General features: G+C 37.2%; 1 protein-coding gene across 7 annotated transcripts; it reads left to right on the forward strand.

Annotated features, from left to right (window-relative positions):
* Positions 1 to 2,485: 2,485 nt before the first annotated feature.
* On the forward strand, positions 2,486 to 27,868 carry LOC149545530 (internal alternative NAD(P)H-ubiquinone oxidoreductase A2, mitochondrial-like). Of its 7 annotated transcripts, none has more exons than XM_089790695.1 (10): positions 2,486 to 2,922; positions 6,623 to 6,712; positions 6,891 to 7,581; positions 10,007 to 10,226; positions 23,993 to 24,153; positions 24,282 to 24,347; positions 24,518 to 24,681; positions 25,019 to 25,133; positions 26,687 to 26,866; positions 27,194 to 27,868. In XM_089790695.1, the coding sequence occupies exons 3-10, from the start codon at positions 7,012 to 7,014 to the stop codon at positions 27,344 to 27,346; spliced, it is 1,629 nt and encodes a 542-aa protein (XP_089646821.1). In that variant the 5' UTR covers positions 2,486 to 2,922; positions 6,623 to 6,712; positions 6,891 to 7,011; the 3' UTR covers positions 27,347 to 27,868. The 7 variants fall into 7 exon arrangements, with proteins under 7 accessions (XP_089646821.1, XP_089646818.1, XP_089646816.1 ...); XM_089790692.1 differs by having other exon boundaries at positions 2,658 to 2,922; positions 6,623 to 6,793; positions 6,889 to 7,581; XM_089790690.1 differs by lacking the exon at positions 2,486 to 2,922 and adding an exon at positions 5,242 to 5,431 and having other exon boundaries at positions 6,623 to 6,793; positions 6,889 to 7,581.
* Positions 27,869 to 72,089: the final 44,221 nt, after the last annotated feature.

Genomic DNA, 72,089 nt, shown 5'->3' on the forward strand with positions numbered 1-72,089 from the left:
CTACCTCTTTGTCTTTGTTCATGCTTCTTTGTCAAGATCTCCTCAGCTTTCAAGGCATATTGATATGCTTTTGCTACAGTTTCCAACTTCACAAAACTTATTTCATTCTGAATTCCAGATCTCAATCCATTAATGTACCTTGCAATTTTCTCAACATAATCATCCACATGTCTAGATTTGATGTCTAATCTATAAAATTCCTCGACATATTCTTTCACAGTCATGTCCTTTTGTTTCAAATTTTGCATCTTTCTCAACAAGTTAACTTGGTAATCAGCAGGAAGGAATTTTTTCTTTACCTTGTTTACCATCTTTGGCCAAGTTCTGATCTTCTCCTTTCCTCTCCTTTGTCTATCAGTTTGCAAGTGCTCCCACCATAGTGATGCATGACCTTTCAACCTAGTGACTACAATCTTCACCTTTCTATTATCAAGATTGTTTTCATACTCAAAGAACTTCTCCATATCAAAGAACCAATCTAACACAACATTAGTATCCAATTTTTTTATCATAAGGAACAACTTCTACAGTAGGCTTTGAATTTTCCCTAGACAATATTTGCAACAATCTTTCCTCACCTTGATCTTCTTCAGGTTCTGGATTATGGTTTGTTGTTGCTGCTTTATCATTACTTATATCCTCAAGATGCGCTCCTCTCCTCTGGGCTATCTCCACAGCATCTAATCTTGCTGCAATTTGTCTCAACTGATCCAATATAACATTATCAACATTATTTCCTCTACCATCAACCATCTTTACAAATCAAGTTCCTGCAAGATTGTAACCCTTTGCAAGTTATAGGTCAAATCCGCAAATCTGTCACCCTACAACCAAATCCAAATTAGGGTTCTACACGATCCAATCTCCACAAGGACAAACCTCAAGCTCTGATACCAACTGATGCAGGCAAAGGGTGAATAACTAGGGCCAAAGGCCCACCCAGCTATCCAAACCACCCTGCAAGAGTTAACACAACGGAAACAAACACAAAGAACAACAACCAAAGGAGGAAGAAGAGTGAAATACTTTTATTGATTCATCAAAATATCTTCATACATGCCCAGCTGTAAGGCCTTATGGGTTACGACCAATTACAAAATACATTCACATTCAAAGATCCAACTACAAATTTGCACTTTCAGTTCTTCTCTCTAATTTTCTTCCCAAAAAATTACCTAACTCTAAGCCTAAACACTCTATATATATTTGCCAAAATGGCTTACAGATTATTCTAGAACATTACATAAGAGGAAGGCCGACCCAACAACAGTCTAGACGCATCCCAAGAAAAGATCTCAACATAAATGTTGCGATCAAAATAAATCTTTCAAGTCGGCTCACAAAAATCTCGTCCAAATGTTGACAATCGACATACATGGGTAACTCAACACATGAAGAGTCACTTGGCATACACTGGGTAACTCGATGAATGAAGAGTCACTTGGCATTCACTAGGTAACTTGGTGAATAAAGAGTCACTTGGCATATACTGGGTAACTCGATGAATGAAGAGTCACTTGGCATATACTGGAGCTACAATAACTCGGCATCAGCATGCAGAATGAACAAAATGAGTAGGATAAGAAGGCAACCCAGAATGCTCTTGCATCAAAAGCTTTGCTTTCCAAGATAATTTGAGTAGGCAAAATATTTGTTTGAAAAAGATTGGTGCCACAAATTGTGCTACTTAAATGCGACAAGGGTTATAGTGTTCTTAGGGTGTAATTCATGGTGTTTTTGGTCAATTTTTTTGTGGTTCCAAAGGTTGCACATACTATTTCTGCACATTTTCTTTCAAGTCCATAGAAGCATGGAATGATTGCATGAAAGGAAGGAATGTTTTTGGGCAAACAAGCTTTAGGCAACATTGAAAAGTTGTAGAAGGTTGTAAAAGTTGAATTTATTTTTCTCTAATTTTGATGTCAATTTTAAAAAAAAAAAACCCTAATAAAATTACTTTTAACCAATCAAAACTAGAAATTATTGACTAATTTTTACCTCTCCAAACTCACTAATTTTGATTGTAATAAAATTAATAGTGACCACTAGCAACATTAGTCCCTATCTAGATAGAGGGGGACATAAAAATGGTGTTTAAAATCACGGAAACTCCAACTTCAAATAGAATACGCAAGAATAAACAACTGAAAAGTTCCATAATTTAATGCACCACTCATGAGTTATAAATTCAAATATAATCAAAGTCAAGGAGATACTAAACCACAAATTTCAAATCGAACGATAGCTGGAAATATTTTCAAAGCAAGTTGAAAGCACGCCAAGCAACAACTGGCGATTTTCTTCCCCGCGTTGTTTAAAATAGAAATATAATAAAAAATTAGAACGCGGAATAAACGATCTATAGCCTCCTCGAAAACATGAAATGCATTACAGCCGCCAGGAAATTAGTCTCTTTCTTTTATTTTTCTCGACTGTTCCGATACGACCGAAATATTCCAATTTTCCTGGGAAGGCACGTCACTTTAGAATTAAGTTACATCTTCCGAAAATTAAGGGAGCAGGTTCCTTGTAGCACAAGGAAGCTCTTTCCGGTGACAACGTGGCTGCTGACATGTCGCCGGTCCAGACACGCGTCTGATGAGGTGTAACGTGCCGTGAACTTTCTAGGTTATAAACGTGGCTACCAAAGAGGGGTAAGGGAGAGCGGAGAAACTGAGGGAAGAAAGAAGGGAAAATATCGTTACAGACTCCGGAAAAAATCATGAATGTGTAAGAATTCAAGCAAAGCTTTCTCGGAGCCTACGCCGTTGCAAGCGTTGGATTGTTTGAGCATTTTTATGGAGCTTTATATCTGTGTTTGATTGGAGGAAGATGGGCATAGTTTTAGTTTTTGCTTCAGCCAAATGACGGAGACATTTTGAAGAGAACGACTGACTTCATCTGGCGATTGGTGGAAAACAAGTAAGTTTGAGTATTTTTGGGGTGGTTGTTAGGGAAATTTGATGAACTAACGATTTTTTTTGTTTACTTTGATTAGTGTTGTGATTGCCTTTTTTTCTGTAACAGTGCATTGGTGTTTAAGTAGTGTTTGGGAATCAACTGTCCTTTTCGAGCTGTTTATTTAGAATTGTTTGAGCATTGTTTTTTTATTGAAGGGTGGGGATGGGGGAATCTGAAAATTTTGGTAAGTCGGGAAAAGCTTGAGGCGCCAAAGCCCCTGCATCTATTTTCTGTATGTTCTTTAGAATTGCATGTTCTTGTTTATGTGAGTGTTCGGGAAATATCCGAAAAATTTGGCACGTTAGAAAAGAAGAAAAAACTTGAGCCGCCATTGCCCCGGCTTTGGAGTAAATTAGTGCATTTGTTGATAAAATGAAATTGCCGTTTAAGTATTCGAATGAGCCATTTTTCCATTCGTTTGTGATTTTTTGACTTCATTTTTTTGTTGAGGGATGGAGATTATTCACGCATTTTCAGGGTATTTGAGAAAAATAAATGTTATTTTGGAGTGTTGAAGTGAATTTTTCGCATTGTTATAAAAGGTGAAAAGTTTGATACCTTCAGGAGATATTATGGTAAAAAAGTATTGGAGTGATTTGTTTGAAGACGGTTTGAATACTTCATTTCCTGATTCTGGCCTTTCTATTATTTGTTTTCTAGTTAGAGACAGACAGAGATCTAAAATTCATTATCTATAGAGACAATAGATGAAATTTGAGATCGCGAGGAAGAAAATTGGAAAATGAGTAAAGAGAAACCAATCAGAGCAGACCGAGAATTTCTGATGATTTTTCGCACATTTTGAAGGGATTGGAAAAAAACAATCTTATTTTGGAGCGTTGAAGTGAAATATTTGGAATGTTAAGAAGTGAAAAGCTTGAAATCTTCGAAGTACATATTATGCTAAATAAACAAGTATTAGAATAATTTGTAAGGCGGTCTGAATGCTTAATTTCATGGTTCTAGTTAAAGGCAGCGATATAAAATTCATCATACATGAAGAAAATAGATGAAATTCAAGGCTGTGAGCGAGAAATATGGCAACGGAGGACAGAGATTCCAATCGGAGGAGAGGGACAATTTCTTATGGTTTGAGGTTCGGGATTCCTAAAATTTTCTGTCGATCTGGAGAAGTTTCAAGAAGGGCATCAAATTCGTACCACGTGGGAAAAGTTAGTTTTCGGTAGAAATTTAGGTAGAATAATACCTTCAAAGATTCTCCTCTTTTTCAAAAAGGTGCTCTTTTGACTTCGGAATATTCAATTGATGTCGACCGCAGTTCCGACCTGAATAAGTCTCCTTTCGTTAAGCGAAATGGCTATCCAGCCGACGGAATTGCTGCCTATTGCAATTAAATAATTGATTATAGTGGGGATTAATGATTGAATATGAAAAATAAATAAAGAATCAAGGTTTTAAAATTTGGGTTAAAGGAGCAAATAATTAATTTAAACACTTTAGAGTTAATTATGGTTAGAATATTTAATTTATTTTGTGTGAAGTTTAGTTTGAAAATTGTGATTGATTTTGTGCCTGTCAAAATGTAGGTTTTTATGGATTTGATGTAGGCTACTAATTTTCTTACTATTTTAAAAATATTTTGCCCTTCCATAAAACGTATTTTTATTACTACTAATTATATATAATTATTTAATTAATAAAAGATGTAAACATAATATTTAAGCTTAAATAATTATTTTATATTATTAATACAAATTATACATAATTATTTTTAATTAGTAAAAGATGTAAACATAATATTTAAGCTAAAATAATTCTAAGTTTGGACAAGTAAACATGACAAGCGACTAGGCCAATAAACACCGTGTAAACGCATATTATATCTTGCTATACATACAAGGGTATATATACATGTACTGACGTAGTGCGATTTAATTCACCTAGTACGGTATTTGACATAAAATATAACACATAGAACGTCACTCTCCGGCATGAATTCCCCACATGAAATTAAAGGAGCGCCTTCGTTAAATAAAAAATTTCTAAAACATGGACAGCTTGAAAATTACACAAACGGCTTTGGACCAGCGGCGCGTCACTTCGTGTCGTTTTTCATTTCCCAAAGTTAAGGAAGCTCAGTTTTCGTGCAGCACAGGTAAAGCGTTAAACGCGGTCCACTTACCTACTGACATGTCGCCGTTCTGTATATAGTTGCTCCCTACCGTGGTACGTGCATCTGTGCCATAGGTTTTATGTCGACAGATACCTACAAGAAAGAATCGGTGCAAATATTGCGCAAAAGACAGTTGGGTATGAAATTTAATGAAAATGGGATGAGTACATTTTGGTTTTTCTAACATTGAATTTGAACTGGTGTCTTCAAAACTTATTTGTGAGCCGAGCTTCCCAATGCGGGGCAAATTCAAAGGGTTTATGGTTTTACCAAGAATTTTTAGTGGAATGCGGGTCCTATGTCTGAGGAAGTATCGATTTAATCCGATTTCCGAGGGTAAAATTAAAGAAAGATTCACCGAGTTTATGTATTTTAAAATTTGATGTTTCGGAAGTTTACTATTTTTATTGATAGAATCAACGTTCTGTTTAGCATTTGATTGGTTTTCTTCAGCCATTTTATACGAGTAATTTTGAATGCTTTTTTCGATTAGTTGTGCCTAGGGACAAAATCAGAAAATCTTTGCATAATCAGCAACTTAATACAAAATGGAACTTCGTATATGTTTCCCGTATGGAAAATGGTTAGAGAAAACAGAGTAGTTCGGAAAATAGTCTGTTTTGAAGGGTTTTGTAGTTTGAAAAATGGAGATTCCTACAACATTAAAAGCCTGGACAAGAAATAAAACATAGGCTTTGTAGAAAATATTGAACTCGAAGCTAGCAAACTATTGATAGATCATGGTTTCAGGAATGAGAAGCTTGAGCTATTCTGTGAGGTCTTCCCGATAAGAAATGAGAAAGTTGCTTCAAATAATTTCAGCTTCATAGTATATTTTAAATTCTTGAACCAACGAATTCAAAGGTATACGCATCCCTGCCCTAAAGCTAATTATAACATCCCCAGCAAAATCATCCAGTCCTTCAATATGTCTTAAAAAAGTTTTACTTCTTTAAGCCGTCACGATTAGGAGTTGCATAGTCACTTAGGCCTTCACTGTACGAGATTCGTCGCTTGCTGGATGGTCATGCTTAACTTAGGTTTCTATTTGAAGCGTATGATAGTTTGATTTGATAGTTTTCGCTTTCAGTTTTTACTCTCTTTTGGATTTGTGAAGAAAACAAAAATTCTAAGTAATGAAGTAAGTCCTAATGAATTAAATTCATTGAAGGACGGATTAAGCCGAGATGCTCTTTCGGTCGATTGGCCTTATTTGTTGAATATTATTCGTTTTATTTCCGAAAGATAATATTTTTTCACGTTCCAATCATAAAGAAATCTTAGGAGATATATTAATGAATCAACTAATTTCTTAGGGAATCTTTTCTATTTAAGAGGGATCGTGGTGGATACCTTAATTAATCTGTCTGACAGAATTTTACAGAGCAGTAGAATGATCATCTTCTTTGATGAAACTCAATTTGCATTCTGAACCTAATAATGTTAAGCTTTTTAGATTTTTGTTCGCAGTTCGTCACTGAATAATATTTTTTTTATGACTTGTTCCCCGTGTCTTTTCTTAATCAGAAAGAAGACTTGCAATTACGCTCGATGAGTGATCGCTTCATGTTTCAAGTCACGAGAGAATGTTACAAGCATAATAATGGAACACTTCAAGTTAAGATCTAGCCTGTTTGTTATGATCCTGTGGAATTAATCTCAAGCAGAGCACCATCTGTATCCGCCCTGGTCTTTTCCAGGGATTAGTGTTCAGTTTTTTTCAAAGCTAATGCAGTAAAATTTCGACCAGTATCCTGCCGATCTTCTTTTTGAACATCACATTTTTTGTTTGTAGTTGAATCCTATTTGAAAATTGATTCAATAGGAAGTGAAAAGAAGACAATTCAATTAAAGGCAGAAGTTTACTGCATCGAGGGACTTTGGATATCTAAGGAGGTGCCGAAGATTTAAACGTCATGGGATTACTGCCATTATCCAGAAGACTACTTCAGGCGGCCGGTAGTCGTGTATTGGCAAGGAGGGCTGCAAATGAAGCCTCTCGGTTAATACCGTCAGTATATGCATCTGATTTTGTTAAGCCCAGTTTATGGTACTTCTCAGCAACAGAAAACCTGTTGAATTATCGCATAACCAGGTCAATTGCTACAACATCGCAGATCCTGCATCCTATGGCCGAGCAGGTTCCTGTGGAGCACAATGAAAACGAATCACTTGACAGGGTGGAGTGTTTGCCTGGTTTGGAACCAACTAAGCAGGGGGAGAAGGCGCGAGTTGTAGTGCTCGGTACTGGCTGGGCTGGCTGCCGTTTGATGAAAGGACTGAATACTAAACTGTATGATGTTGTTTGCATTTCACCAAGAAATCACATGGTTTTTACTCCTCTGTTAGCTTCTACCTGTGTTGGGACCTTGGAATTTCGATCAGTGGCAGAGCCCGTTAGCAGAATTCAGCCTGCTCTGTCCGAGTCCCCAAACTCATACTTTCTGCTTGCTAAGTGCCTCAATGTGGACGCTAACCGTCATGAGGTAAGTCAGCTTTTAATTTTCCATGGGAAAGCTCTTTCCCTACAGACTCGCTGTTCTTATCTGAAGGATTTTAAACTAAAAAATCGTCTCTTTGTATGCTTAGAAATTTGCTCTGAAGTATAAATTATCTATCATAAAGTCTAAATTGGATTGTCGTCTTCTAAAGCATACATAATTTTGCTTTACACTGTTTCTTATGAATTCTGAATTTGAAAGCATTTTCTTTTAAATCTGAAATTAGCTTGTCATAATTTCACATTGTGGATTGGTTTGGGAAGTCCTTTACTTAAATACAGGTGACAAGAATGTAGTAAATGTGACCAGATCGATATCATTGGTTCAAGATTTCAGGGGAAAAAATACTGAAATTGCTTTTAATAATTTCCCCATTTTTTGTAGATTGGAAAGCCCATCCTTTAAATGCTTCCAAATTTGCTTTAAGAATTTTGCGTAGAGTTTAAACTAGAAAGTTATTTCTTTCTCACGAGATATTGGGTTCACATGAACTTAATGAAATATGGGTTAATAAAAACTCTGCAGTTCAATCCTGATATTAAAATTTCAATCCTGATATTAAAATTTAATACTACAGAAAGTACCTCATATTTGTTGATTTGCTTAAAGTTTGACATATTTGTTGAAAGTACTTATCAATTGATGAGCTTAAGGGGCTTTCTAATGAATGGTTCATAAGGCACAACACTTGGTGAAGGTTTTGCAAATGGGGTTGCAAGCTTTGGGTTTAACCATGGAGGAAACTCCGTAGTTAAGCGCGCTCACGCTGGAGTAGTACTGGGATGGGTGACCTTTCGGGAAGTCTCGGTGCTTCACCCCTTTGAGCATCACCTAGATCCAACGAGTGCTAAGTGTTCCATTTATTCTCATGAGAGATGGATTCATGTTGAATCACTACTCATGAAACATGGGTCAATGAGTTTGACTCAAAAATCACACAGTTAAATCCTGATAGCAATATCACAATTTGACTCGCTGTGGAAATCATCTCCTACTTGTCAATTTTCCATTTTAAGTCACTTGACATTAAAGGCAACAGGGCAGAAAATTAGATTTGGAATGATCCAGAACAGTTTCTAAGTACTGTGGGATCGACAATTCTTCATGATGTTTAATTGGAAATCATTTTTTTCTAAATATGTGACAAATTTTCTTTCATTATGTCCCAATGTAGCTAATGTCACGTGACCATAAGCGGGAAAGATGAAATGGACGTGGGAGGGAGTCTATAAAGGTCTAGTTTGGAAATCATTTAGCTAAGTTAGCTGACATGTAGGAACAGTTCATCGAACTTGCACAATTAGAGAGCAGGGAACTAGTCAAACGGGCTGATTGTAATTTACATATATAATAATATATTCAGTTTGCTCTTCCTCTCACATGGAGATGGCTGAGACTAAACTTAATCTGCCTCTATATGTTAATGGATTAAAATTTGATTTTTTGAGTTTAAAAGAGGTCAATGAGGATCAATGGTAGATTCTTGAAGAATATCTGATATTTTGAGCTGCATAGTGATTGGTCACTCTTATGAAAAGGAAATAGTAATTCATGAGGCGGTTTTATGATGATGAGGATGGTGAGGTAACTGTTGGGCTGAGTGAAAGAATAAACTCATTTTATAGCAGCTTAGTTAAAGGAAAATTTGTCAGATCATGGAATGTGGATATTGTGGTTTCTCATGTATTTGTCAAGCTACACGGGAACTTTTGAGTGGCAATTTGGTGGGTGACATAGCCTTGCAGGTTATATCTATCTGACTTGGTGAGAAAAAATATTTGTGTTTAGGGCAATGCATTACAATCTAAGAGGTCTGCATTACACAAACCAATGAACTTTCCTCAAGCCAAAGATCATGAACCTATGGTCCTATCCCTTGCTTTTTTTTCTTGCGTCAATTCAATTTCCCTAAATTCTACGTTATCTCATATCTACACTGACATGTTACTTTATCAGTCACATCCATGCCTTCATCACATTCAATATATTTTGTAGGTGTGCCTGCTTGTACTACAATGCTTTGGATGGTGCAATGCATCAATCGCACTAATGACTACTTTTTTTTTATAATTTGAGTCTATCAGTTGTTACTAAAATTTGGATCAACTGAATCTTTGAAGATCAGTTCTGTAATGTTGTAATCATTCAGCATATTATTTTGTATTATTTCCATCAGGTTTTTATATTTTATGATGAAGTATAAAATTCTCTTTCTTGTCTTTGAAATTATTTGTATATACTAAAAGGTTTTCTATTATTTTTTAATCTTATTATGCAATGTTCTGTTTAAAATTTTAGCCAATTGAACTAATTAGCCATTTGCCTGCCTGTATTTTCAGACAGTTGCATAGCAGTTTCTTAAAAATCTTACTGTTAAAGCTATAATGACATTATCTTGTTTTGGTTTCAGGTTTATTGCGAGGCTTCTGGGGATAAAAGTGAATCAATCCCCCATCCAAACTGGCGCTTTAAAGTTGCTTACGATAAGCTTATTATTGCAGCTGGAGCTGATCCACTGACTTTTGGAATACAGGGTGTTAATGAGCATGCTATATTCCTTAGGGAAGTTCATCATGCACAGGAAATACGGAGGAAGCTTCTTCTAAATCTAATGTTGTCAGATGTGCCTGGTAAGCTATGCCAAACGTTTCTTCTAAATTTAATGCTCTCAGATGTGTATGCTTGGTCATCTTGAAAGCAACTTTCTATTTGTAAGAGTTTTCTAGAAACTTGTTTGAACTTGTGTTGTCCTTGAGCTAGCTTGAGTGATTATCTAATAGACTTCATGAAAACTGATACTCCATATATTTCAGTGTCATGTGCACTCGCAAATGTATGCCATTGTAATTTTGTAATTCCAATGCCTGTTCCAAATTTCATTTATGCTGTTGTTGACAACTAAACCATCATATTCTTCTACCTAAGGTCCGAGTGACTATTTAGCAACAATCGTGCATACTCAGACAATCTTGTTTTATATTCTGGATTACAAACTTAAAAAGAGTTACTCCATTTATATACGGAATTATGTCAATTTGACCAATTTTTTCAGGATTGTCTTGAAAGATTTAAATGTGAAGTCTTGAAAGGATTTAAATGCGAAAAGAAAAAGCAGCAGATGCAAAATAACTAAACAAGAAACACAATAACTAAACAAGAAACGCAACACCAATTTATCCTAGTTCACCACAATAGTGGCTACATCTAGACTGAGCAGAGTATTGTATTTATTTGTAAAAGTTCAAATACAAATGTGCAGGAGCAGCATATTTAAAGGCTCCAATTACATTACATATGAAAAGTCTTGCGAAACCAAGGGACACACAATTGGAAGGAAAAACACCCATTACTGTTGGCCTTCACATATCAACAGACTCCCTCCTGAAGGACAAGCAATGTTGCAATTGATCACCCAATACCCTGCTTAAATGCTGCTTTATCTTTTCTTCACAAGTCGAAGAGAAGTCCTAGCACATTCAAACTTCTCTTTGGTGACAACCTTCGTGAAAATATTTGTTTGTATCAATCTTAACAATTTTTAGCTGGCCTTCTTCAACTGCATAACGAACAAAGTGAGCATGTGCATCAATGTGCTTAAAGCAACGCTGTGATGAGTGATTATGAGCTATGAAAAAAGCTCTATGGCTATCACAAAACAAATTATATTCACTTTATAAAACTTTCAAGTCACCAAGCAATAGCTGAAGCCAAATCATTTCCCTTGTACCTTTGGAAAGAGGCAAGTATTCAGTCTCAGCTGAAGAAAGAGCAATGCAATGTTGCAACCTTGAGGCCGAATTAATAGCAGCTCCAACAAACATGAAGGTGTAACTAGTGGTTGACCTTTGTTTGTCCAAGTCTTCGGCAAGGTTTGAATCAGTGTAACCTTGCAACTGAACCTTATTACTTCCAAAACGTAATGCATAATCTGAAGTGCCTTTTAGATACCTTAGTATCCATTTAACTACTTCCCAATGAACCTTCCTAGGATTGCTCATGAATCTGCTCAACTCCCACCACATGAGCAATGTTGGGGCGTGTAGAAACCATGGCATACATAATGCTATCAACTATAGACTTATAAGGAATTTTCTCCATGAATTCCTTTACTTCTTGTGTTTTAGGACACAATTCAGAGCTTAAGCGGAAATGACCAGCAAGAGGAATAGGAGAAACTTTTGCATCAGCCATGCCAAACTGTTCAACAACTTTGTCAAAATATTGTTTTTGAGACAAAGTGAGTTCCTTCTATTTCCTATCCATTGTGATCATCATGCAAAGAATCTTCTTGGCTACCCCTAAATCTTTCATGTCAAACTTTCGTGCCAATTTCTCCTTTAATTCATGAACTGTTTTCTTACTTGTGTTGGCAACTAACATGTCATCAACATAAAGAAGGAGAATGACGAAATCACCATTAGGAAGTTTCTTGAAGTACACATGGATATGATTCGCATCTTGTGAAATTGTGTTCAACCATGAAGCGATCAAATTTTATATACCATTGTCTTGGGGCTTGCTTAAGGCTATACAAGCTCCGATTTAATTTGCAATAAAGACGCTCTTGTCCCTTCTTGACGAATCCTTGAGGCAGCTCCATATACAATTCTTCTTCTACATCACCATGTAGGAATGTGGTCTTGACATCAAGTTGCTCCAACTCAAGATCCCATGTTGCTGCTTATCCCAAAACAGTTTGAATGATTGTTATTTTAACAATCGGTGAGAAGATCTCATTGAAGTCTATCCCCTTTTCTTGATCAAATCCCTTTACCACCAATCTGGCTTTGAAGCATTTTCTACCTTACGCTTACTCTTTCAATCAGTATACCCACTTGTTCCTAAGTAGTCTTCCATTTGGCAGAAGAGAGACCAAATCCCAAGTTCAATTCTTGATGAGAGAATCCATTTCATCATGCATTGCTGCTTGCCACTTATCACTGTATATATCTTTGAGAGTGGCTTTATAGGTTGTTGGTTCTGAGAATTCAGAAACCAAGATTGAAGGCGCTGCCTCTTCAGTGAACAATAACTCATAATCAGAGTATTTGGTGGGCATTCTTCTCTCTCTACTGGATCTTCTTAATTGAAATTTGAATTTGTCAAAATTATTAATGGAAGAAATTTCTTCAAATGGGGAACTAGTAGCTTTAGTTCTTCTATTCATATTTTGTGAACGATATCTATTGTTATTGGTAATTGTGATAGTCCCTTGCCCTTGTAGATTGGTGCACTCTTGATTGGCAGGTGAGATGCCAAGGTTCTGCAAGATGTTTTTTGTATGTTTATTAGCTCTCAATAATGGTGTTTGACCTTGCTGTTCATCATGAGGTTGATTGTGTTCACCGAGTGAGGATGGAAGAGAATCCATCATAGACAATCTCTTGTGGGCAATATCATGGAAGCCACTGATATTAGGATTTGATTCTACGGAGATTAAGGGTAGTCACAAGTTCAAAGACTCATTGTGCCTAAGTCCTCTGATGTCCAAGGAGTGTGCTTTGTCATTGTGAAATATGTCAGTAAACTGTGGCTAGAAAGTAGTTTCTTCTAGAATTGCAATTATGGAGATTGATATTTTTAAAACCACAATTGTGCTTGTTTCCAGCTTGTGATGGCATGTATTCTATGTGAGCAGTGGGTATATCCACGTGTTGGAGTATCGATTTTTGTGAGTTTGAAGCGGGGACTGATTGATTCATGCGGACAGGAGACAGAGGGTTATTGCAGTTGCTTGGGATATATTCCATCATCGCGTTTGTTTTAGATGGGATTGAATTTTGCCAGAGATCTCTTGCATACGAGTTCCCACTGTGAGCAGCTTGGTTCAAATTTGCAGAGGTCTCTTGATCTCGTTGACAAGAGTCTCGACGCCCCATTTCGTTTCTGACCTTGTGTCTTGACTCTTGGCAAGCACAAGATGCTATTGTATTTTGAGCATCGTTTGTATTATTGAATGCTCTATGATCAGCGAGTGCTAGAGTGGTTTGCCAAGCACGAGTTTTTGTGAAAACTGTCTCATTTATATTTCTAAATTGCTCTGAGATTGAGTCTTCTATCGGCATTCCACTAATGCTATGATCTATGTCATTATCAAAGGTATGTTCCCTGCCATTTATTTGTATACCTTGACTGCTGGAAGGAGTAAATATTCCATTGTTTTCTTGGGGAGATTGCCATTTGCTGCTCATATATGACTGTGATGAATTTCCAGATTGTGTTGAAGTAACAGAGTGCCCATGCTGAGAATTTGTGCCATCGTTCATCATGTCAAATAAAGGAATGTATTCTTTGATAGGAGTTTCATCTTTAGAATGAGGAAATATCTTCTCATTAAAGATTACATCTCTGCTCCTAATTATTTTCTTATCCGATGAACTCCAAAGTATGAAGCTAAATGGATCTTCTGCATATCCAATGAATATACAAGGTTGTGATTTGGGATCCAACTTGCTTCTCGTCTCTTTAGGGACGTGTGCAAATGCCTGACAACCAAAGACTCAAAGATGAGAGTATGAAACTCTTCTTGCTTCTCTTCTCTTTAGGGACGTGTGCAAATGCCTGACAACCAAAGACTCAAAGATGAGAGTATGAAACTCTTCTTCCTTGACATTCCTCTTCCGGAATTCCAAAGTTCAACCTTGATGAAGGACTCTGATTAATTAGATACACGGCTGTGTTACATGCCTCAACCCAAAACTCTTTCCCCAAACCTACATTGGAAAGCATGCACCGAGCTTTCTCAAGTGTTGTCCTATTAAGCCTTTCCGCTGCCTCATTTTTTTAGGGGTATAAGGAACAACTTTCACCCTTCGAATGCCATTATCTGCACAATAATTATCAAACTCCAGCGAACAAAACTCACCTCCATTATTTGTTTTCAAGCATTTAATCTTGTGACCTCCATTATTTGTTTTCAAGCATTTAATCTTGTGACCGCTTTGGTTTTCAACAACAGCTTTGAAAACTTTGAACTTAGAAAATACTTTAGATTTATTGGCCATCATATATATCCAAACTTTTCTGGTACAATCATCAAGGTATGTAATGAAATATTTAGCCCTCCCAAGGAGCTTACCTCGGTAGAACCAAAGACATCTAAATGCACGAGTTCCAATGGTTTTGCCTCAATGTCATGCCCATCTTTCTAGAAACTGACCCACTTTTGCTTGTCATAAAGACAATGTTCACAAGACTCCAAGTTTGTTGATTGGAGACTTGGTAGTTGATCCCTTTTGAGCATTACCTCAAGTCCTTATTTGAGATTGGAGACCTAGTAGTTGATCCCTTTTGAGCATTACCTCAAGTCCTTTTCTGCTCATGTGGCCTAATCTTTGATGCCAAATGTTTACCGCATAGGTTAATTAAGAATTGCACACAGATAATGAACACTAGCTCGAACAGCAGAACTCTTCTTATTATTCGCATACGCCAAGATATTACATTAGGTTCTGATATGATGATGATTACAATGATCCCGAAGGGAGATATAAATACTGTCCGAGGAACCTTCTTGAAGGTATCCGTTGGCCACATACAACATGTCAACTACAATAATAGAACTTTCTGGATACATCCCAATACATGTCAGCCTGACGGCACACATCTCGATACACTGACAGAAACCTTCCGATACACTGTCGGGAACCTCCCGATACTCCGTCAGTAACATTCTGATACACCGTCGGGAACCTCCCGATACCTTGTCAGGAAGCTCCTGATACACTGTTGGGAACATCCTGATCCCTCGTCAGGAAGCTCTTGATACATCGTCAGGAACATCCTGATACCTCGTTAGGAAGCTCCTGATACACCGTCGGGAACATCCCGATACACTGTTTCCTGACGACACCAAAGTGCCATATCGCTGCCCACAATTGTCATAACAACACTTACTTCGGTAGGCCTTTCAAAGAGATAAATGTAGAAGTTGTGAAAACCAACTTCATAGATTGCCAAGATCACCTGCATGCAAATAACTTGCTGAAGAGAAACTGAAAAAAGAAGGAAAATACAGAGCTTGGAAGAACTCAACAAGATGAGAGAAAAATTGTATTCCCAGATTGATTGAATGCTTGAAAAAAGAATTACAAGAGTTCAACCTTAAAGGTGAATGAAAGCCCTAAAGCCTAAAAAAGCTAGGTTGCACAATATAATTAATAAAATATTAATTATATGCACCTACAAGATAGCTTAAGCAAACTAGAGTAATAGGCAACTTATTTAATTAAATCAAAGTGATTTAATTAATAAGTATAAATAATTAATTACTCTAACACCCCCCCTTAAGTGAAGCTCAGGAGGTAAGCTAACCTAGCACAACTAAGAAAGCAGGAAAAGATGGGTCTCGGCAACAAGGCCTGATCAGGTACCCTATCATAACAAGGAAATCTCTGTAAACCGGAGACAAAGGAGAAAACCCAATGGGAAAAAGCCCTCTCCAAAAAGAGATAGCAAAGAATGTTCAAGAAGATAGGAACAAAGAGAAGATCATGAAGAAAACCACAGAAGCAGAAGAAGCCGCAAACTCTGTAAGAAAGAAACTGCTGATTTGAAGATCCTCCACTAAAATAGAAGGCACAAACCGAGAGTGTCTATATGGTAGGTGATCCATCTCACCGAAATGCATAGGTAGTCAGCCACTGCAATCGCCTAGTATATAGGATCAAATACTGAATACATAGCTCACTCCAACGAACCATCGAACCAAGGAAGCATTAGAACTAACAATATAACCCCCCTTTAATGCAGACGGGGTGAGGTGACAGGCAACTGAAAAGATGGGCCAAAAATCTCCTACAATACAGGAACCAAACACATCGAGAGTGAGGTACAGACACCTATAAAGGCATGTGCCACCGACACTGCATGAGGCAAAAAGAGGAAGAGGGCACAAAACTGGCAAACAACTATCCCCCCCTTGGCACTTTATAAAATAGTGCGAGTACAACAAACCACAATAATGAAAAGGATCCCGAAATGCAAGAGTGGCACTTTATCTTAGTGCGTTTGCATAAAGATGTTTACAATGATATCAACAATGATCAAAATAGGAAAAAAAGCTGATACAAAAGATAGTACAGCCCAAAAGAAGAGATCCCATGCTAAGAAAATGATCCCCGGACCTGAACTACCCAAGATATCCATCATAGAGCAAAAACGCTAAAAACATGATAAAAAGAGCATGGGGTAGAATCTAGAAGAAATTACATCATTTCTAAAAAGTAGATAGAACCAGCTTTCCAAAAATATCACGTTTTCAAAAACCGGAGATGGGACGCACAAGAAACGCTCGCCGGAGTCAAAAATACAACTTCAGACTTCAACTGCAAAAACAGGAAGCTAAACTACATCAAAACCAAAAAATTCCTACACCACTGTCTCCGTCTTGGAACCAGCTTTCTGGCGCTTCTTTCAGATCGAAAAAAGATCTCCGTATGCTCAAGATATGGCAAAAAAAACTGCGAGTAGGTCAAAAAAGGACCTGGAGTGCTGGCAGGGGTGCTGATGCAGGATGACGTCATGCTTACGTCATCAAAACCTTAGCTTAAATTTGACGGCCACGGGGTTGTCACAGCAAAAAAGGCCACATGTCATGCCACGTGGTAAAGAGCTTTCTCGACTGGTGACGTGGCAGGGGCCACATGGCATATGCCAATGTGGCACCTGTGCCACGTGTTAGCTGCAGGTTGGTTCGAAAACGCCATGCAGGTTGCTGAGGAGGCGGGGCCGTAGGAGGGCGGCAGTCGCAGTGGCGGCAGATGCCGCTGGCAAGGGTGGCGTTCGGGTGTCCCACCGGCGGCAGCCGGGCCGGGGCTCCTTTGCAGCGGCTCAGCCGGCTGCCACGGCCGGTGATCTGAGTGTTGGTGGCCGCCCAACGGCGCGTTGGCGGAGCGGCAGATTTATATTTTTTTTGAATTTTTTTTTTTGAAAAATCGCAATAAATGCATTCGTAAGGCCTCCTGGGGAGCAAAAAAGTTTTGCTTGACGCTACGAAAGCCAAAAAAGACAAATTTTATATGGATCCTGACTGTAAATGGCCTTCCAGATCAATGGCAGCGCCATTTGGGCCCAAAGTGCTCTGAAAAATTGCTCTTCCTCCTGATTGAAGAAGAAACCTCAAAAAAGCTGGGGTTTCTAACTCTGAATCGCAGCTTCAAAAATCATTCAACAGAGAAGCAGCAGGGAGGCTCTGATACCATGTAGAAGTTGTGAAAACCAACTTCACAGATTGCCAAGATCACTTGCATGCAAATAACCTGCTGAAGAGAAACCGAAAAAAGAAGGAAAAAGCAGAGTTTGGAAGAACTCAACACGATGAGAGAAAAACTGTATTCCCAGATTAATTGAATTCTTGAAAAAAGAATTACAAGAGTTCAACCTTAAAGGTGAACGAAAGCCCTAAAGCCTAAAAAAGCTAGGTTGCACAATATAATTAATAAAATATTAATTATATACACCTACAAGATAGCTTAAGCAAACTAGAGTAATAGGAAACTTATTTAATTAAATCAAAGTGATTTAATTAATAAGTATAAACAATTAATTACTCTAACAATAAAGACCACCAACTTTATTGCCTTTGGCAATGATCCTTGAACCCTTGGCGACTTTCCAAGTATCTGGATGAAAGAATGGATGAAATCCTTGTGCAAAAAGCTGACTAACAAAAATAAGATTTCACCTTAATTCGGGAACATCTTTTAACAACCAATGGCATTGTCGAACATCTTTTAACAACCAATGGCATCGTCTTCCAACTGCAACATAATGTCACCTTTGCCAACTATTTATTTATTGTCTCCAAGAAATACTTCTCCAAATTGCCCTTCATGGTAATTTGTGAAGCAATCCATACATGGAGTGGCATGGAAGGAGGCTCTAGAATCTATCACCCAAGAATCTGATTTTGTGTCACTTGTAGAAAGAATTAAAATAGTTTCTATTTATTTATTGTCTCCAAGAAATACTTCTCCAAATTGCCCTTCATGGTAATTTGTGAAGCAATCCATACATGGAGTGGCATGGAAGGAGGCTCTAGAATCTATGACCCAAGAATCTGATTTTGTGTCACTTGTAGAAAAAATTAAAATAGTTTCATCTTTTTCATAAGCTGCATTTGCTTCAATATTTCTCTTTCTCTTGTGCCTTCTTGTAAGCCTGACAATTCCGCTTGCAGCTCCAATATTTCTCTTTCCCTTGTGCCTTCTTGTAAGCCTGACAATTCCACTTTGAGTGGCCAGGTTTACCACAAAACCAACACTCTTCATTCCTACCCCTAGACTTTGATTGATTGGGTGATCTAGATTTCCTTTGATTGTAATGATTATTACCTCTATGATGGCTTCTTCCCCTTCCCTCGATGCTGACCATGGTGAGAGCATCATCGGATGAGGAGTCTTTGTTACTCCTATGTCTTCACTAAGTAAAGTGGCAACAACTTCATCGTAGACCAGCTTCTTCTTTGTGGAATTTGAAGTGCTAACAGCTATAACTACAGGATCCCAACTGTCAGGTAAGGAGCACGACAAGATGATGACTTTAGCTTCATCATCTTGAGTCATACCAATCGAGGTTTCTTGACATAATAATGTGTTCAAATCATTTATATGATTTGACATCGTAGTCTTTCATTTTTAGTTTGTAGAGCTTTTTCATAGTGAAGATTTTATTTGCAGGTGACATGGTCGTCGCATACATGCTTTGAAGTTTGTCCCAAACTTCCTTTGTTGTCTTTTTGTTCAAAACATGAACAAGACATTTTTTGATAGTGAAAGAAAGATTGATGCCGTCGTCTTCTCATCAATCTTCTTCCAATCTTCATCCAACATCGTAGATGGTTTCTTAGATTTTCCTTTGATTGCGATTGATAAGTCTTGCTCGACCAGCAAAGAGCACATCTGCACTTTCCACAGGTTGAAGTTCTTGCCTACGAATTTCTCCACTTTCGCATCCTCCATCTTTCTTGAAATTCAAAACAACGATTTTCAATCTTCACGACTTGTGCTTTGATACCAATTGAAAGGATTTAAATACGAAAAGAAAAACCAACAGATGCAAAACATTTAAACGAGAAACACAACACCAATTTATCTTGGTTCACCACAATAGTGGCTACGTCCAGACTAAGCAAAGTATTGTATTAATATGTAAAAATTCAAATACAAATGAGTAGGAGCAGCATATTCTAAGGCTCCAATTACATTACATATGAAAAGTCTCGTGAAACCAAGAGATGCACAATTGGAGGGAAAAACACCCATGACCATTGGCCTTCACATATCAACATGTCCTAGACCTGTGTTGTCCAAGACAGCTTTAGTCAAATCTAAATCACTCCAAGAAAATTAGATGCCATATGTTAAAGATTAAATACATATAATAATGATTCATAAATTCAATTCCTATTTCAACTTTTCTTATTAATAACATATAGTGAAATCTAAAAACACCAAGAGAATTAGATGACTTAGGTTAAGCGAAAGTAAATGTAATCATGATTCCTAGGTATAATTCTTGTTTCAAATGTCTTGCTTACATTGTTTGGAATTCCAACCATAACGCCATCTCATACAAATGGAAGCTAGGGAATAAAGGTATGTGGAAACTCTTACTAGGCTGATCTTGGAGGAGAGCATTGTGTGAAATTTGATTACTAAAACATATATGTATGTGGAGATGACCCATTTGAGAGACAAACCCACACTCCAAAAGGAATGCAATGTAGTATTTAGTAATCTAAACACAGGTTATAAATACTTGTAGAGCCTTTACGCAATAATCACCAACCACAGATCTTGAGTAATTTTGACCACATAATAGCATTTTAAAAGCTTACTATCAATACCTTCATTTCAAGCACCCACTTGAAGAGAAGTAATACCCAAAATCATATCAGGTACACTTGAACTACATATCAGGTTATGAGGTCCTCTTGATTCAAGCACATGCTAATGCTTACAATTCCCATTCCCAGGTTTAGGTTGGGTTTTTTTTGGGTGTGTGTTTTTAGATAAATCTTCTCAGATCTCCTATTTTGATTGGATTGCAAAATCTGCTTATCATGATCTGAAAATAAATACAAGTGTAATGTCCCCTTTTGGCACTTCACTTGATTTACCCTAAAATTCCTAAGTAGTTTTTGGATTCGGCTTGGAAATGCCAATTTATTTGCTTGCAACTATTGAAGATTGCAGCTGCGATAGAGATCTTTATCTCTGATTTTTCTATTGAGAAACTACTTCTATCTTGTGTCAACAGTTGGAGAAGATATTTTATGATAATATTATATGAAAAGACGTGTCGTACGAAGAGTCGGGCGTTTGAAAATACGAAGAGACTTGTTTTTGGAAATTGAAGAGATCTTTGGTTGTGATATGAAGAGTCCTCTCTATTTTATGTGCATATGTGATTGCTTTGTGTGTGCATATATTTATTGTATTAAGTGAAAAGCATTGTACTTGAACATTTTTATATCAATAGAAGAAATATTTGTCTAGTGTGGCTGGGTTTTTCCTTTCAATTTGAAGGGTTTTCTTAGGATAAATCTCGTGTCTTTTGTACCTATTTTTCCTTTATTTATTGTTGTTTATCATTATTGCTGGGCATCTACTAAGAGGCTGTTGATTCCCAATGATTAGCATAGATCACTGTGCATTTAAATCAGACTAATGATTTGTAATACATTTGACAATCAACATACTTAAGCCCTGATTCCTACTTGTCTCCTAAACATCAATCCTCCTTAATACTTGTCACAAGGTGCTTGGAGACCATCTACAAATAGGGTCCCTTAAGTTCTCCAGAACACATGTAAACACCCTTCTTGGGACTCTTTCCTCAAGGCTTCAGAGATACACATGCATACCCCATCTTGGGTCTTGTGAGGATTTACACCCGCCTCTCCCTATAAACCACCATATCCTTGTTAAGGGGCAAAAGGAGTGACTAAGGAATAGACAATTATATAAACTGGAATTACCAATGTAAATTGTAATGACCCTTACTATAAAGGCCACTGAAACCCTCAAACTGGATTTAGGAATTTTGTCAAACAGTTGGCATGTAACCGAATAAGGCTGCAATATTACTAATTCTTGTACAACGAAACCTCAATATATGATGCCAATAATGTATGAACAACAATTCCAGATTATAACACTACCAATCTAAGAGATAGATGACAATATGAAACTCAAATATGAAGTCCAATGCAACTCTGATTTTATGACAGCAAATAGAACTGATTACAATGAGAGACTGTCACAACTATGCACTTCTAATACATCAAGCTCTTGACAATGCAATGTTATGACATGAACAATAACCCAGTTCAGATTTGGAATGCAAATGACGAAACTTTTACAACAGTTATTAATGACTGGAAATAACTATTAATGCAATGACAGTGCTGACTGTTCTAATCCATAACATGCAATATTTTGGCAATCAAAACTTCAGTTTGTGCACCTGGAATAGCTCCAATTTTGCCGGATATGAATGCTGAATTAATGCCACACGAAGACCTCACAATCTGCCCCAAACCGACTCACAAAATTGCTGCTGCTGCCCAACTGACAGGGCCGTACAAGTACGACTGCTAGATAAAAATATTGCAGCGTTTTTTTGTCACTCCAAAAGCAATAAATCTGGGCGCCTAGGGTTGTTGAATAACCCCCTAAAATATGAAATTCATCTGTCAAGCCAATTAGGAGTTATGAGCAAAAACGTGGGTCCAAACCCTGGACTGGCAGTCTGAAAATAATGCACAACTGTGTCTACAAACCCTGTTAATCAATCCACAAATGCTAGGGCACAACTGAAACCCTTATTCCAACCAAAGAAAACCCTTATAACTGAATCTCAATGGAGTTCAAATGAGATGGCTGAATTACCAACTCCTCAAATGTAACAATTTAGGTGATATTTCACACCCTCAAAGTCGCCAATCCAAGGGAGTGATTCATTCCCAAAGATCAAATAATTTGCAGACCCAAGAGACTACAAATTTGCTCCACAATGGAAGAAGTAGAAGAAATCTCAAATCCAAGCATGTCCAAAATGAGAGGCCCAACCCTCTATTTATTCACTTTTCTAAGAAGTTGCTAGAACTTCTAGAAACATCCTTTATAAAATCTCATTATAATGCACTTTTTCTAGAACTTCTAGAAACATCCTTTATAAAATTTCATTATAATGCACTTTTTATAATAAAGTAATTTTATAAAATAAAAAGTGCAACTCAACTTAATAGGCCCCAATAACACATAATAATAAAATATAACCTCTTAACACTTCTTCAAGAGCAAGATATGACCATTTGATCCGCAGAATTGACTCTCTCTCCACACCATTTGCCTACGAGAGTCTGGAATAGGCAAAATCCATGATCAATGTCATGTCGAACTAAAGAGGGGACATTACATAAATCTTGTTAATTTTGCAATAATACATAAAATAAGAATAGTTATAATATTTATGTTGTAAGCCACCATATCCATGGTAAGGGGCTAAAGGAGTGATTAAGGAATAAACAATTATATAAACTGGAATTACCAATGTAAATCTTATTAATTTTGCAATAATACATAAAATAAGAATAGTTATAATATTTATGTTGTAGGCTCTACATCTGCTTTGACTGTAGTAATCTTCAGATGTAATCATATTTTAAAATAATTAATCTAATATATAATCAAGACCATCATGCCAAACTGATATTCAACAGTGGCTGGGATGATCTGCCAGCCTAAGAAGTTGGATCTACCAGTTGGAAGGCTCAGACTTGCAGGATTCTAATTTTCAATCTCTTTGTTTTCCTTTGCCCAATCTGATGTCCTCAACGAATGACAGGAAACTTATAACTGCATTCTGAAATGAGGAGTTGCATTGAACAAGACACATCTCATGTCTTATGGTAATGGCATACCTTCATTAAGTAATTACCAAGTCTTTTGATTGCACTTGTAATGTCCCCAAATTGGGAAAATCCTAGTTCAGTCCTAATCAACTGGAAAATTAGGTTTAGAGAATACCTTGCCCTGATTTGTATTCTGGCAAAGAATGTTACAAAAATTTCATTCATATTTAAATAAAGAATTCATATCAAATAATATAAAAAGATCATATGTGCCAAATGTATAAATAACAAGAATCACAATTGGATTATGAAATGAAAAGACTTGAGGTATAGTAGCTTAAGGATAGATTTCAAATTGGATGGCTTTAAGGCTTGCAAATTTGGATCATGTGTCATTTTTCAAAACAGTGCTCAAATTATCATTTTTTGGTATTTATTAATAAAATCATTATATTTATATATTTTTATTAGAATGTCTTGATTCATCAGGAATTAGATCGTAAATGTCCTCATACTTAGAGTTGGTTGCAATTGCAGGAATTACAGAGGATGAAAAAACGCGTCTTTTACACTGTGTAGTAGTAGGTGGTGGCCCTACTGGGGTTGAATTTAGTGGTGAATTAAGTGACTTTATCAAGAGAGATGTATATTATAGATATGCTCACGTTAAGAACTATATTCATGTCACCTTGATAGAGGTAAGGAACCTTCAGGCTTCCCAACTTTGATAGGATTGATAATTTTGGTAGAGGTTTCAGAGTACTGAGTACTGACAATGAAGGCAACAAGTTATTGACCAACTTGTTTTTTTCCTTTGCATGAGCAGGCAAATGAAATTTTGTCGTCTTTTGACGTGGGGCTCAGGGAGTATGCAACTAGACACTTGACCAAGGTAAGGAAAATTTTGAATGTCAGAAATCTCCTAGAGGATGGAGTAATAACATAGACATTAGCATTGCCCAGTTCTACATGATGTTATTTAACTTATTTTTGATTTTGTTAATTTTGGTTTAAAAACCTTTTCTACGGAGCTGAATCGTTATAACTGCCTATCAATTTCAGGCAGGAGTTAGACTTGTTCGGGGTGTTGTCAAAGATGTCAAACCTGACAAGTTAATACTTACTGATGGGAGCGAAGTTCCATATGGTTTACTAGTCTGGTCTACGGGTGTTGGCCCCACTCCATTCGTGAAAGACTTGAAGCTTCCTAAATCACCTGGTGGCAGGTATTTCTTTTTGCAAATGACAACCTGCATCGTAAATGCATGATTACATGTTTTTTAATTTTAAAGTCATGTCAGAAATTTAAATATAACGATTTCAGTTGGTTGAAAATTTTAAATAAATATATATTCTATGCTGTTCAATACCTAGTAGTTTCCAGAGAACATTTTTTATATGAAATCTTCTGGTATCCTATATTTTGATAAGGACTCTTGAATTACAGGATTTTAAAAATTTGAAATAAATATATATTCTATGCTGTTCAATACCAACCAGAGAACGTTTTTTATATGAAATCTTGTCGTATCCTATATTTTGATAAGGACTGTTGAATTACAGGATTGCTATAGACGAATGGTTACGAGTTCCTGCAGTAGAAGATGTATTTGCAATTGGTGATTGTGCTGGTTTTCATGAAAGCACCGGCAAGCCACCACTTCCAGCCTTGGCTCAGGTAACTTTCTATCAATCTTGAACTCTATAGCATAAAAGAAGGTATGAGTTGAAATTTGATATTCAAACTGAGACATTCCACTTGAGATTTTTTCCTCATCGTTAGAAATCTTGGAAATATTTATCTCTATTTGGTCAGCAATTTTATTTTTCTAAGCATCACAATCTTTACTTGAATTTTTTTCTTTTGCCAGAGTAAATTTGTTATTAAATTTGCCTTCCTTTGTTGCATTATTAGACTAAAGAGCCATTACCTATTTTACTTTATTATATGCTGTGCAGAAGTCGATAAAACTATACTTGAAGTGTTTTATGTTTTACATCTTATCGTAAGTGTTGGTTTTCTAATTTAATTATTTCAACCAATTTCTGAAGCCATAATTGATTTTGAGCTCAAGCAAGGGTCTATTGAGCTTGACTTTAGGGAAATTCTTCTGCCAGAAGATGCATTGGTTTTATACCTTGCAACAGAAGACATGACTTGAGCCATGGAAATTGAAAACCTAAGTTAAAGGGTTCAAGTTTGGGGACAGGTGCGGGTCCAAGAACCCGGTATGTGGGTATGTGAATTTTTTTTAGGGGTTTGGATATACATATATTAATATATAACATACAGAATTCTAAAACTAAATCATTTCATAGAATGATACTCTAAAACTAAATCATTTCATAGAATGATACTTCATTAATCAATGCCAATTGCCAAAGATAATTTTAAATGCCAATTGATAGCAGAAAAGTATTCAAATCTGCATATATATGTACCCAGCAAGTACAAACCCAGCAGGTACCCACAGACATACCAGTACCCAGTACCGGGCCTCTGGATACGAACTGGTATGAGGCCTCTGGGTACGAACACAGTAACTTAGTTGAAAACTATAGAAATCACTATAGTTTCCTGGTAGGAGGGTTTACCCCATCCAATTAAATGATGGCTTGAAAGTTCTAGGTCAGAATCTTTTAACAAGGCACCTTGATGCCTATGCTCCTTTCCAACTGAAGCTGTTGTAATATTGTCACCCTGCCCCTAAAACATCATAAGCATCGGGATTGCGGGCTTCAATTGAACTCCCTTTGCTTTAATGGAAATGGTATAACCTGATAGCCTATCTAGCTGGAGTTCTCGACTTTGGTGGAACAAGCCGTTTTGTATAGTTGGAGGCCTTCTATGTTTAATTTTTTTATATGCTGAAAATATAAAATGCCGAGAAAAATCTGGCTTGATGAACTTTAGTGTGCCTTGTTTCTGGATTCAACTGAGTAAAATTCTTTTGGATCCAAACAAATCTTACACAGTTGAACTCAGAAATAAAGATTTGCTAATTAGTATGGACTGTGACACAGTTGAACTCAGAAATGAAGTTATGCTAATTAGTATGGACTGTGGAAATTTGATTTCTAATGATAAACGTTGGTCATTTTCCCTCTGGTGGAAGTAGTACATTCGAGACAACATGTGGAGTATGAGCCCTATTTTCTTGCTATAAGTAGCATACTGATAAACATTAGCCCTGGGGAGCTCAAGTTGTAATTTTATGCTCTTAATGACAGGTTGCCGAGAGAGAAGGAAAATATCTCGCCAGTCTGTTGAATAATCTGGCAAAGCAAGGTGGGGGGAAGGCAGATTCTTCTGCAGACAAAGATTTCGGGCAACAATTTGTGTACAAGCACATAGGAAGTATGGCATCGGTGGGGCGGTACAAAGCTTTGGTTGATCTCCGCCAGAGCAAGGTAAAATGCAATTAATGTTGTCCTTGTGACATTCTACAGTAATAATTTAGGAGCGCAAGATTGAAAGCAACGTTTTGGATGGGATTTTTCTTTAGGGAACTTGTTTATGAATCTGGTGAAGCTTAGGGTTCAAGATTCAAATGCTAGTTCATGCTTATAAGGAGCACAAGATTGAAAGCAAGAATAGAAAACATATTGAATTCAAATACTCTGAAATACCACGAATAAAGTCTTCCTGCAGAAACATTAGATACATAATATCTAATATGATGTTTTCGATCCATTTGTTTACTGGCGTGGCTCATGTAATGCAAATTTTTTGACCAGGAATCCAAGGGCGTATCAATGGCAGGTTTTTTGAGCTGGCTAGTCTGGCGATCAGCATATCTGACACGAGTGTTAAGTTGGAGGAATAGGTTTTACGTGGCAGTAAACTGGGCTACCACATTTGTGTTTGGTCGTGACATTACACGAATATAATCCAAGCATTAACTGTGTTCTCTCAGACTGTAATAATGCACGGTTTGACAGGAGAACAAGAAATTTTGAGAGCCCTTCTTTGATCTTTAAAACAGGTTATTGCTAATAATTTTTTAGTCTGTTCTAGCTTAGGTATAGTTTTATTTATTGAATTTGTTTTTTCCTGTATCACAGTAAGAGTACAGTTATTTTTATATCTGGAAGAAGATTTTGTGTCTCTTTAGATCTCTTTGAGGAGAAAATATGCTTGCATGGCAGCTTCTAAGCATTTTTAGCATATTGCTTTGGACAAAATTGCTATCATAGCATGTCATGAAAGAGGAATAAATGGTTAAGCAAAATACAAGAGTTGGTGAGTTGTAAATCTTATTCAAATTTGAGAGCTCCCCATATGCCGGGAGAATGACAGTGCCTAGAATTTAATAGGATTACATTTTGGTGGAATTTTCTAAAACGAAAGAAAGTCACCATTCAAAGAAGAGCATTTGCCTCAATTTTATGAAGCAATGTTTTATTTATTAATTCTCCAATTCTATTTATTTCTTTCTGTGAAAAAAATAATATCTCGAATACAACCAAATAGGAAAATGATATAATAATTTTTTTGTTTCTGGATTTTTGATTGTCTAAATCTTTTTAGAGCCAGCGTTTCGGGTCACACTTTGTGAACCATCATTAAGACAATAGAGCAGTAAGGAGTTAAGAAATATGCAGGGTGCAGAGATAGGGGTTCATAGTGTGTGAGCCAAAATGTTGGCTCAAAAAAGATTTACACAATAAAAAATTCAGAAGCAAAAAAGTTACTATAATGCTTTAATATTCTTTTCAAATAAATTGGACAGTTCTTTCCTTCAAATTCCTTAAATATGCAGCACATGACAATTTTTTTTATTGTCAACGTGTGTTCTAATGCAATTTTTGCAAGGTTCTTTCCCTCAAATTCCTCTGATGCAATTTATAAGTTTTGTACTTAATTTTTTTTAACGCAAGTGGATAGTTACAGAGAGCCACGACTGAAACTGAGAAAATGATCAGGTAGTTATAAACAATAGAGATTCTTAGTTATAAACTGAGATTGTACTTAACTTCTTTGAAGAGAGACAGAATGTTATGACATTTGTACTTAAGCAAAAGATACTATTCATTCGGTATTGCGAAAAAAACTAATGATTCATCCGAGAAGCCTAGAAAATTAAAGGAATCATATGGTTCATTTTTTGTGGTCCTAATTATGTTTTTTCCCTTTTCCTTTCAAAATCACAAAGACTTACATGGGAAACTCCATCAAATTACAAAGTAAATAAGACCTTTTCCTTTTCCCGAAATAGTTGGAGCTGGGTCCCATGGAAGGGGGCTTCCTATAAAATAGAGCGGAAACCGCTTGCTATTTTTTAGGGATTATTTTAAAGCTAGCGGTTTCATGATTTATGCTACTCAAAATTATAGTTCCGAAATTAAAGGAAGATATGCATTTAAAATAAATTGAAAATTTAAATTCTCTTTAAAATTACATTTTAATTAAAATCTAAAATTTAGATTATTGACAAATGGCAAAAAGCATTCCTAAGCTGGTGGGGCTATTTCCAGCCTCATTCCTTTTTCACCCCCTAAAAATGTGGGGCTTCTACTTTTCAGGAGAAGATTCTAAATAATCCCGTAGCAAAATTATATTTTGCTCATGAGACCACCCACTTCTTACAAAATAGAGCTTAAGTCCCCCTCATAGGACCGCACACTTAGTAAACCTCCGCTGAGAAGGTGTGCTTCTAAATTCATTTGGACAAAAGAATCATGTGAGACATATTTCCACAAGAGTTATTTGATTATTTGATGATTCTACAATTTTCAAGTATTTATGAAAAAATTAATATTGATTGATTATAAGAATCTTCAGTGGATAGGTTTTTATTTTGATTTACAATAATGCCAAAAAGAAAAAGGAAAATAAAATTACTCTTTAATATGAAATATAACCCAATTTAATATGAAATATAACCCAACATAATTCTCCATTTTTTCTGGAACAATAATTAAATTTTTATTTTATATTGAGTAAAATTATAACCCAACAAAATTCTCCATTTTTGTGGAAAAAGCATTTAACTATTATTTTAAGTAGAAAAAGATTTTAATTATTCTTTAATATGAAATACAACCCAACAAAATTACTTATGTAAAGAAATAATTTAATTACTATTTTATATGAAATATTTTATTTTAGTAAATTTACAGTGAAAATAATTTAATTATTATTTTATGTAGAGCAAAACTATAACCCAACAAAATTCTCCATTTTTGTGGAAAAAGTATTTAACTATTATTTTATGTAGGAAAAGATTTTAATTATTCTTTAATATGAAATACAACCCAACAAAATACTCTATTTATGTAGAAAAATAATTTAGTTACTATTTTATATGAAATATTTTAATAAATTTACAATATGTGAAAAGGAAGGAAAAATGGAAAAATTGTTTTCAATGAAAAATGGAAAAACAACATGATAAATCAAAGTTATTGTTGAAGAATATTTATTTTAATTAAATCTTTCATGCACACTAAGTGCCATTATATATGATTGCGTTGAATTAGGGAAAATATAATCTATGTTTAACGGTTGGGAGAATGTGGAGAAGCGTTGGCTGCCGGCTGGGCTAGGGTTTTTCCCCTAGCCTGTTTTTGGTGTTTGATCTTTACTATTTTTCTGTTCTGTTTGGATTGCTAGCTACTGGACATAATTTGCATCAGTGTTTTTGGAAATCTTCTGCAGTCAATTTTGGATTGGGGTTTTATTGTTTGCATGACAGGGCTTGGGATTTCTTCTCCGTTGGTGAGAACAGATGGTTCTTCTCCAACTATGCATGTAATGCGATCTGAATCGTTTTATTCAGGGGAGAGTTTCAAGTTGAAAAAAGTTAATGGTTGTTTTCCGTGTAGCCATGATCGCCCTGTTCTGGTTATTCCTCCAACGGCTGTAATGGAGGACATTGATTATTGGACCAAGCATGCTTTGATATGCAAATTTCTTGGAATCTGGATTTCCCTATCCGCTCTTGAGGCATGGATCCGTCGCTCATGACAGGTGGAAGGCGATATGGAGATTATGTTGGTGGGGAATAGTTATTTTTTTTTTGTATTCTCTTGCATGTCTGATCAGGATCATGTTTTTGAAGGAGGCCCTTATTTCTACAACCATGTGGGGTTATTTGTCAAACCTTGGCATTCAGGTTTTAATTCTGCTGAGGATCTCCCTTCAACAGTGCCAGTTTGGGTTCACTTGCCTCGTCTTCCCTTGAAATTTTGGCATGAAGACATCGTTCGACAAATTGTTGCTTTGTTGGGGAAGCCGGCTGCGATCGCACATCAATCCCTCGATAAAAAGGTTATTTCTTATGCTAGAATTTGTGTTGAAATTAATTTGAATAACCCATTACCAGATTCTTTGGAAATTTGTATGGGGGATTTTTCTTGGGTGCAGTAATTAGATTATGAATCTCTCCCTTTCCGTTGCCGGATTTATCATGAGTATGGTCATTTACTACGTCAGTGCCCCCGTAACTCAAGTTTCAAAGGAGTGGATGGTTCTACAGCTGGCAATACTGGTGGTTTGGCAGATACTACAGGGAAATGACAATCTCAAATGGCTAATACTACCAAGGGGATGAATCCGCAAGATGCTACAGGTAAGGGTAAGGCTCAAATGCAGGATAAGGATGGATTTACCCCTGTTCGCCCTCGTGCTAAGGGCCGTGGTCAAAAGAGGCCTTTGAAAGAAAGATTATCTGATTCAAGTTTTAACCGCTTTGAGGTGCTGGATAATATGGTTCTCGAGGAGGGTATTCCTCCTCCTATCTCTTCTGATCCAGTTTGCCCAGATGAGAGATTTGTTCCTAATGATGCTTGTGGGGCATCCCAAGTTGTAGTATATCAGAACTGTGAGGTCCCTATAGCTCCTATGACAGAGGCTCTGGTGACTCCTGCAGTGTTGGAGGATAATGATGTTGTTTTAGCTGACTTGGTTAAGGATGTGCTACCATCAGGTAAGGACAAGGGTTCTCCTCTCCCCTTGGGGTTGATGTCTCGACCCTTTAAGCGGGCTTCTTCTACTCCTCTAAGGAGTGGGCGCAAAACAGACCAAGAGAAGATTAAACTCACAGGGGATATATTGATTGAGTCTGGTTCAGTGAAACCTTTGGATTCTCATTTTCCCAATTCTACCCAATGATGATTATTCTCTCATGGAATGTAAGGGGGTTGAATAGCATCCCTAGACAAAAGGCTATTCATAACTTGGTGGTTGATCATAGCCCTGATGTTTTTTGTATCCAAGAGACTAAGCTCTCTGTGGAGTCTATGGTCCAACATGCCTCTAGTATTTGGTCTCGTGGCCAATGCTAGTGTGTTGGGGCAATAGGCAATGCGGGTGGTTTAGCTATATTTTGGGATCCTAAAAAAATTTCTCCTCTTGGCTGGATGTCTTCTCGCTCAACTCTCTCTATGGTAGCTTCTACTCTAGACTCAGGAGAGGTAATCATGGTTACTAATGTGTATGCACCTGTTGATCTTGTGGGAAAGGAGGAACTTTGGGAACATATTCAATATGTTAGAAATTGTCATCCTTATCATCCTTGGGTGTTAGCAGGGGACTTTAATTCAGTTTTAAGTTTGGAGGAGAAGCATGGTGGTTTGGCTAGATTGGGGCCTTCTTCTACTCTTCTTCGGCAACATATATCTCTTTTGCATCTCTCTGATGTTAAGCCTTCTAATGGTCTCTATACCTGGAATAATCACAGGACTGGTGTTGCTGCTATCTCAGAACGTCTGGATAGATTTCTTGTTTCTTGCTTCTGGGTTAGTGGCACCCTTACTATCTCTTCAGAAATCCTTGATTGGAAGGGTTCAAATCATTGGCCAATCAAATTTTCTGCTATAGGGGCTTATGTTCCGAAGCATCCTCCTTTTAAGTTCTAGTTGATGTGGCTTCGGGACTCCTCTCTTCATGATTGTGTTTTCTGTTGGTGGAAAGATGGTGCTCCTGCATATGGTACTGCAATGTTCTCATTTTCTAAAAGGCTTCAATATGTTAAAAGGCAGCTCAAGATATGGAATAGGGAATGCTTTGGGAATCTTCACTTTATGAAGAGGCTTGCTCAAGAAGATCTTGATGTCATCACAAGGGAGATTAGAGATCGAGGTTTCTCAGAGGATCTTGGCAAGGCTGAATCCCTTGCTTCTAGAGCTCTAGAAGAATGGGAACTTCGAGAGGAAATTTTTTGGAAGCAAAAGGCTAGAGTTGATTGGCTCCAGGAAGGTGATCATAACACTGCCTTTTTCCATAAAACAGTGCAATCTCACCAGAATCAGAGCACTATCTCTTCTTTGGTTAATTCTCAAGGTATCCAACTGAATTCCTTGCCAGCTTTGTTCTAGGAGGCTATTTGGTACTTCTCTACTCTCTTCTTTGAGGACTCTCCTCCTGCTGATAATGAAGAAAATCTTATTTTTTCCTATATTCCTTCCCTTATCACTCAGGAAATGAATGATTATCTCATGCGCCCTATTTCTTTGGAAGAGCTGGAGGAGGTGGTCTTTGGCATGCCTAAGGGGAAGGCTCCTGGTCCTGATGGCTTTCCAGTTGAATTCTTTCAGGAATTTTGGGACATCATTAATCATGATTTGTTGGAGGTGGTTAAAGAATCCTATGCTAGCAAGCAGATGCTTCGAGCTTTAACTCTACATTCTTGACTCTTATTCCTAAGAGAGAGGGTGCTAATCAATTGGAGTTTTTTAGACCAATTGCCTTATGTAATGTGGTTTACAAAGTTATTACTAAGTTGATTGCTGAGAGATTGAAAAGGTGGCTTCCCATTATTATCTCAGAAGAACAAGGTGGTTTTGTTTCTGGCAGACAAATTTTGGATGGGGTGGTTATTGCTACTGAGGTTATTCACTCTATGGCTACTTCAAGGGAGAGAGCCATGTTTGTTAATCTGGATATGGCTAAGGCCTACGATAGAGTTAAATGGAGCTTCCTAAGGAGTATTCTTCTTTCTTTTGGATTTAGCTCTGACTGGGTGAGTTGGATTATGAGTTGTGTTACTTCTGCCTCTTTTTTTGTTCTTATTAATGGTCAACCTTCTCAACTATTTGGTGCTTCTAGAGGCCTCCGCCAGGGTGACCCTCTCTCCCCATATCTATTCATCATCATGGCTGAAGGCTTGGACAGATTCATTAACCATTAGGTGTCTCAGAATTCTATTCAAGGCTGGCGGTGGGGTAATGGCTTACCTTCTCTTTCCCATCTTCAATTTGTTGATGATTCTGATCTTGTTGGTCTTGCTAGGATCAAGGAAGCTGAAGCCTTTCGACATGCTTTGGATGTTTATTTGGCAGCTTCAGGCCAGAAAGTTAATGAGCACAAATCTTCCATTTACTTTTTTAACACTCCTGATTCTATTCAGCACAGGATTGTTGGTATCCTACGGTTTCAGATAGGATCACTTCCTTTGACTTATCTTGGCATCCCTATTGCTGTTTCCAGGTAGCCACGTCTCTTCTGGCAAAATTTGATTACCAAGCTTCAAAATAAGGTAAATCATTGGACTCATAGATGGCTTTCTATTGCTGCCCGGGTTACTCTTCTTCAAGTTGTTATCCAAGCTCTTCCTACTTATCAAAGCATGGTTCATGCTGGACCTATTTACTTTCTCAAGGAGTTTGATGCTCTTTCTCGACAATTCCTTTGGAGTGGTAATTTGCGTAGTACTAAATGGAGTTTGATTAATTGGGCAACTGTTTGTAGGCCTAAAAAGGAGGGTGGTCTTGGTCTTCGATCTGCTCTATTGAGTAGTCAAGCTTTGGCTGCTAAACTTTATTGGCGATGGTGTTCTGGACAACATCAACTTTGGGCTCGTATTATCACTCATAAATATTTTCATGGTGCTGATCCTTGCTCTGTTTCTGCACTTCCTCTTGAAGGTCGTGGCTCAACGGTTTGGCATATTTTGAAGACAGGTGCGATGTTGGTAAAGAGGGGTCTGTTTTGGATATGTAAAGGAGGTTCTCAGGCTTTGTTTTGGTCTGATGCTTTGGATGGATTCCCTTCCATTTTATCCATATACCCTCATCTTCAGCCTCTTTGTGACTCTTTTCTTGCCGTTGGATGGGATAAAGTGGCTCATTACAAGACTCCTTATCAATTGGGACCTGTTGTTGGTTACAGATGGAAGCATTCTTCTGATTGGCCTCCTGGAGGTACAGACATGGATCGTCAGGAGCTTTCTCAAATTCTGGTCTCTGGAGAGTTTTCTTCTTTGCTTGGTCTAGATGTTTTGGCTTGGGGCGGTACCTTGTTTGGTAAATATCATTTCTCTACTGGGTATCAGGAGATAACTAGACAATTATTTGGGGATGCTAAGGTCCCTTGGTGGAAGCAAGTTTGGAATAAAGTTTCTTGGTCCAAGTGCAATTTTTTCATGTGGCTAGTGGCTCACAACCGTTGTCTTACCTGGGATAATCTTAGTAAATGTGTATTTCAGGGCCCCTCTTATTGTGTTTTGTGTGGTAATGGAGAGGAGTTTGTCTCCCATCTGTTCTTCCATTGCTCCTATTCTACTCAGATATGGCACCTTTGGTGGAGCGCTTGGTGTTGCTCTTGTCGGCATGCTTCCTCTTTGCCTGAGTTCTGGGCCCACTTGGGTACTGCTCCCTCCAAGTCTTCTTTTCTCCATGCTGCTTGGATTGTTGGCCCATCTTTCATGCTTTGGCATATCTGGTTGGAGAGGAATCGTTGCATATTCCAAGATGTTTGGCTTGGTGTTTTGCATCTTTGGTGGAAAATATCACATTCTCTTCAGGAAACTATTCTTGTGAAGTGTGAGCTTGATGGGGGTATGGATCCGGTTGATCTTGCTATCTGTAATCGCCTCAATTTTCATCTACAAGATGGGGCTGCAGCTCATAGGTTTCCTTCTATGTCCAGGCAGCTTCACCATCAGAGGAAGGGTCGGGTTAACTGGGATGGGCACTGGACTCCTCCTCCCTGTAGAGTTCTGAAAATTAACACTGATGGTTCTTCCCATGGGAATCTTGGTCTGGTTGGTATTGGTGTAGTGGCTCGTTGTAGTTCTGGGGATGTTAAATTTTTCTTCTCAGTTCATAAGGGTGATTATACTAACAATCTCATGGAAGCTCAGGCTATTTTATATGTTGTGGAACAGTGTTGCTTGCAGGGATGGAGTAAGATTATCTATGAGTCTGATTCCCAGGTGGTGGTGAACATGCTTTCTTCGCAAGAGCTTGAGGATGTTAGTTGGCAGCTGGCCACTGTTGTTAAGCAGATTCTTTTCTTCTCTTGCTCTTTTCAGTTCATTAGGTTCACGTATATTCCTCGTGAATGGAATAGAATTGCTGATTGTTTAGCCAAATGGGCATCTAGTCATGATCCGGGTTGGAATATTAGGGATAGGAGGCAACTGTCCTTTGAGATGGTGCAAGAATTTGATGATCTTGTTGCTCAGGATCGAGCTCCTTGTTGAGCTCTCCTTGTTGTATTCCTTTCTGTCTTAACAAATTTTTACCCCTCTTTTTGCAAAGTCATTGTTGAAGTTAAGGCTCGTTTGGTTGTTGGAATAGGAATAGGAAATTAGGAATACGTTTTCTATTTTTTGTTTGGTGTGTCAGTAGGAATAGGAATAGGAATACATATTTCCATTTGCCTATGTTCATTCGGAAATAGTTGTTATTGAAATAACCATTCATATTCTCAATATGCATTTCTATTCTCAATTACTATACCTACAACTAAGCGAGCCCTTAATTATTTGAAATGGAAAATAGAAAGGAAAATTTATAGTCTATGGAAAATGCAAACAACATTTTTTTCTCCTTTTAGGCTGTACATGATAAATTTGGAGTAATGAAATTAATAATTTGGACCTCTTGATATTACTATCACATGGTAAAATTGAAGTCACTAATGAAGTTAATAATTTGGACCTCTTGATATTACTACAAGGATTCAACTATTTAGTTTTTTAGTTCATTGATCGATGTGGTCATGGATTTTTTTTCTTTTTGGGTTGCAAATGATAAAATTGAAGTCAATGATGAAGTTAATTATTTGGATCTCTTGATATTGCTATTAAGATTCAACTGTGTAGTTTTTGAGTTAAATTCATTGGCTCATGTTCATGAGTAGTGATTCACGTGAACTTGTCTCTTATGAGATAAATGCAACAGTTAGCACTCATTGGATTTAGGTGATGCACATAGATGTACTTAGCATTCATTGGATCCAAGTGATGCTCACAAAGGTGAAGCAGCAGGACTTTTCGAGGGGTGACCTCCCAAGAAGCCTCGATACTTCACCTCTAGGAACATCACCTAGATCCAATGAATGCTAAGTGTTCCATTTGTTCTCATGAGAGCTGGGTTCATGTGAACTACTACTCATGAAACCCATCTTTCATGAACACATGGGTTAATGAGTTTAACTAAAAAACTACTGTTAAATCCTAATAGCAATATCACAATTTGACTTGTTGTGGAAAAAAATCTATTACTTATCATTTGGACCTTATTTATTTCCTTTCTCTTTCTCTATGCATGCATTTTCTTTTCATAAATGCATGTTAAACAAAGTATTGAATATGGAGACCAATAATTTTATTAATGTCCAACAAAAGACCACAACGTGGGTCTATGGGACTGGAAACTTACATGAAGAAGATAGTAGACAAACGGAGCACCAAATGGTGTCCACAAAATGACAAGTACAACAAATGAAGAAGAAAGTAGGAGACATCACGAAAACGATTAGGTATCCATCCTCATAGGAAAAAATTCCAACAATGATTGATCTAGGCAGCTACCAAAGGCCCTGTGATGAGGTTGAGTGCTACGAGAGTAGTGTCATTGGTGAAGAGGTCCCTTGCATGGTCTCACAAAACTAGAATGGCCCATGTTAGGGAAACTGGTTGGTCGCTTCACACCTCGAGCCGGAGCTAAGGGTGAGAAGGTCGTAATAAGCTATGCCTGGGTTTGACTCCTGGAAGATGATAGTTGTAAAGTAAGGTGGCGAAGTTGTACAGAATCACGGAGATAGAGTGTAATGCAATGCTAATTTGTGTACCTGAGAGGAGCTTTCCACTCGCCACCTTTGCATATCTTGTGATGGAGAGTGTGATAAGGATTGACTATGCTGGGGAGATGATGATGAGTCGACAAGGTTGGCTCCCTCCAATTCGTGCATTTCTCGAGAACAATAATTTGTGTAGGCAAAAGTGTTAGAAACGATAGTCCACCAAGATAACTAGAGGGGGGGGGGGGGGGGGGGTGGGGGTGAATCAATTATCCAACAATTAAAACATTTATAGCTTAACCATTCAACCAAAGTAAACAACCACAATAAGATGCACATAGACAATTACACCAGATATGTTAAGTAGGGAAACCCTTGATTAGAGGGAAAACCCTGGTGGGAATGATGCCCACAAGATGTACTAATATAAATATTCCTTTTTAGAGGATGGACCCTGTTAGGAGTTGTAGTACAATGTATGCAAGAAGAACCCATTGCTCAAACATGCAATTTCAACTACAAGAAGAGCTCATTGCTCAAACATGCAATTTGCTATTAAGTTCCTCTTTCCTTTGTTCTGTCAATAGAAACAATCACTGTTAGACCTTGTAGACCAAGTCACAAACCTCAGATCCAAATATCAAACCTCAAATCACAATATAAAACCTCGGCAATGAAGTTTTCATCACTTCTACTCAGTTCTTCTCAACTTTGCATTCCACTTTCTCTACTGCTTACAATCATTTTTTATTGATACAATTTTGTTACATATGATAAAGAAAAATGTCCTTCCTTTATATCAAGACATAAAAAATTTTCCTGAGTTAGCTATTAGACCTTCTTAATTAATCATTATAGGACCACATTAAGAACACATTACACTTAGTGATAACATTAATCTTCCACCTTGCAACTTGAATAAATTTCTGTACATGTAATATTATGACAAGGGAACTTAGCCATGTCATCACCAACATGTCTTCTTCACATCCTCGACCTCGATTCTCAAAATAACAATTCTGTTAAGAGATATAACAAGTTTACTAGAACATGACTCTGTAAACTCTATCTCATAACAACCATCACCAAAAAATTACATAATTTCTTCCAGACTTAACATTTCTTTATCGAATGTTAACTACATATATTAGATACTTAGAAGAATCTCCCATAACTTCGGATAGTGAGAATACTCAACTAGCCATCTGTACCAACTTGATCTTTCTGCTGTTCTTCTATTAGATAACATAGAAAGCTGCTATGTTGACATTAATGACAAACTCACAGATGAATGTAACACATCATTATAGTAACATATCTACAACACTCCCCCATAGGAATATCATCAACATTCTTGTTTCTAACAATCTCCCCCTTTGACATTGATGGCAACATAGATGAAAAACATCTAGTTCCAAGAATACCAACAAAAGACTATTAATCATTCTTTTCAAATCCTCTTCATCAATCATTCTTCCCCATTGATATATTTCAATGCATTTTCTATCAAACTGTCATTCCATGTTGTACTTCTTCTTGCTTGTTTTACTTCTCCTCATGTTGTTCTTCCTCATGATCTTCTCTTGATGATGTTTTTTCTCACGATGTTTTTTATGCAATACTTCTCCCCCATTGACATCAATGTCAAAGGTTTCAGCAACCATCAAACTCTACACCAACTGATTCTTACTAGCTCAAGTATCTAAAGACACTGTTCAAAACAACATCCAACAAGAGTCTTAGATGACTCTGCCTACTAGAAATACTCCCCCATATAGGAAACATCAACATTCAGTCTAGGTAAACAATTGTACTCTGTTACACTAGACTGATGCACTCTTGCATCTTCTACTCTGATGTAGGAAGGCACATAACCCCTAGCATACCTCGCAAATACTCCAAAGTCTCTTTGGGAAGAGGCTTAGTGAAGATATTTGCAATCTTCTCTTTAGTGCTTACATACTCCAATCTATTTTTTTTTTTGCAACTTTCTCTCTCAACATGTGATACTTAATAGAAATGTGCTTGGTCTTCGAATGCAACATTGGATTTTTAGACATATTTATTGTGCTTCTGTTATCACAATGTATGACAATAGGTTCACTGATTTCTATCCTTATATCTTTTAGCATCTGCTTCATCTAAACAACTTGATTGTAATTTTTTGTTGTTACAACATGTTCTGCTTCCACTGTACTTTGTGATGTACAATCCTACTTCTTCCTTAGCCAAGAAACCAATCTTCCTCCAAGAAAGAAGGCTCCACCACTGGTGCTCTTTCTATCATCCATACTGCCTACCTAATCAACATCAATATAAGCAATTAGATAAAATCATTAAATCTTTCATACCACAATCCAAACTCTGGTGTTTCTTTTAGATATCTAAATATCGTTTTAACTGCTGCATAGTGTGCTTCTCTGGGATCAACTTAGAATCTTGCAACAATTCCAACTGCATTTTCTATATCCGACCTTGTGTGAGTCAGATATTGTAAACCTCCAATCATAGATCTGTACTTCTTTTGCTCAACAGTAGGAGTCTCATCCTTTGTAGATAACTTGTGTCCAATTACCATAGGTGTTCCAATGGGTTTAAATGTTTCCAAACCAAACCTTTTCAATAAATCTTTCAAATGCTTAGTCTGAGAAATAAAGATTCCTTCTTCATTCTACACAATTTGTAATCCTAGAAAATATTTCATTTCTCCTATCATACTTATTTCAAATTCATTTTTCATCTCTTTTGCAAATTTGTCACTTTCATCATCATTTCCTCCAAATATGATATCATCAAAAATTATTACCAAAATCAGCAAACAATCACCAATTCTTTCCAATATAGATTACTATTGGTCATACCTTTTCTATATCCAAGCTTTGTCAAATGCTTGTCCAACCTTGCATACTAGGTTTTGGGTGCTTGCTTCAAGCCATACAATGCTTTCTTAAGTCTGCATACTATGTCCTTATCATCTTTCAAAGGACAACCTTCAAACTACTCTATGTACACCTCTTTTTCAAGTTCTCCATCCAAAAATACCGACTTAACATTCATCTGATACACTTTGAATTTCTTATATGCTGCATATGCTAAGAATAATCTCACTACTATTCTAGCCACTAGAGCATAGGTCTCATCATAGTCGATTCCTTCTTGCTATGAGTAACCTTTACATACCAACTTTACCTTATTCCTTACAACTTCACCTTATTCATTCATCTTGTTCCTGAATACCCATTTAGTTCCTATCACATTCTTGTCTACTGGTATGGGGACTAATTCCCATGTCTCATTCTTTACTATCTGATCCAATTCCTCTTTCATAGCTTGTTTCCAATGATCATCTTTACATGCTTATTTGCATTCTTAGATTCAACTTGAGATATCAAACATAGTTCTTCATTGACTCAACTTCTTGCTATCACACCTTTATCTCTACTTTCGATGATCTGCTCGAATGGGTGATTCTTTATCATATTCTTCCTCAAAGTGTTATCTCAACTCTTGGCTCTACTGAAGGTTCTGAGCTTTGTTCTTGCCTTGGCTCTCCTTCATTCTTCAAATCATTGTTAGTCTCAAGAAATACTTCATCATTCTTTGGTTTAGTAACAACATCATCATCTGAATTGTAATCAACTATTCTTTCTTGTATCCTAAATTTATCATCAACTCTTACATTTGTACTCTCAACAATAGTCACCAAAGCTATCTCTTCTACTACTTTCTTTTCCCTAGCCAACTCAAGCTCATTATCTTTATCACAATCATTCAAGAATCTTTCCATCCTTGCTTTAAATTCTTCATATTCATCAAAAAGTGAACTCTTTCTAGTTTTCCTTACTCTCTTAGGGCATGTAAATGTAAAATGACTAAACTCATTACATGTCCAACAAACAAAAAATTTCATACCTTTTGGTTCTCTCTTCGTAAGTAGATCAAAACCTTCTTTTATCTTTATGTTTTCTTTGAATCTAGATTTATCTTTGTTTGTGCTACTGTTCTTTTCTATACAACAAAAGGATTTTGGATTTGAAAACTCAATACTATGCTCTTTACACAAATCTGATTACTCACTAAGAATTTCCATCATTTAGGTGTTAAAATTTCTTCTGTCAGATGTAGAACTATCTTTTTTGAACATGCTTGCCATGGATCTCCCAAAGTTGTTAAACTTTATCTCCAAGGACCTGATTCTCTTAGACCAATTGTTAGAAACAATAGTCCACCAAGATAATTGGGTCCCAGGGGGTTAGGGGTGAATCAGTTATCCAATAATTCAAACATTTATCTTCTTTAGAAAAACTTAATCATTCAACCAAAGTAAACAACAACCATAATAAGATGCACATAGACAATTACACCAGATATGTTAATTAGGGAAACCCTTGATCATAGGGAAAACCTCAGTGGGAATGATGCCCACTGTTAGCTTAAAGAATAAATTTGACAATTGAGTGTCAATACACTTAACCATTTTTCCACTAAACAATGCCGAGTAATATGAAGTGCCAAGCTATATCAAGTGTTGAGTAATAGTAGGTGCCGAGTGTCAACAAGTGCCGAGTGTTAACAGGTGCCGAGTGTAACAAGTGCCGAGCGTAACAAGTGTCGAGTGTCGACAAGTGCCGAGTGTCAACAAGTGCCGAGTGTTAACAAGTGCTGAGTGTTAATAGGTGCCGAGTGTTAACAAGTGCCGAGTAATAGTAGGTGCCGAGTGATATAGTTTTTCTTAGGTGCCGAGCTATCCAGGAAACAACATGTGCAGAGCATCAGCAATGCTTCAGGAGCCGAGTAACTCAGAATATCAGCATAAGAGTTTGTAATTGCACAAACTATGATGCAAACAGTTTTTGCAGTCGACATAAGGAAAATCTCGAAGGATTTAATAATGAGATCGAATCTTTTATCTTTCCTATGCAATCTACATGTAGCCAATAAGAAAAATGATAAAGGCATGCAACCAATCAGTAAAAGACTAAGTATTGAGCGGAAAATTGAGATTCAATGTGGATCGTAGATCCATATCTAACCCTAAGTCTTTGAAGTCTTTATAAGGAAGATGGAATTTTATTGTAAAGATATATGAGTGGACATACAGGGGTGCACAAGAAAATCTATTTTCAGAAGCGAGGGTTATCAGATCACAAAAGGATCAAGATCAGAGAAAGCGGAAAAGGTGCCTGCATTTAGCAATCAAGGATTGTAATCTATCAGGTTCATTATACCTAATACTTTCTAGCAATTGTATTAGAATGAAAATCCTATGGTGATAGGTTAGCTTAATAGCTATTTTGTAGATCCTTTAATTAGGTGATTAAAATCCTTTAACAGGGTGACACTTCATGTTAAGTGTTTGTAAAGCCTTTAACCAGGTCACTATTGATACAGTGTAAAGCCTTTAACAGGGCAGACTATCAGAAGTGGTTGAACAATATTGCTGCAGTAATTTTTGTGGGTACAATCCCCCCCCCCCCCAGTTTTACCTTCTTATTCCTAGAGGGTTTCTGGGTTACCAAATTCCAGTGTTATGAGTTGTTGATGCATGTGTTTAGTTTTATATTTGTTTGATGTATTTACATGCATGCAATTTACTTGCAGTTAAAATTTTTATTGGCTAAAGTGTGATACTTATGATTCACCCCCCCTCTCATAAGTACTCTTTCCATATTTGAATATTCCAACACCCACAAGATGATGTACTAATATAAATATTCCTTGTTAGAGGATGGGCCCTGTTAGGAGTCTATTACAATATTTAGTACATATGAGTCTTTGTTAGGAGACTTTGAATCCCTGTTAGAAGATTCAAACCCTGTCAGGAGTTAGGAGTTGTAGTACAATGTATGCAAGAAGAGCCCACTACCCAAACATGCAATTTCAACTACAAGAAGAGCTCATCACTCAAACATGTAATTATTGTTATGTTCTTCTTTCCTTTGTTATGTCAACTGAACCAATCACTATCAAACCTTGTAGACTAGGTCACAAACCTTGGATCCAAATATCAAACCTTGAATCACACAATAGAACCTCGACAATGAAGTTTCCTTTACTTCCGCTCTGTTCTACTCAACTACACATTCCACTCTCTCTGCTACTTACAATCATTCTGATCGATATAATTCTATTACATATGATAAAGAAAAATGTCCTTCCTTTATATCAAGTCCATAAAATAATGTTGGCAGTTAGACCTTCTCAATTAATCATTATAGGATCACATTAAGAACACATTACACTTAGCAATAACATTAATCTTTCGCCTTGTAGCTTGAATAAATTTCTATATATGTAATATTATAATGAGAGAACTTAGCCACGTCATCACCAACACGTCTTCTTCACATCCTCAACCTCAATTCTCAGAATAACAATTCTACTAAGAGATATAACAAGTTTACCAGAACATGCCTCTGTAAACTCTATCTCAGAATAAACATCACCAAAACTAACATAACTTCTTCCAGACTTTACATTTCTTCATTTGACATTAACTTCATATACTAGATACTCAGAATTATCTCCTATAACCTCAGATAGTGAAAATACTCAACTAGCCGTCCATACCAACTTGATCTTTCCGCTATTCTTTGTCAGATACCATAGAAAACTGCTATGTTGACATCAATGACAAACAAAGCCATGAATGCAACATATCATCATAGTAACATATCTACAATACTCCCCCATAGGAATATCATTAGCATTCATGTTTCCAACAAAAAGATCTATGTATTGTGTAGAGGATATATTGTATTGCTAATATTTGCTAGCTCCAATTAGGGAAACTAATAAAACTAAACCATATATATATATATATATATATATATATATATATATATATATATATATATATATATATATATATATATATATATATATATATATATTTGCATATTTAAATAATAATAAGCTATTATAGTAATTAATATTGATAAGCTATTATATTAATTAAAAATGAATACTTGGATATATATATTTGTGTGTACTTAAATAATAACCTATTACATTAATTAAATATTAATGAACATGTCTATCCATATCTCATCCACAATATAAAGAGAGATCATTGCACTAGGAACACACATACCAAGAACACAGTGTTACACTAGTACATTTTAGAAAATATGTGACTACGTGACTAAAACTGATCACATTCTACTATTTCTTTATAATTTACAACTATAGATAACTAATTTCGTCATTTGGTAAAATCACTATTCCCGTGACTAAATAAATGATCAAATAACCTACTAAATGGTTGATAGTCACTAATATTTAGTTACCCAAATAAAAAAAAATTAAATAAATGACCAAATAAATTATTAAATAATTAGTCATTGATAACTAGTCACCCAAACTATTAAATAAAGACTTACAATAGAATCCAATGATTATTTCTTATCAAGGTTCTTAAAATACTTGACTTTTTAGTTTAATAGTCTAAGCAAACCATTTCTTGTCTATTTGAGGTTTATTTTTCCATTCTGATTAATGGTACTCGAGCTAATTTTTTTAATGTTATGCAAAAAGTGCATCAAGGAGACCCACTATCTCATTTTTTATTCACCACTACATTAAAAATGTATATATAATATATATATTTTGTAAATAAAATTTATTTATTTTATCTAAAATATTTAAATTATTTTAAATAAAAAGTTTAACTAATTTTGAATAAAATGTTTAAATTATTTTACTTATTTTAAATTAAAATGAAGACACAATAAATATATTTTAACAAGAAAATTAGAAAGATTTTCAAATTAATTTCACTGACTAGAAAATGTAAGAAAAAGGGAAAAGGTTGAAAGGTGGAAGAATATGAATATAAATGTAAAAACATAAAAAGATAGTTTGTAATTATAGAGATAGATAGAAAAATATACAATCTTGCCTTGTGCCACTACAAAGTAATACTAATAAAAGTCACAAATTCTTCTCCAAAGAAATATGGTGTGTGGGGATTTTAACAAAAACTATTCAACTTTTATTCCATAGTTAATTTAGCCCAAATTTGAGCTTCAAAGCCACAAACTCTTATATCGCCTTGGCATGAATTTTTCTATTTTACTTCCTAAAAGACCAGTGGAAGAAAACTTGAAGTCTTAGTTGTACATCACTTCTTTCGTGCCATAGGAGTGAGCATACCAAACCCTTGGAGGGAAAATTCGATGTAGTAATAGAATGCAGGGATGTCATTTATTAAAACAACCCTTGCATGTGATCATATATGCATTTTGGATATTAACATAAGAAAATATAGTTCACTCCTTGTTACTCATAAAGGAATCACCACATTCAACATACATGTATCAAGTATGCATGTTGCCTTTAAGATTCTAATATGAGAAATGCAAAAACTAAAGGGACAATAGATAGTGGACTGTGTGAAGATTTCACCTACAAACTATTAGTGTTAATTTGTTAAGTTTACTGATTATGGATACAAGTTAAATCTTCATTATGCTTTCAAAAAATTGCAACAAGCTAAGAATTGATTTATTTGTCAATCAAATATAATTTCACATAAGATTAATTAAATGCATTCAATTGGTTCTTTAAGTATCGTATGCCCAATTTAATAAGCATTATAATGATATACTTTATAATTAAGTTACTTTTCATTTAGTCTAGCTGATACAAGTCAACTCTTCATCATGTTATGCTAGATTGTGCATTGATCATAATACAAAATATAATACAATAGTGCTTTAGAACTTACTTAAATATAAGGAAAAGGACAAATAAATTATAGCGAACATAGATCTTAAATTCCTATCAAATTAACATTTTCCTATCAGCTTATTTCTTGCACTTCCTTTAGGTGCAAGTGGTAGTGATAAAAGAGGGAGTTCAATACTTGTTTTCCCTCCTCTCATTGAAAAATAAACTACAACAATCTATGATGCAACTATCAGTGGTGAGAATGCTTATGAGCATGGTAAGAAATAGTGGAAGAATGGGTTGTTCACTAATACCACTCTTGTATATGCTGGTGAATGGGCTAATTTGTATGCTAGTATATATAAATGGTTCTCTCAATGATGATTCTGTTAAGAAATTCTTTCTTCCCATGTGATAAATGATAAGCCTGGAGGGAGAAAGCTTGGATCAACAACAAATGATAGGGCTCAGGGGAGAATGTTTGGATCAAGGCACTAGGGTTTCATAAAATATTTTTGTAGTACTTTTGTGCAAATAACCAGAATCTTTGAAAGGTCTTGTAATTATGTTTTAATTAACATCAACTCCATTTTTTTTTCACGGATAATAATTTAGTTCAACGTTTTGGAAAAATCTCAATGGCTCTCTTCTTGTTTGTTTTGTATATGCAAAGCCCCCTTCATCAATTCTAGAGAACTACCTTGAGTGTCCCCAAAACAAAATTAAAAAAAGGTGTAAACCTTTTGGTCACAAAATCTTGCAAACCATTTTTCTATATTGAAATATAGTTTTTGCCCTAAATATTCTTAAATAGCTGATAGGAAGTCTTTTTGTGTGAATATAGATCAATTTTTCAATGATGTAGTTCTATTTTGAATGGTGATATTTGTTAGAGTAATTATTTGTTTGCACTTATTAATTAAATCACTTTGATTTAATTAATTAAGTTGCCTATTACTCTAGTTTTCTTAAGCTATCTTGTAGGTACATATAATCAATATTTTATTAATTATATTATGCAACCTAGCTTTTTTAGGCTTTAGGTTACCCTTTTTGAGTTTCGATCTCCTTTTATAAGGATTGATCTCTTTGTATTTTTTCATTATGAAGATCCGTTGAATAATTTTTTCTTCGTCTAAGTTTTTTAGATCAAACCCTTGCCTCTTCTTTTCCTTTTCTTCTCTGTGATAGGTTTTTTGCATGCAGGTTTTCTTGGGCTTCGTGGATTTGTTGTGCACTTTTTCTCAAATCCTACATGGTATCAGAGCTATATCTACTATAGCTTGTTCCGTGTTTCAAGAAAAATGGAGAACAAGGGTTTGGTGGATTAGATCTAGTGTTTTTTTGAGCTTTTTCTAAGAAAATAGGGGGTGGGGGGTCACTGATTTTTGGAGTAGTTTGAGGCCAAATAGACCTCACAGATGGATTTAGAAGGCATCAAAACCCCCATTTTGATATAAAATTTGTCTGATTTGGACAATGTTGATTTGGGAGGCAAATTTTTTTTGTCGAGCAGGCCCGTACAACCCCTGGCACATAGTTCGAGGAAAAAAACAAAAATTTTTTTTTGGCTTTTTAATCCACTAGCGGTTAGTTAACAGCAGTGGTTACCATTGAGCAGTAACCACTAGCGGCTCCACCGCAGTTGCGCCTCCCGCCCACCACTGCCGCCAATGGCTCGGGTGCCCTCCTCTGCTCCGCCTCCGCTCCTTGGGTGGTGCATTTTTTATGAAGGTTTTTTTTTAATTATTTTTATTTTAAAAAAATAATTTTTTTCATGCATTTTCAGAGGCCCTATCTATTTTTCTTCCATAACTTGAGCATACGAATGTATTTTTTCGATCCAAAAAATGCGTTAGAAAGCTGGTTCCAAGACGGAGATGATGGTATAGGAATTTTTGGGTTTTGATGAAGTTTGGTTGCCTATTTTGGCAATCAAAGCTAGATGTTCTATTTTGCACTCTAGGAGGTGTATCTTGAGCATCCGATCTTCATTTTTGGACTTCTTTATATCACTGGAAAGCTCTTTCTGTGCTCTTTCTAGTGATGTTGGTTGTTGTTCTAGATTCTATTCTAGGCACATCCTATTCAATCTTTTGCATTTTAGAATTCTGGTGGATATCTTGATTGTTTCAGGTCCAAGGATCGATTTTGTTGCTTCAATTGCTTTGTTTTGGGCTCTATCTTCTGTTGTTTCAGCCTTATATTTTTTCTGATCATTGTTGATATTCATTGTAAGCATCTTTATGCAACACACTGAGATAAAGTGGCACTCTTGCGTTTTGGGATCCTTTTCATCATTGTGATTGGTTGTACTCGCACTATTTTATAAAGTGCCATGGGGGCGATAGTTGTTTGCTGCTTATAGGCCCTCTTTCTCTTTTGCCTCATGCAGTGTCGATGACACGTTCCTTTATGGGTATCTGTACCTCACTCTCGATGTGTCTGGTTCCTATGTTGTAGGAGATTCTTTGGCCCACCTTTTCAGCTGCCTATCACCTCACCTACATTAAGGGGGGGTTATATTGTTGTTCTATGCTTCTTTGGTTGATGGTTCGTTGGTGTGAGCTATGTATTTAGTACTTGATTCTACATACTAGGAGATTGCAGTTGCTGGCTACCTATGCATTTCAGTGAGATGGATCATCTACCATATAGACACGCTCGGTTCGTGCCTTCTATTTCCATGGAGGTTCTACAGATCAACATTTTGACAGAGTTTTGTAGTTCTTCATGCTTCAGTGATTCTCTTCTGATCTCTTTATTCCTTCTTCTGGAACATTCTTTGCTATCTCTTTTTGGAGTAGGGTTTTTCCCATGTGGTTTTTTCTATTTCTCCTCTTTATAGAGATTTTGTTGTGATTGGGTACCTGATCAAGCCTTGTTGCCGAGACCCAATTTTCTTGCTTTCATAGCTGTGCTAGGTTAGCTTACCTCCTGAGCTTCACTTAAGGGGGGTGTTAGAGTAATTATTTGTTTGCACTTATTAATTAAATCACTTTGATTTAATTAATTAAGTTTCTTATTACTCTAGTTTTCTTAATCTATCTTGTAGGTACATATAATCAGTCACTAATACATTAGGGGTGGATTTGCGACGCCAATTTGCGACAACGTTTAAATGTAATGTGTATTTGGCATTTTTTTCAATTATAACCCAACAATGTCAACAATATCACAATTGCGATGTTAATTTTTTATAACATCGCAAGTGCGACATTTTTGAGTTATAAGGAAAAAAAAGGCGTGTTGGTCACAATGTTTAAGATAATGTTTAAGAGTAGCCGAAGAAAATTGTGAACCAGATCTCCTAGGGCTAGGGTATTATCTGTATTTCCAAACAGACACACACAATTGCACTCAACTAAATCTTGGAGGCTCCTAGGCTTACATAAAGGGAATCCAAATAATCGAATTCACTCTGGAGTAAAGCTAAATTTGGAAAAGATGTCATTGTAGCTCATTTGGATATAGGTAAGAGACTTATTGTAAGAGCACTGAAAGTAGGATATTTATCAAGTTACCAATTATTTTATCAAATAAATAATTAATTAGAGCTGAAATGATTTGGTCTCTATCAGGTGTCTAGCCAGAATCTGCAAGCTTCCATGATGAAGGGCTTGGCCCTATCCCATCTCGATGGAAGGGTTTCTGTCAAAGTGGCATGAACTTCACTGTAGCTGACTGCAACAGGTATTTGCATCAACACCAACATTTCATAAATTCACCATTAATGTGCTTAAAATTTCTACTTATCTACATTTAAAAAATGCCCTTGCACAGAAATGTTTTGGCATTGTTGCTTCTCTTTTTGTAGCACATGTGTTTTGATAAATATTACTGTGGACCAGGAAATTAATTGGTGCCAGATACTTCTACGCAGGACATGAGGCTAGAGATGGGCGTTTCGAAAATGGAGATCTTGCTAGACCACGAGACGTCGAAGGGCACAGATCTCACACTTTGTCCACATCATCTGGGAATTTTGTGAAACATGCGAGTTTGTATGGATATGTTGAAGGGGTTGCAAAGGGAGGAGCTCCTCATGCGAGAGTTATAGCCTACAAATTTTGTTGGAGCGAGGGTTGTGCTGCTGCAGATATTCTTGTAGCATTTGAGGCAGACATTGATGAAGGAGTAGATGTATTCTCTGTTTCTCTTGGCTGAGATCCCCCTCAATCCTTGGTCATTTGGGTAATTTGTAATTTTGGAATCCATCGACTCTACGGTCTATGGCAAAACCAGGGCATTTGGTAATGGACTACGATTATGTTCCTATTTGAGTATATAAATGAGATGAATTGGAAGGCTTTTGTATTGGTAATTAATTTTTTTGTTTCTTGCATGACTCTCAGGACGACCAATCATAGTTGAATTCTCTCCTATTACAGACTTTTGTGAAGCTAGGGAGAATGGTTTCAACTTGTTTCGTTTTGAAAATGTTCTATTTTACTATAGTTTCTTGATATTTTCCCTGCGCACGCTGCCCATTATTTCTCATTGGCATCGTTGATAACACATCACAACATGTGCAAAATCTTGAGGTACCTCACTTGCCATGGTTTTGCTAAGTTTTTCTTTTTAGAGGAATCTGCACACATCTAGATCAACTTCTTGTGTTTTAACAAATTCTAGGATATTTATATTATTATTTGTTAAGGTATTGGTTGCATGGTGATATCTATGGTTGTTTTCATTTGTGATAATGTTGTAATATTTAGTATTAGATTCTTTATTTGAATTTTGAAATGAATTTTTTCTTCTTTCCTCGGTAATGAGATTGTTTTATTTAAAGTGAGAAAAAAATTATATTGCAGAAGATAAACCCTAAGTAATCATAGTTCAGGTTAGTGGCCATCTACCATTATGACAAACCAAAAACCACCATTTGGGGACCATTACGTCAAGTATAACAGTTATACACAAGAAATTTAACATTCACCATGTCATCCCAGTAGCTCAAAATAGACATTCCTAGCCCAGCTACAGAAAAAAAATGAAAAAAAATGCCAAATACACATTACATCTGCCCACCATCGCAAATTGACATTGCAAATTCACCCCTAATGTATTAGTGAAAGTACATAGGTGGTGGTTAAACATTAGCTTGAAACTTTTACATTTGAATTATGAAGTTTCTACCTTTGTGGCATGAGAGAAATCATTAAAGTGTATGTTGGGTAAGTGCACAAAGTTGTGGTGCCAAAAGGGGGGTATAAGTGGACACCTTTTTCCTGAAATCAGAAAATTCTAGACTTCAACAAGAATTTGAAGATAGTTACGCTCAAAATTTTAAGATATGACAAAAAAAAAAAGTCGTAGTCCTTTGAATCTAGTTTCTAAACTACTAATTTTTTTTCAAAATGGTTTAGTTTTAGGTCCTCAAAAAAGGGGGCCACAGAAAGTGGTACTGTTTATTCCAAAAAAACATAACATAGTACAAAGTGTGGCCCCCCTAAAATTTTAACCTTTTTTTTGAAATTCTTTAATCGCTCTGGTCAAAAGTTACCTAACACTATGTAGTTTATCCCAGATTTTTTGGGTAATTTTATAATGTGTATTTTTTTTTTAATGAATTTTTAAATTAGACCCATCCCAAAAATGTGAAATATCTGTGTGCTCCCCCTAGAAATGATTGAAAACTAATCTAAAATCAAAACTTCTTTTTTTCAAAGTGTGTAGAATGGAGTTTAGTTTCTAAAAAACTAAGTTGTTACAAAATTCGATGAATGAGCTAAAATCTATAGCCCAATTAGTACATGGTGGTTTTTGACAAAAAATGAACATACATTCAAACGAAATTATAGATGAAAGACTTAAAATAGTTCAAATTAAAAATAAATTATATGGTTAGATAGCTAACACAGAGACCTATAATGTTATGTAACCTGATCTTATCGATACCCAACCACGAAGAATCTTGAAGGGGAGCACACAAGAAAAATCAATCATTTTTTGTATGTTTACTGGAAAACACGTCTCAGACCTATTTATAAACTCCAAACCTTTGGGTTGGATCTCCAAGGCAAAATGCAAAGATTTGAATAGCGCGTGCGCCCTATAGCGCGCACGCCCTATTAAAACGCTATTGAATTCGAGGTAGTGCACACGTGCTATAGTGCACACACACTATTGAGACCTAAATTGCAAATCAAAACCAAGAGAGAGCTGGGCGGGTGGGGCGAGGGAATGGCTATTTGTGTGTGTGAGAGAGATAGAGAGAAAGTAGGGGATGGGAGAGGGGAGAGAGGAAGTGAGAAAGAGTAGGGGTGGCAGAGAGAGTATAGGATAGGAGATAGAGGAAATGTGAGAGAGTAGGGGTGGCAAAGAGAGTACAAGATGCAAGAGAGAGGAAGTGTGAGAGAGAGAGTAGAGGTGGCAAAGAGAGAGTATGGGATGGGGGAGAGAGATTGAAAGTAGGGGATGGGAGAGAGAGGAAGTGTGAGAGAGAGTAAAAGTTGGGAGAGAGAGTTTGAGAGTAGGGGATGGGGGAGAGAGAGAGTAGGTGGTGGGAGACGGAGTGGGAGAGGAAGAGTGAGAGAGAGGAGGATGGGAGTGCATGTGTGTGAAAGAGAGAGAGTAGGGAATGGGAGAGGGGGAAGATAGAGTAGCTTGAGAGAGAGTAGGGGATGGAAGAGAGAGTAGGCGATGGGAGAGGGAGTAGGAGAGGGAGAGAGAGAGGGGGGATGGAAATGTGTGTAAGAGAGAAAGAGAGAGACTGTGAAAATGTGAGAGAGGGTAGGGGGTAGCAGAGAGAGAGTAGAGAGGGAGAGAGTGAGAGAGAGAGAGAGAGAGTGAGAGTAGGCAATGGGAGAGGGAGAGCGAGTGAGAGAAAAAGTAGAGGATGGGAGAGGAGAGAGGGGGGATGGGTGTGTGTGAAAGAGAGAGAGTAGGGAATGAGAGAGGGGAGAGAGAGATAGAGAGAGTAGGGGATGGGATAGAAAGAGAGTAGGCAATGGCAGAGGGAGTGGGAGAGGGAGAGAGAGGGTGGATGGAGGAGAAAGAGATTAGGCAATGGTAGAGGGAGTGGGAGAGGGAGAGAGAGGGGGGATGGAAGTGTGTGTAAGAGAGAAAGTAGGGGATGGGAGAGAGTGTGAGAGAGAGTAGGGGTGGCAAAGAGAGAGAGAGTGAGAGTAGGGGATGGGAGAGAGAAGGAGAGAGAGAGAGAGATAGTAGGCGATGGGAGAGGGAGTGGGAGGGAGAGGGAGAGGGGGAATGGAAGTGTGTAAGAGAGATAGAGTTGGGGATGGGAGAGAGTAGGCAATGGGAGAGGGAGTGAAAGAGAGAGAGGGGGGGGAATGGGAATGTGTATAAGAGAGATAGAGTAGGGGATGGGAGAGAGTGTGAGAGTTTGAGAGAGAGTAGGGGGTGGTAGAGAGAGCTTGTACAGGATGGGGGTGAGAGAGAGAGAGAGAGTATGAGAGAGAGTAGGGGATGGAAGAGAGAGAGTGAGAGTAGGGGATGGGAGAGAGAAAGTAAAGAGGGAAAGAGAGTACTTGAGAGAGAGAGAGAGAGATAGTAGGTGGTGCAAGAGGGAGTGGGAGAGGGAGAGAGAGGGGGGATGGGAGTGTGTGTGACAAATCTAGAGAGTAGGGGATGGGAGAGGAGAGAGAGAGGGGGGGTGGGAGTGCGTGTCTATGAAAGAGAGAGAGTAGGGGATGGGAGAGGGGAGAGAGAGAGTAGGGGATGGGGGAGAGGGAGTGGGAGAGGGAGAGACAGAGAGGGGGAATGGGAATGTGTGTAAGAGAGACAGAGTAGGGGATGGGAGAGAGTGTGAGAGTGTGAGAGAGAGTAGGTGGTGGCAGAGAGAGCTCGTATGGGATGGGAGAGAGAGAGTGAGATTAGGGGATGGGAGTGTGAGAGAGAGTAGGGGATGAGAGAGAGAGAGTGAGAGTAAGGGATGGGATGGGAGAGAGAGAGAGAGAGAGAGTAGAGAGGGAGAGAGAGAACCTAAGAGAGAGAGAGATCTAGTAGGCGGTAGGAGAGGGAAAGAGAGAGAGATAGGGGGGATGGGAGTGTGCATGACAGATGTAGAGAGTAGGGGATGGGAGAGAAGAGAGTGGGGGGATAAGAGTGTGTGTGTCTGTGAAAGAGAGAGAGTAAGGGATGGGAGAGAGTGAGAGAGAGAGTAGGGGGTGGTAGAGAGAGAGTACAAGATGGGAGAGATAGAGTGAAAGGATGGGAGAGAGTGAGAGAGAGAGTAGGGGGCAGCAGAGAGAGAGAGAGAGAGTATGGGATGGGAGAGATAGAGTGAAAGGATGGGAGAGAGTGTGAGAGAGAGTAGGGGATGGGAGAGAGTGTGAGAGAGAGTTGGGAATGGGAGAGAGAGAGAGTAAGAGTAGGGGATGGGAGAGAGAGAGTAGAGAGGGAGAGAGAGAACTTGAGAGAGAGAAATAGTAGGTGACCTGGGAGAGGGAGTGGGAGAGGAGGAGAGAGAGGGATGGGAGTGCCTGTGACAAATCTAGAGAGTAGGGGATGGGAGAGAAGAGAGAGGGGGGATGGGAGTGTGAGTGTGTGTATGTGTGTCTGTGAAAGAGAGAGAGTAGGGGATAGGAGAGAGTGTGAGAGTGTGAGAGAGAGTAGGGGGTGGCAAAGAGAGAGTATGAGATGGGAGAGACAGAGTGAAAGGATGTGAGAGAGTGTGTGAGAGAGTAGGGGATGGGAGAGAGTGTGAGAGAGAGTTGGGAATGGGAGAGAGAGAGAGTAAGAGTAGGGGATGGGAGAGAGAGAGTAGAGAGGGAGAGAGAGAACTTGAGAGAGAGAAATAGTAGGTGACCTGGGAGAGGGAGTGGGAGAGGAGGAGAGATAGGGATGGGAGTGCCTGTGACAAATCTAGAGAGTAGGGGATGGGAGAGAAGAGAGAGGGGGGATGGGAGTGTGACTGTGTGTATGTGTGTCTGTGAAAGAGAGAGAGTAGGGGATAGGAGAGAGTGTGAGAGTGTGAGAGAGAGTAGGGGATGGGAGAGAGTGTGAGAGAGAGTTGGGAATGGGAGAGAGAGAGAGAGTAAGAGTAGGGGATGGGAGAGAGAGAGTAGAGAGGGAGAGAGAGAACTTGAGAGAGAGAAATAGTAGGTGACCTGGGAGAGGGAGTGGGAGAGGAGGAGAGAGAGGGATGGGAGTGCCTGTGACAAATCTAGAGAGTAGGGGATGGGAGTGTGAGTGTGTGTGTGTGTCTATGAAAGAGAGAGAGTAGGGGATAGGAGAGAGTGTGAGAGTGTGAGAGAGAGTAGGGGGTGGCAAAGAGAGAGTACAAGATGGGAGAGACAAAGTGAAAGGATGGGAAAGAGTGTGAGAGAGAGTAGGAGGTGACAGAGAGAGAGAGAGAGTACGAGATGAGAGAGACAGAGTGAAAGGATGAGAGAGAGTGTCAGAGAGAGTAGGGGATGGGAGAGAGTGTGAGAGAGAGTTGGGGATTGGAGAGAGAGAGAGAGAGTAAGAGTAGGGGATGGGAGAGAGAGAGAGTAGAGAGGGAGAGAGAGAACTTGAGAGAGAGAGATAGTAGGTGGTGGGAGAGGGAGTGGGAGAGGAGGAGAGAGAGGGATGGGAGTGCGTGTGAGTGATCTAGAGAGTAAGGTATGGGAGAGGGGAGAGAGAGAGGGGGATGGGAGTGTGTATCTGCAAAAGAGAGAGTTTAGGGGATGGGAGAGGGGAGAGAGAGTAGCGGATGGGAGTGTGTGTAAGAGAGAGTAGGGGATGGGAGAGAGTGTGAGAGAGAGTAGGAGGTAGCAGAGAGAGAGAGAGTAAGAAGTGGGAGAGGGAGGATGGGAGTGTGTGTGAGAGATCTAAAGAGTAAAGGATGGGAGAGGGGAGAGAGAGTAGGAAGAGAGAGAGAGTAGGGAGAGAGAGAGAGTAGGGAGGGTGGAGAGTGATGTGTTCTAATATAGTGCATACGCACTATAGCGCGTACGCACTATGTGAAATCACCTAAAAATGGTCAAAAAGCAACTTTGGGGCTCGTTTCATTCATTCTCTGCTTTTGTTCTATTCTGCACTCTGTTATCTCGATAGAAATCGCGGGTTTCAACACAACAAACATTCTTTCAAAGTGGCAAACACTATTTCAAGCTAACAAACACTATTTCAAGGTGGAAAACACTTTTGGAAGCTAACAAACACCAAATTCAATAATTGGATACACGATTTGAAGACTTTTTGAATATTCCTTGTATAGAAAAGGTTAGTGCAATCTATTTTAAATATTGTTTGTTGATATATAGATACAAATTTGATTATAATTTGACATGTTGTTTAATATATAGTGAATTCATTGAAATTTGTATGTTTCAATGAAATGTTATTTCGAAATGGTTAGAAATTTGACAAGTCATTTTATATATATATTGTGTATTCATTCAAATAATTATAATTTTTATATGTATTTGAATAATTTTCAATTTACACATTTTAAGTAATTCAAATGTTTGAATATTTTGACATGTAGAAATCATCATCATGCCAAGGAAGAAACCAAAAAATCAAACAAATGAAGATAGGGAGAGAGATTTGGCAATTAAAAGAGATAAAATGAAATTACTACGTGAGCAAAGAAAATTGCAAATCAATAATGAAGAATTGACTTTCGAAGAGGATCAAGAACCACCGGTACCAAGAAACAAAGAGGAAGAATTAGAAAGACAAAGAGAACGAATGAGACTGTTACGCTCAAGAAGACAATTGAATTGTGAAGCTACACCATCTTCTAATGTTGGAGTCATATCGTCCGCTACACCATCTTCCAATGTTGAAGTCATATCATCCTCTCATGTTGAAGAGACACCGATTTGTAGATCCGACGATATACACACTCCATCATGTCATGTTGAAGGCACAACATCAACACATCAAGTAGGTGATATTCCATCTTTTGCATCTTATTGCTAAGGCACATCATCTTCGGTTCAAGGTACGCAATACACTCAACCTTATGTTGATGTTCAAAATGTTGAGAGAATTGAAAAGATTATAACACCTTCTAGAATTCATTTTAGAAGACCAAAATATTTGATTGATATTGATAGTAATATTTTGAAATCAATGCCTGACAAGATTAGCAAGCGTACTCGTCAAAGGAAAGTTAATTGTATGTGGAGATTATTTTTTGATGAATTAAATATTATAGGTCAATGCCAATTATTTGTTGAAATGATGAAGAATTTAAAATTTAGGCCTATCATGAAGATTCTTGGGCTAAGAATGATGGATGATTCAAATGAAAAAAATATTGTAAAGAATCTAATGAATGCTTATGACAAAGTGGGTTCTAAATCACGCACCAAAGATAGTAATATCGCAAGACGAGTACTTACATCGACAATAGTAAGTAGCCAAATGAAGAAAGCTCGTCTCATGAGAAAGACAAGAAAAACATTAAAAATTGGTAGAGGTACTCTAAGAAGAGCCATGCTAAGGCGTGAGAGATTGGAAGATCCAACAAAAAATGAGTTATGGACATTTAGTGGTAGACTACCGCGAAAGGATAAAGAAATTAGTGAAGCCTTGAAATCATTGATCGGAGATTTTTGAAAAAATAACACATGTGTTTCTCCTAATCAAAGAGATGTTGTAAGAAGGAGGATTGGTAGCCAAAATCGCGAGCCACATGCAAAACATTTTTTGGACACAACTCAGACACAACTTTTTGCAAAATTTATTGGTATGTATCCTCAAATTCGAATAAGTTAAAGATTTTTTGAGATGGGTAAACCTTTTTATGTGAAGATAAATCACACACGCACAACTTGTTGTTGTAGGATACATATTGAATTTTCTAACCATTTTGATGTTTTTAGGCATATATGCATAATTTTGCATTCTCAGTTTGTTTTGCAGGATTGTGACATAAATGAGCCACCAAGATCTTCAAGGGAATTCATATCCAACATTTTATGTGAAATAAGGGATGGCCAACAATTTTACAAGACATCATGCTTGGATGGTACGTGCTTATTTTGTGGTTCTTTGCAACTTTTATCAACTTGTCAACATATGGATAGTACACATGCAATTGGAAATGAAATAGTAGATTATGAAAAATTTAAGACAGTGACATATGCTCTAAAAGATGGAAAACATGGTAAAAGATGTGATTTAGTCATTGAAAAGATTCCAGTGTATGAGTTCATGAAGATTTTTCGTGAAAACATTATTTACGAGTATGCAAGGCATACCCATAGAGCTCAATGACTGCATTTGCAATTCAAGTTGTGCAAGGATACGTTTCCACTGGATACCATTATTTCGGTTGTAGACTTCGCAGAGAACTACACACTACAACCACAAAATGAGGTGCAAGCAAAGTATTATACTTCTCAACAGGTTTCCATATTTGTTCACATAACATTCATGCATTCACCTACAAGTACAAAGGATGACAGGAAGATTTTGAGGGAGTACCATTTTTACATCAGCAATGATCGATCACATTCTACAGAGTTCGTACATGGTTGTTTTCAACTATTTTAGGGAGATTTGGCTAACACGGGCATCACATATCGTCAGCACATTATTTGGTCAGACAATTGTGCATCTCAATTCAAGAATGCACGGATGTTCTATTGGTTGAGCAGGATGCACAAGTTGTGTAGAATTCAATACATGTGGAATTTCACAGAGGCTGGTCATGGAAAGGGAGAGCACGATGGTGCAGGCGCATGCATCAAAAGAGCCTTAGCTCATGAAGAACTAAAGTACAAAGATGGAGCAATATTGACAGATGCAAAATCCATCATCCAGTGGTGTAACGCTACAATGGGTCCAGGTAAGGGAGGTGAGTCTACGGTTCGTAGATTTTTTTGGTTGATAGATAATACTAACATTGCACCATATTAGGATTGTTGCAAACTAACAGGATCCAGTGAGTTGCACTCTTTTAGAAGCTCTGATGCAAGTTCATCGAGTATCCACACGAAAAATGGCATGCTATTGTCCATCATGTGCAGAGGAAAATTGGGATGACTGTGAGTCGACTGAATGGGTGGACAAATGGGATATACGGGTTTTGGACCCAATTGACACCTATCGTCCCCCACAAGCACTAGAAATGGTACAAATGGAATCGTCTATTGACTTTGACCGCTTGTCTGATGTAGTGCAACCTGGTAATATATATATTTATATATCTTTTTAATTTCAATATGTAACTTTATAACTTTTACGCAAGTATTTTCTGAATTAATGACCGCATTTTGTACATTTGTCACTGCAGGCCATGTTTTTGCTGTTATTGCACCTGAAGACAATGAAGAAGGGATAGATTATTATTTGTGTCGTTGTGTTCAAGCCAAAAAAAAATTGGATCACTCGGTTATAGATGGTGAAGGTTTAGAGTACCATGTCGGTGTGGTGGTTGTAACCGGCACATGGCTTAGACGATATTCTATGAAGAACCCTAACTTGTGGTTATTCGAGGATTGGCAAATAGAGAGGAAGATTCTTCATTATTCAAATCTTGTTGTCGCATCAAATGTCCACTTGATAAAATATGGTGGAAAACCACATAATAAGAATCTTTGGAGAGTTCGCGAGTCAGACCACAAGGCAATACTTGAGACATTAAAATGTCGAGCAGATCCAGTTGGCTCATTAGATTGAATACAGAGAGAGGGAGAGAGAGAAAAAGTGATCAACTGGATCCAAATACATTGTTGCAACCTCTTCCCCAAAACTGTCCACATGAATAAGGTGGATCGTATTTTTATGATGCGTAAGTGATGAGATTTAGTTTAAATCATAGATTTTATGTTTTAATTTGTTTAGAATCTAGATTTTATGTTTTGATGTCTCCAATTTTTTTAAAGCTAGAACAATATTTTTCATATTTTCTTATTGTGACGATATTTTTCTTTCATTGCATGTTCTCTTGGATGATAGGAGGGAAAGAAGAAAAATAAGTAGATTTCCAAACAGCCAGCCACCCTTCTTCATGTAATTTATTCATTTAAGGTAAATGTCCCATTTCCTTTGTTTGGCTTTGGTATTTGGTTATTTAAAGTCATTATTCTAGTTGGACCTTCGTATGTTTGAATTCGGGATTGTTTAGTGTTTATTTTTTATGATAAAAATTTTGTTGAAGGTGCACCTCCAATATTTGGTCTATATTTCTTTCAAACATTTAGATTATCCTCTCTTTCTTTCCTCTTCTATTCCTTTAGTGCAACCTTCTCCGCAACTCATTTTCCCCTCTCTATAGCATATAAGATCTCATTTCTTGCAATCTTTTCCTCTCTCCCATCTTTCCTATCCCTGATCTTCTCCTTCATGTAAAGTGCATTAGCCTCAAATAACTTCTTAGTCTCTCTTGTTCCTTAGAATTTTGTATCCTTTTCTTTGGTCGCTATAGGAATCTACTGGGTAAACCACTATGTTGTTTTCTGTCTAGTGGCATGTAACGTATAAAATCATCATCTCCATCATAGTCATTTTGGGCTTGGGTATCAAAAAAATGTTAACTATTTATTTCATCATGGTTGCCACCATTTTCAAAGCATTAGATGACGTCCTTGGAGTCAACATGTGGTGGGGATGGAATTAAAAGGGAAACATTTTCATCCCCACAAGTATTTGGTTACCCAAGGTTTGTGACAACCTCCTACAACCAATCTGGTTGTGAATCTTGCATTAGCAAGCTTAATCTAATATCAATGTTTGTTGTATGCTCAAGGTTTTATCTCCTATAATAGTCCACTGGCTGGTTCAGGTTTTCTGGTTGGGTATTTTTAGATGCAATTGTACCTAGTCCCTTCATATTTTGTCCATAACTCCTCAACAAAGTGTTAATTGGTTCATCTAATAAGCCATTGATTTTTAGGAAGGATTCAATAGTGATTTCCTCCCCCTCGCTTTACAACTCGTCAATATTTGCATCATCTACAGTAGTTGTTTCTTGCAACTCATCTGGTACACTTTCTCAATTTTGCCTCTTCTAGGCTTGTTCCAACTAGCCCTTGCCAGTCCTAAACTATTGGGTGATTAAAATTACCCTTTTCCTCACTCTAAAATATACTCCAAAACCAACTACACTTGTTTTGTAAAATATCACTTAAAACTGGCTATTTCAGTCTGCCAACTAGGCCTAGTTTGAGGCCATTTACAAATCAACTCACAATCCCTTGAATTTTGGAACTCCCATGACCCAAAAAAGTCTTAAGAAATGATTCAAATGCAAGGATTCTTTTATTTTTTTGGTCTCATGATCAACTTTACAATGGTTTTTACAAAACCTTCCTTTCTAGCCCCTTTACCCTAGGGCTTTCTAGAACTCTTACTTTGCAATGTCTCTAAAACCCCAAAATTATTCAAACACCTTCACTTTGGTTATATTAGATGACTTCAAACATAAAATGCAACTCTTGTTTGGAGAAAACACTAAATCCACCTTGGGAGCAATCACATACCCCTTTTTATGCACTCAAATTTTAGGGAAAACTATGCAAATACTTCTTAAATGGTTTCAACACTCGACTTTTTAGATGGAAATGGTTATTATAGACTCAAAACAACAAGAAAAATCCCAAACTTGAGGTTTCTCAACACTCAACAATCAAATTTCAAAACTATTACCTACACTTACTACTAGGACAATTTCTAGTTTTAATGGTCAAACTCCCAAACCATTCAAAGGACCCCCCACTATTTTTGCATTTTTAAACACTCTGTTTGGAGACCGACAATAACCTCTCTCACTTTTTAGAGATCACACTCCGTTTTCATTTTACGATGCCATCTCGGGTGATGCTGAAACTTGCAATGTCGGCTAGTACAAAGTTGCCAACTGCCAAATCTCTCTCACCTTTCCTCATGGGATCGAACTGTCTACTCCGTTAGCTCCATGTGGTTGGGTAAAACCTATACCCAACCTCATCCTATCCTCTTTAGTGCTCAAACGTTCTCAGGCACGCCAATCCAGAATGTCCCCAAGGGTCACTAAATGCCATAGGTCTGCGATCTTTGACGGGGCATATCTCGGAGCTCGTGTGAGGTATGAATGCGATTCTAGTTCCTACAGGACCGTTTTGCGAAGACCTACAATAACCTCTCTCACTTTTTGGAGATTGCACTCCATTTTTGTTTTACAATGCCATCTCGGGTGATGCTAAAACTTGCAGTGTGGGCCAATTCAAAGTTGCCAACTGCCAAATCTCTCTCACCTTTCATCGTGGGATTGAACTGTCTGCTCTGTTAGCTCCGGGTGGCTGGGTAAACCCTATCCCCAACCTCTTCCTATCCCCTTCAGTGCTCGAACGTTCTCAGGCACACCAATCCGGAATGTCCCCAAGGGTCACTAAATGCCATAGGGCTGCGATCTTTGACGGGGCATATCTCGAAGCTTGTGTGAGGTATGGATGCGATTATAGTTCCTATAGGACCGTGTTGCGGAGACCTACAATAACCTCTCTCACTTTTTGGAGATCACATTCTGTTTTCATTTTACAACACCATCTCGGGTGATGCTGAAACTTGTAGTGTTGGCCAGTTCAAAGTTGCCAACTGCCAAATCTCTCTCACCTTTCGTCATGGGATCAAACTGTCTGCTCCGTTAGCTCTGGGTGGCTGGGTAAACCCTATCCCCAACCTCGTCCTATCCCCTTTAGTGCTTGAACGTTCTCAGGCACGCCAATCCAGAATGTCCCCAAGGGTCACTAAATGCCACAGGGCTGCGATCTTTGAGGAGACATATCTCGGAGCTTGTGCGAGGTATGGATGCAATTCTAGTTCCTACAGGACCGTGTTGCGGAGACCTACAATAACCTCTCTCACTTTTTGGAAATCACATTCTGTTTTCATTTTACAACACCATCTCGGGTGATGCTGAAACTTGTAGTGTTGGCCAGTACAAAGTTGCCAACTGCCAAATCTCTCTCATCTTTCATCGTGGGATCAAACTGTCTGCTCCATTAGCTCCGGGTGGCCGGGTAAAACCTATCCCCAACCTTGTCTTGTCCCCTTCAATGCTTGAATGTTCTCAGGCACGCCGAACCAGAATGTCCCTAAGGGTCACTAAATGCCACAGGGCTGCGATCTTTGATGGGGCATATCTCGGAGCTCGTGCAAGATATGGATGAGATTCTAATTCCTACAGGACTGTGTTGCAGAGACATACAATAACCTCTCTCTCTTTTTGGAGATCACATTCTGTTTTTATTCTACAATGCCATCTCGGGTGATGCTGAAACTTGTAGTGTTGGCCAGTACAAAGTTGCCAACTGCCAAATCTCTCTCATCTTTCGTCGTGGGATCAAACTGTCTGCTCCATTAGCTCCGAGTGGCTGAGTAAACCTTATCCCCAACCTCTTCCTATCCCCTTCAGTGCTCGAACGTTCTTAGGCACGCTGAACCAGAATGTCCCTAAGGGTCACTAAATGCCACAGGGCTGCGATCTTTGACGGGGCATATCTCGGAGTTTGTGCGAGGTATGGATGCGATTCCAGTTCTTACAGACCATGTTGTGGAGACCTACAATAACCTCTCTCACTTTTTGGAGATCACACTTTTTTTTTTTTTACAATGCCATCTCGGGTGATGCTGAAACTTGCAGTGTGGGCCAGTACAAAGTTGCCAACTACCAAATCTCTCTCACCTTTCATCGTGGGATCGAACTGTCTGCTCTGTTAGCTCTGAGTGGCTAGGTAAACCCTATCCCCAACCTCATCCTATCCCCTTTAGTGCTCGAATGTTCTCAGGCACGCCAATCCGAAATGTCCCCAAGGGTCACTAAATGCCATAGGGCTGTGATCTTTGACGGGGCATATCTCGGAGCTTGTACGAGGTATGGATGCGATTCTAGTTCCTACAGGACCGTGTTGTGGAGACCTACAATAACCTCTCTCACTTTTTAGAGATCACATTCTGTTTCCATTTTACAACGGCATCTTGGGTGATGCTGAAACTTGCAGTGTGGGCCAGTTCAAAGTTGCCAACTACCAAATCTCTCTCACCTTTCGTCGTGGGATCGAACTGTCTACTTCGTTAGCTCCGAGTGGCTGGGTAAACCCTATCCCCAACCTTGTCCCATCCCCTTTAGTGCTTGAACGTTCTCAGGCACGCTAATCCAAAATGTCCCCAAGGGTCACTAAATGCCATAGGGCTGCGATCTTTGACGGGGCATATCTCGGAGCTCGTGTGAGGTATGGATGGGATTCTAGTTCCTATAGGACTGTGTTGCAGAGACCTACAATAACCTCTCTCAATTTTTGGAGATCACATTCCATTTTCATTCTACAATGCCATCTCGGGTGATGCTGAAACTTGTAGTGTTGGCCAGTACAAAGTTGCCAACTGCCAAATCTCTCTCATCTTTCGTCATGGGATCAAACTGTCTACTCCATTAGCTCTGGGTGGCCGGGTAAACCCTATCCCCAACCTCTTCCTATCCCCTTCAATGCTCGAACATTCTCAGGCACGCTGAACCAGAATGTCCCTAAGGGTCACTAAATGCCACAGGGCTGCGATCTTTGACAGGGCATATCTATGGGCTGTCAATACTTCGACTATACTTTAAGTCAACGATTATCAATATGTGAAAAAATGGAACTCGTTGTATTTTGAAGTACTGAGAAGATGGCCTTGCCCTTCCCCAGGAGTTTCAGAAATGGGAGACATTAGGTAAGAGAGTGAAAATGTTACTATCACTTAAACGCACATGACGCAATTGGAAATGCAAATTTTGATGGTAATCATTTTGTGATAAGGAAGAGACTAGGGATGATCATTTTTACTATCTCTTTAGTAGTGGAATTTTGTTTTCTCTTGAATTTGGTGGTGGGGGATCAGTGGTAAGACTCCTTGGATATTCCTTCTTATGATGTTAGTGACAAGTGTTGCTCTTTGAAAACACTTGTACAATCTTTTTTAAATTGTTAGATAAAAACAGAGAATTGTAAGTATTAAACATGATTAGCCTTTAGTTCCTAGAAGATCTTTATTTCCCCATCAATGCATTTAGAAAGTTAAGTTTGAAGAAGATCATAAATAGAAAAAATTAGAGAAGAGATTTAAACATTTATATTAATTGGAAACATGTGAGTCTTGAGTTTCCTCTACCTTTTAAAGAACGTTCCTTAGCTAGCAGACCTAATTCCACATTCCATAAGACTGTCATTGCGCTAAAGATTTAGGAAACCAACTGCTCTAAGATAAAGCTTCCCAGTCAATAATAATCTAGCCTATTGAGGTACATAATACTTCTCAATTAAACTTGTGTTAATTCAGTATTAATTTTGTAATTAACTACAATTTTAGTATCTGTGTATAGGGGGTGACTGAGAAAACTATTTGAGGTCCAATTTGAAAATATATTTGTAAGGATCTCGACCAAGGTTCACAACTTTGATGATTAATACATTCATTCAGGCCAGAACCTCACTACAAAAAAATAATATATAAAAAAGGTAGTGAATAACGTCATGTCTAGACCCAAATCAACCAATGAAAGTCAAATTAGCATAATGTGGAACAACAATATATGCATTGAGTGGGTTGTCATAAAAAAGCTTCATAATAAAATTCATGTCTAGAATTAAAAGACCTTAAAGAACATTTATGCTTGTAACACAAATGGCCATTCAAAACTGAATATGATTACAATATGTGAAATAGCATTACAAGAACTTGTAATGCTCTTGTGAACATCGTGTTAATTCTTGTAAGAATCCCTAAGATGCTTGTTATACTCAAAATTTTGTTGAAATTGAATTAATTTTTATCCTGTCGGTTAATTGGCTTAGGGTGATATATGCTTCTTGGATGGAATAATGAGTTCATGATTAACTTTGTATTAAGATTCATAGCATCTTCTAGTTATTTGCAAAGGAAATTTATAAATTACTTTCTAATGTCATATGGCTTGCTTGAGAAAGATGTTTGTGTTCTTATTGATGGGTACTAATGACTATCCACATTTAGTTCTTTAATATCCTATTTGACAAGCTTTCCATAGACATTTCTTTGCCATACTAAGTATTTTTGAAAACATATTTGAGTAGGACTATAGTAGATACTACCAGAAACAACTTCTTTGCAGTTTTTGAGAAATACTAATAAAGCAAAAAAGAACATCTACTAGTTGGTAGACATAATGGCAACTCTCTAGCAATTGAATTTAATTTCATACATGCACATATCTAATTTAATGTCATACACGAACATATCTAATTTAACGTCATACATGAACAAACATATAATATAAAATGATAACCAATAATGTCATATACATTAACAAACACATAATATATTATGATAACCAATAATGTCGTATATGAACAAACATATCATATATTAACCAATAATGTCATACATCAAATATGTCATACATCAAATATAGAATGTCATATGTACATCAAATGTGTATCGAATATGTCTCTCAGATGCTTATATATATACATGGGGAAGGAAACAAGTCTCTATATATATGTATCAAATATCTCAACTACATCTTTTCCTTCCCACGAGGGGAAGGAAACAAGTCTCTCGACGTCCTCTGCCGTCATGTGGAGGGAGACAGTGGAGATGACGGGGCCTTCCTGACACGCTCACTCGACCTCTTGTTGAGGTTCTTCTCCAGGTCCAACTAATACAAAGAAAGTAGATATGAATCAATATTTATTATATGTTGAAATCAAATATATGTACTCATAAAATCAATTATTTTCTTACCGCCAACAAATAGTCACTTGTTAAGTCCACCTCAAATGCTCATGGACGATCAGGCGTGACAAGACCATACAATAATTCAATAAATATAATCACTTATAAATAACATTAGAAATTTTCAGATTAACTATTATAAACAACAACTAAAACGAAGAAAATTCTTTCATACCTCCGTCAGTGGCTGTGAGCTAGCCACAGCTGCGGCCACTCCACTATCAATAGATTGTCACAGATGAGGAGGTGTGTCCGACATCATGAGCTGCACGTCATACAATACACGTTATATCTAACATGAAACATGGAATAAATATAATAAAATGAATTAAATTAACATGAAACAACTGTACCTGTGTGAAGCTCGTATGATGTCTTTGCTCTGCATCTGTGGTAAAGGTTGAGGGTCCTGTGGAGAACTGATGCACATGCATATTTTTTTGGTCAATCCTTAATATGATTACGTAATAAATATATGTATTAATTAAAATGATTAAATTGATACATACCTCAGGACTCGTCGAAGGGACAAAAAATGGGCCTAGAGGATCACTGCTAGGCCCAGGAACACTTTGACCCTAAATTTTGAACAATGTCAATAAATCCTAATTAATTAATAATTCACTATACGTATGAAATGTGATCAAATTAGTAATTTACCTGTGTGTCAATGCCAAATGTCTCATTCAGGAACTGATTGGTGACAAGCCCATCATCTGCACCATCTCCGACATGAGTGCCAAATGTGCATAGGGATCCACATGAAGTACACATGTGACCACGATGTATAGAAGGATCGCCCTCAACTAATGGGCTCGTGGAATGGATGAGGGTCTGTGTCAAAGCATTAATGGTCCCTAGAGTGCTGGCCTCTACATGTTCCTTCACAACTGAAGGAATAATCACATGCTCACGCTGTGGATGGACCACAGGTGCCCTAACTACATTAGGGTCACGACGTGCTCCGAGCCTCTCAAATGATGACCCCCCACCTCTACCTTGGGAGTCTAACATATCAAAATAATTGGGGACCTCCCCAAGGACAAACTCACAATATAATTTCTTCAAAAAATACATGGGGACCTCGTGATTGTTGCAAGGAGGGGCATCAAAAACCATCCACCATCTATCCCAAAAATTATTTCTAATAGCATCATGTATGCACCAATGGATTGGGAATCATTTAGTACCCTCTCTAACTGTATTTTTCTCACCGGGTTTTCTAAATAATGCACATATACTACTTTTTGGTATTTCCTTTTTTTTAACATCTTCATATGACAATTTATTTGCATAAAATCTTTTTTGTTCATCCCTCTTAGCCTGCCAAATATCTAACTGACCACTAACTGAGGCTATCTGAGTGTTAATGGATTCGAGGGATGATGCCAATTGAGCCCTCATTGGATTGGTTTGTCTAGATTCTTTCAACCGAGCAATAATTCCTTCTAATTCAGTTTTGCCTCTCTCTATGTCATTTCTTAGATTTTATTGTGTGCCTGGTGGAGGTCTTGCAATTGGTTCGGGTTGTGGAATTTGTTCTTCTTGAGGAGGGTTTTGGTTTTGGGGTTCTTGAGGGTTTTGATGTTCTTGTGGATTTTCTGGTTGATTATGAACATTTCCTGATAAAAAATCAATTGAAATTCAAATAAATAAACAAATCTAACTGAAATTTGTAAAAACCCTACAAAAGAATATAAAAAACTTACAAAACAATATGAAAAATATATCAAACAATGCAAAGTTAGGTTTATATCACTTACGGCGTCGTCGTGGGTGCGCTTGTGGTCTTGGATTTCATTGACGAGGAGGCATTTTGGCAAATGGTGGTGCAAATGTTGAGTCTTCAACTCGCGTACGCGCTGCTCGCTATAGGAGTTAAAGAAAATGGTAATGAAAATGATGGGCTGCAGGTTTGCAGCCCATCATACATACTTTTGATTTTTTAAAAAGCGCGTGCGCGCTATAGCGCGTACGCGCTATTTAAAATAGGAAAAAAAAATTTGTTGTCACCTTTTTGGCACCACAACTCGGTGCATATGTCCTGTTATCTTCTCATCCCATATTGTAATTCTAGATTCATACTACTTTTAGAAAAATAGAGGTTGGGTGATTGAAAATGTGTTAATTATTGGTGCCCATGCCATACTTAGTTGATTGAAATGGGTCTTGCAATTATGTGGCCTTCTCAATCCTTCTAAAGGATTTAAATCCCATGTCTTGGAATCTCATTTCACACAGACCAAGTCTTCATCATAATACTAGAGCTCCTCTTCTTGCACACTTTAAGCCTGGATAGGGATTTTCTTGAAAGTCAAGTGGTTCAACAACAAAAAAGGACACCAATGAAGTCTAATACTCTGGTGGATGTTGATGATCACCTCTTGATTCATTGCCAAATCCTATCTTGAGATAGTAAGTAGAGAAAGGTGATAATGGAAGCTATTACGAGTGGTTATGTTGTGATGGTTAGTTTTTAGTAGGGTGTGGAGCATGGTTTGATTCATTTTGGTAGGACTTTTAATAGTGTGAGTGGGGGTCCACTAACTAACCCATTTTATAGTGTGGACATGTACATCTCTCTCATTCCATCTTTGGAAATTCCTCATTGATGACCATGTCATCATCAACTTCACCAAGGAGGAGATAAAGCATTTGTTCATGTAATGATGTTTGGGGCTCTTGTCTCTTTCTTTATCTTTTCTATGCCATGGTTGTACTATTTTGATCACCTGGTGATTTTTTTTCCTTATGACATGTAAAGGGTAGAATCTTCAAGGATAGGTGGTTGTCACTATGGGGATCTTACTTATTAGATGATGAAACTATCTTGGTATCCCAATTTTGTACTTCTTTTTTAATGTTTAATATAAATATATACCATTACCAACCAAAAAAAAAAAAGAAAGAGAGCATGAGTTTGAATAATAAATTTACATTTCCCAAACCTTTACATTATTTTAATCAAGCTATCTATAACAATGATATTGATTTTACTAATAGAGGATAGAAAATATTTAAGAATAATTATTTTTTACATAAATAATAATCATGGACTAAATCTACTCTTCACAAATAAAAGCCTAATCTACACTAAAGTAATTATTGATCCTTACAAAAATAAGGATTTCCACACTTTGAAAGTTAGTCTATAGATGCAAATCAATACATGATGGATATGTAGTCATTAGAACCAAGTCTCCATGGTAATTAGTTGATTATGTTTGAATCTCAAATGTAGGATAACTCAAGCGGATGAGTTGGAACATTAAGGAATATTTTTTATTAGGGAAAAACTAGTCTTTGAAGGGGATCTGAAACCCTTTACAATAAAATGTTTAAGGGGACATGGTACCCCACTAAAATAAATAGCTACAATAGAAAAAGTATTACAAGACAACAACTCAAAACAAGAAAACAATTGACAACTAAAATAAAGTTAAACAAAGATCCACTTGCCCAAAAGTTAGCACAAGGTTAAAGCCACACATAACATAATGATTCTATCTATCAAGGAGACCCATGGGGTTTAGAAAGGCTCCCTGAACCTCATCATTGGGTTTTGACTTGGCTCCCATAGCCACTACTATGGGTTTTAACATGACTCTCAAAAACATCATCACCCACAACCTTAGAAGATCAATCATCAAAAATCCAACTAAAACTTTGGGGTTTTGGAATGCTCCCAAATTTTGAATTGGATTGCACAATTATTTTGATAGGATTCCCAAGTCTTTTAAAAATCACATACCTCATAGAAATGATCATTAGAAAGTGATCTAAAACTCTAGGGTTTAAGAAGACTCCCCAAACCTCCATGGGATTTATTTTGGATCCCACAACCATAATGGGATTTTTAGAGGATCTCCAAAAGAACACAATTTTTTTTAAAGTATCCCCAACCCTTCAAAATGGGATTAAACTTGGCTCCCATAACCAAAATGTCACTAGAAAAAAATAGACCCCACCAATCATCCATAGTTGTAATGTGTATTTGGCATTTTTTTTCAATAAATTCCCTATGTGAGAAAAATCATGACTGATTTATCATATCTCTGTTTTATGCAATCTGAGACAACTTTTCATGGTTTTGTTTGATCAAATACACATAGATTCTTGTCCATGGGTTCCTGAAAAGAAGAGGGAATATAATACACCTTTTTCTCCACCATCTATTTCAATTTGGGGTCTTGGTCCAAATTTTATATTACAGATTTATTTGTACAAAGTTATAGATTACCCTGGTAATGGTTTGGACAGCTTACACAAAAAGTTGAATATCTTTTCATCCACATAATGAAATTGAGTGCTTCAAAAACCAAAATAAAGTAAATTTGACCCACTATCATCTACAACAAATGGATCATCAGATGCATACCAATATTGCCAGAAAAGGACACAAAAATTAGACTTCTTTTTTACTGATCAAAGTAAGGATTATGTAGGAAACCTTGTTTGCATTGATTGCCAAACTTCATGTATCAATTTGGGTCCCTTTGTTTTCTCATTACAATATTATTTAAACTTTGGCTTAAAAATATTGTTTTCCATTACATCATTGGTCTAAATTATTGATGTAATTTATTATTCTTATTATGCCTTGCTAGGAACTTAATTAGTTTTGGCCTTTAATCTAAGCTTGAGGTGTTCTTGCATGATACTCCCGAAGAGAAGAAGTCTAAAGTCCGCTTAGAGAAAAATTGATCCAAATCAATACATTTCTTCCTAATTTCTTCCTCTAGCATCCATGTGGCTTCCAAGTTTCATAGTCTGATCCATTATCAATTATTTTTTCCAATTACAACTTGTGCCTTGTCATTTTGGATTCTCTATTATCCACAATAGTTTTAATCTATGTTTCCTTTGTCAATGATAATTCAAACACCTAATCTTCATCATTTAGAGTTGAATATGTTTTTTTAACACCTTCATCCATAAAATCTTTGAACATGGTCAAATCTTAGATCTTGAATATAGGAGAAAGACCTATATAAGGTGGTTACAATAACTTGTAAAAAATTTCTCCATACTTTCCTAGGATCCTGTAGTGACTAGTATTTCCCATTATAATCTTACCCTAACTATCTTTGGAAATTCTCTCCTTATTCAAGTGTATCATTGTTGTATATCTTTTCTCCTAACATTTTGGTCGGTTGTAAACACTTCCATAAATTAGCTCTCAACTTTTCATGAACCTCTCTCATTGCTTCTACTATATCTTCAGCATGAGAACTCCTCTTATTCATACTCTTCATATCCCTCAATTTAAAATATCCTCTATATTTTTTGATATACTATCTTAAAAGGACTAATACCATTTCTCCTATTTTTCCATTCATTATAGGCATATTG

This window comes from Cupressus sempervirens, chromosome 7, assembly GCF_028749045.1.
Source record: "Cupressus sempervirens isolate cs-2001-9-10 chromosome 7, ASM2874904v1, whole genome shotgun sequence".
Lineage (NCBI taxonomy): Eukaryota > Viridiplantae > Streptophyta > Pinopsida > Cupressales > Cupressaceae > Cupressus > Cupressus sempervirens.

What these genes read in the sequence shown, in the direction of transcription:
- LOC149545530 (XM_089790695.1), top strand. Translation starts at nt 7,012, where the DNA reads ATGGGATTACTGCCATTATCCAGAAGACTACTTCAGGCGGCCGGTAGT. An exon ending in CCTAAATCACCTGGTGGCAG is followed by an intron (nt 24,682 to 25,018) that starts GTATTTCTTTTT and finishes GTTGAATTACAG; the next exon opens with GATTGCTATAGACGAATGGT. An exon ending in TTGATCTCCGCCAGAGCAAG is followed by an intron (nt 26,867 to 27,193) that starts GTAAAATGCAAT and finishes TTTTTTGACCAG; the next exon opens with GAATCCAAGGGCGTATCAAT.